The 72,089-nt window shown below is 45.6% G+C and overlaps 3 non-coding genes across 3 annotated transcripts; all 3 read right to left on the bottom strand.

The window, feature by feature from the left end:
• Positions 1-31,226: 31,226 nt before the first annotated feature.
• Positions 31,227-31,303, bottom strand: Trnat-cgu (transfer RNA threonine (anticodon CGU)). The gene has a single exon. It is a non-coding gene; the product is annotated as a tRNA-Thr (tRNA).
• A 226-nt stretch (positions 31,304-31,529) lies between these two features.
• Positions 31,530-31,604, bottom strand: Trnas-uga (transfer RNA serine (anticodon UGA)). Its single transcript has one exon. It is a non-coding gene; the product is annotated as a tRNA-Ser (tRNA).
• Positions 31,605-44,991: 13,387 nt separating this feature from the next.
• Trnat-cgu (transfer RNA threonine (anticodon CGU)) lies at positions 44,992-45,066 on the bottom strand. Its single transcript has one exon. It is a non-coding gene; the product is annotated as a tRNA-Thr (tRNA).
• Positions 45,067-72,089: the final 27,023 nt, after the last annotated feature.

Raw genomic sequence — 72,089 nt, 5'->3', positions numbered from 1 at the left:
ATGTAATGAGTTAATGTTCAATACTCGAGGATACCGTAGTTATGATGGTGATCACGCCACAGCAATATCGGCTGGCACCGGGGTTTGATTAGTAAAAGTGAGTTGTCTGAATACGTAGTCTTCTTATTGTAGTTTGAAGTAAAGTGGAATCCAGAGGGCAATAAGTAATTTATGTGCTGTGAAGTACAGTTTGTTACGGCAGCAACGTCCAACGTCGAGTTACTGATCTTAGTGACGCACACAGCTATAAGATAGTTGAAAATACACTCCTGGAAATTGAAATAAGAACACCGTGAATTCATTGGCACAGGAAGGGGAAACTTTATTGACACATTCCTGGGGTCAGATACATCACATGATCACACTGACAGAACCACAGGCACATAGACACAGGCAACAGATCATGCACAATGTCGGCAGTAGTACAGAGTATATCCACCTTTCGCAGCAATGCAGGCTGCTATTCTCCCATGCAGACGATCGTATAGATGCTGGATGTAGTCCTGTGGAACGGCTTGCCATGCCATTTCCACCTGGCGCCTCAGTTGGACCAGCGTTCGTGTTGGACGTGCAGACCGCGTCAGACGACGCTTCATCCAGTCCCAAACATGCTCAATGGGGGACAGATCCGCAGATTTTGCTGGCCAGGGTAGTTGACTTACACCTTCTAGAGCACGTTGGGTGGCACGGGATACATGCGGACGTGCATTGTCCTGTTGGAACAGCAAGTTCCCTTGCTGGTCTAGGAATGGTAGAACGATGGGTTCGATGACGGTTTGGATGTACTGTGCACTATTCAGAGTCCCCTCGACGATCACCAGAGGTGTACGGCCAGTGTAGGAGATCGCTCCCCACACCATGATGCCGGGTGTTGGCCCGTGTGCCTCGGTCGTATGCAGTCCTGATTGTGGCGCTCACCTGCACGGCGCCAAACACGTATACGACCATCACTGGCACCAAGACACAAGCGACTCTCATCGCTGAAGACGACATGTCTCCATTCGTCCCTCCATTCACGCCTGTTGCGACACCACTGGAGGCGGGCTGCACGAAGTTGGGGCGTGAGCGGAAGACGGCCTAACGGTGTGCGGGACCGTAGCCCAGCTTCATGGAGACGGTTGCGAATGGTCCTCGCCGATACTACAGGAGCAACAGTGTCCCTAATTTGCTGGGAAGTGGCGGTGCGGTCCCCTACGGCACTGCGTAGGATCCTACGGTCTTGGCGTGCATCCGTGCGTCGCTGCGGTCCGGTCCCAGGTCGACGGGCACGTCCACCTTCCGCCGACCACTGGCGACAACATCGATGTACTGTGGAGACCTCACGCCCCACGTGTTGAGCAATTCGGCGGTACGTCCACCCGGCCTCCCGCATGCCCACTATACGCCGTCGCTCAAAGTCCGTCAACTGCACATACGGTTCACGTCCACGCTGTCGCGGCATGCTACCAGTGTTAAAGACTGCGATGGAGCTCCGTATGCCACGGCAAACTGGCTGACACTGACGGCGGCGGTGCACAAATGCTGCGCAGCTAGCGCCATTCGACGGCCAACACCGCGGTTCCTGGTGTGTCCGCTGTGCCGTGCGTGTGATCATTGCTTGTACAGCCCTCTCGCAGTGTCCGGAGCAAGTATGGTGGGTCTGACACACCGGTGTCAATGTGTTCTTTTTTCCATTTCCAGGAGTGTATATTTGATCAAATCATTACCTCAGAAGCTGGACATCTATCCTCAACGAAACTTGCATGTTCCCCGAAGGTAAGATTACAAACGGATTTTTATCAATGAATATATCTACCTACCGTTTCTATGGTCTTCCTCGTTATATTCACCCATCCACTGTTTATCAAAACGGCCTGTGCTGCTCTCTGTATATGCCTGTACTACAGAAAACGACTTCCTCCCATTTTCTTTCTGCTTGGCTACAGGAAGACGTGCTGCGTTAGCAGTCCTATCACGCTGTTTCTTGTGCATACTCACTCCTCTTATCCGAGTATCGTCATCTCCACGATATGGAACGACTGCTCAGGCGCTTCCACCGTTGTCCCACGTTATGTGCCGTACTCAGCCACAGGTCTTCTCATTGTCTTAAGTATTTAGTGTTCAGTCTGGGTGAAGTAAATATGCTGCATAAAACACCTGCACCTTACAGAATTTCGTTCATTTTTACTGACTTGTCCGTCTTCAGTGCTGTTAATGTTCGTACGTTGCGTAGTACTGGAGACACAGGAAGACTGTGTGTTAAGGTGAAACTGCGTTCCTAGTTGTGAGGGTTGAAAACCAGCACTCAGTACTCTACTACTGACCATGACCGTACCTAGAACAATCAATTCGTATTCAACGTCACGTATGATTCGAACTTGTCTGTACAATCACGGTGAAGTAGATACGTCGCGGTGAAAGACTGTGGACTGGAGGGCATATTACATATTTACTTCTAACCCTAAATCTACTCTACATGACTACACTGCAATCCATAAGTCAGTGCCTCGTAGAGGATCCATCCAACTAGCTTCTGACTATTTTACCACCGTTCCAGTCTCGAACAGCACTGGGCTCATAACGAACACCTAAATTTTACCGTGTGAACTCCGATTTCTCTTACTTTATTCCAATGATCATTTTCCTCTCATAAGTCAACAAAATATTATCTCATTCAGAAAAGACTGGTGACCGAAGTTTTGTAAGAGGACTTCACCTCAACGAAAAACGCCTTGGTCTTAATGTTTGGTGTCCCAACTCCCTCACACTCTCGCACCTATTTTGTGATAATACAAAATCAGCAGTCCTTTTAACTTTTTCGGTGTGGCTCGTGAGTCCTGATTGATAACGACACCATAGCGCAGCACTATTCAAGAAGGGGACGAAGGGACGAAAATCATTGTGCAGGCAGTCTCTTCAGTAGCTCTGTTATATCTTCTAAAAGTTGAGCCAGTAAAACTCAGTCGTTATTTGGCATTCCATTCAATATTTCATGGTGATCGTTTCCATTTAAGTTGTCCGTGATTTTACACACTAGGTGTTTAGTTGGACTGACAGTCTTTACATTGTTTGATTGATCGTGTAAAGGAAATTCAACGACTACATTTACACTGATCAGCCAAAACGTTATAACCACTGCCCTCCGCGAAAAGGAATGCAGCCTGATGGTGTTGTCGGACACGTGACGCGTTGCTGGTATGGGCCGCAGATGAGGAAATAAGCAAATGTAAACGGCTCTGAAAAGTTCATTTTCTTCTGAGCCTAATATCTCAAAAACTGTGAATTTCGAGGACTTTTGGCGTGAGCAACTGAAGAGTGGCGAAACGTAAAGCTAGGAAGCTTGCCCGCTCTGTGAAGTAGGATAGACGGCGATCTGTGGAACTTCTGATGACATCTTACAATTCCGGTCCAGGCAAAAGTGTTTTCGAGCACACCGTTCAGGCTGTACTGTTGAATAGTGGGCTCGGGAGCAGACTGCCTCTACGTTTTGTTATGTTGGCCTAGCCAAAAGTCAGTTACGATTGCGGTAGACACCTGATTATCGAGGCTCGACCGTGACCCAACGAAAAGTGTCGCTTGGTTAGAAAAATATTTAGAGTCAGTGGGCCACATTGTAGCGAAACAGGGGTCGTGTCTAAATCATTTCACAATTGATTTTGAACTTCTTTTTACTATACTGTACGAGAAACGAAACCATTTAAAAGTGCTGTTTAGATCGTCTCTTAGCAGAGAGCCTATAAAACATTGAGAACACTAGGTGTCGCTTCTGTTGTACTCGATGACTTTCCGTCAGTTACTACGAACTGTGGCCTTTCTGACAAAAACACACGAGTCTGATGACACCAGTGAGGCGATATCTCAAAGGTTCGCAAGTTGATTACGAGCCGATTTTTAGGAACGGTGATAAAACACTTGAGGAGCTCAAGGAATATGGAAGCAATCTGAGATCCCCGGTCGACGGCACTCGTTACTTTGTGTCAATAAAGAACTAGTTGAGTTTGAAGAGAACAATATTTTCTAACTCTGTGCCAACTGTCTGTCAATATGTAGCTTCAGATTTCTGAAAGGATTCGAGACAGAAATGCGGTGGGTAGACTGCTGAAAACATCTCTCATTGGTATCGGCGCTAAATTTCGAGCTTAAAGCTTGCAGAATGAGATTTTCAGTCTGCAGCGGAGTGTGCGAGGATATGAAATTTCCTGGCAGATTAAAACTGTTTGCCCGAGCGGGACTCGAACTCGGGACTTCTGCCTTTCGCGAGCCAGTGCTCTACCATCTGACCTGTCCAAGCACGACTCACGCCCAGTCCTCACAGGTTCACTTCTGCCAGTACCTCGTCTCCTACCTTCCAAACTTTACAGAAGCTCTCCTGCGAACCTTACAGAACTAGCACTCCTGAAAGAAAGGATATTGCGAAATCATGGCTTAGCCACAGTCTGGGGGATGTTTCCAGAATGAGATTTTCCCTCTGTAGCAGAGTGTGTGCTGATATGAAACTTCCTGTCAAATTAAAACTGTGTGCCCGACCGAGACTCGAACTCGGGACCTTTACGTTTTGTGGGTAAGTGCTGTACCATGGGTAACCCATGTCTCCGCAATATCCTTTCTTTCAGGAGTTCTAGTTGTGCAAGGTTTGCAGGAGAGGTTCTGTAAAGTTTGGAAGGTAGGAGACGAGGTACTGGTAGAAGTGAAGCTGTGAGGAGGGGTCGTGAGAGGTGCTTGCCCGCGAAAGGCAAAGATCCCGAGTTCGAGTCTCGGTCCGGTACACAATTGTACTCTGTCAAGAAGTTACTTAAGGCTTGCAGAAATTGCGCTCTTTTATATTCAGCATGATTTTCTCGTTGTTCTGAAACAGTGTTCCGACCTGTTTTGCGTTCCATCTGCGGTCATTTCGGCCGGATATTAAACTATATGGTATAAATATCTCTATTAAAACCATATCTGATCTACGATTACATAGTTTGGAAGGTATGGAGACCGTCTCTTATGAAGGCGTCAAGCGAATCTTTATCTGCTTTGTCAAATAGCTACATTTTGAGTTTATTTTTTTATGGATTAGTATGTTACGTTTTTAAGTTTTGCCACAGCGGCCTTCTGCTCACTAATCCCTGTATCAGTCATGACGCTCCCTATCTGCTCAGAATTATTTATTGTTAAGAGGTCGAGTATGTTTTGGCAACCTTTTTCACTTGGACTGTGCTCCTGAACTACAATGCGCGACACAATTAAAGGGCCACATCTCGAAATTTCGTAACTGACTCCCATTGCCACGCAGAAATTTAAAATTTTGTTCGAACGTGCCCACAATCGTTCTCTGTAACGGTGGAAAAGCGTGGCACCCTGCGACTTTACCCTTATGCTCGGAGACGCTTCAAACAGCAAGTTGTTGACATATGCGAAAAAAAAGGCCAGAACTCACTTCAAGTGATATGTAAGATGCAATAATGACGTCACATGGGCACCAGATTTCATCACAATCCTGCCCAACGCTACCGGGGACGCGTCACACGTTGGGAAGGTCGACAAACTCCCAGTTACCACCTTCACTTGACGCCTCTGCAATGGCAGTCAGAACCGCGACACTCAGCACTGAAATCACGCGGTTTTCTTATGGGTGGCGGCGGATAAAACTTCAGACACACCGCCGTTCAAAATTGACACGAAAAGACTTCATGGAGTGACATAAACCGCATCATTGAAATCAACCCTTCCGTTTGGGCGTTGATTCCCACATATTTCGCACTCGAAAACGACAGTTCACAGTATGGTGAGGAGCATCAGGACGAAGTTATTCACAGTTTTTGCATTTCCTTTTCTAAGGACGTTGTGGGGCAGCAATCCCAATCACCCTTTGGAGCATAGGGCCGCAGCAATATTTGCTCTGCTGTACTGGGTGTAACCACTAGGGACTGTTTAAAGCCATTAATTAAAATACGAACGTGATCCGAAGCAGCGAAGTGTTTTTAAGCTTTTTCAGCCCTTCTATTTCACGCTATCCTGTAAGGAGATCAAGGAGGAGGCAGAGATAGAGTGGAGGGGGAAGAGGGAGAAGGAGTGAAGGGGCGACGTCGACGCAAGCGTGAATAAAGCGAGAAAAGCTTCCCCTAAATCCCTCAGTCCGCCAACATCCTTGTTGCCACCACACATCGTTGTTGGGCACTTCAAAAATGTCCTTTTCCAGAGAAGAAGAATCTTATGGGGGCTAAACGGCGAGGTTATCAGTGCTTGTCGAGAGACAGAAATTCCTAGGTGCCTGTGTGACAGGTAACCATTTTGGCATACCTCACCTGAGTGGCGCCACGTCACTGAACTATCGTCTGCTGGCTGCAAGCGAAATGTAAGAGGTGTCGAAAGCGATGCATGTCTCATCAGCGCCTAGGAATCAGTAAATGGCTGTCTCTGTACAGGAATATTTTTGAACCGCGCAACGGAAGTGCACGTGTGGCATCCAGTGTGATGCTTAACTGAAGGGTCTCAAGAGTCCCTTTGTCATTTTATTCACGCAATTGTCAATGTCTGTGATCAGGCGGCAGGAGGGTGTGAAACAAGAGGGCTAAAGAAACATGAACACCCATTGCTGCTTCGTATCACGTTCAAAGTTCTTGAAGTGGTTTTTAAAGGGCCCTAGTGGTAGCAAGGCAAAAATTGCGATCGTGATGCATTCCAAACGGATCATATTACTTCCAGTGTGGTTTTAGACACTCTATTTTCTTAAAGAACTGTTGAATTGTCCGGGGGCTGCCAGCAGTGTCAAAGGTTATCAAGATCATCGTTCTGTTGCACATCACACTGCAAACTATCGAGTTCGACTGCAAAAAATGTGGGGATCAACGCCCCGGGGGTTGGATGATTTCAGTGACGACCTTTATGCAACCTCCTGAAGTCTCTTCGTATCGAGTTCGAGCCACAGTATGTCTCAAAATTTTTTTCGGCCATCTATAAGAAATCCGCGTGATTTCAGTACTGGGAGTCTCGATTCTGACGTCCATTGCAGATTCCACAATTGGAGGGGTGTACGGTGATGAAAACCGGGTTTGACGACTATACCATGGCGTGACATGTACACGGTGGCGTTGGTCGGAGTTTTGGGGAAAATTGGTGCCAATGTGGCATCCTTAATCCACCTTACACTTCACACGAATTTCTGACCTCTGGCCTTTTTTCGTATCTCACGAATTTCTGACCTCTGGCCTTTTTTCGTATCTCAAGCATAGCCGAAGCCAAGAGTTACGGTGGAGGGCGCCACGCTTTAGCACGATTACATAGGAAGGTGGGAGGCAACTTTTTGCTAAGTTTCAAAATTTTTCACCGCAATGGTAGATAATTCTGTGTTTCGAAAAGTGGCCACTTAATTATGTTGCCCAGTGTTACCGCTCACAATAATTTCAGATGATGTTTTATGCCCACCGCCGAATTTAAGCATATATTTTCGCCAATATAGATTTTTGCCACCACTAAGTATAACTGTATGAGTAAGGTACGTACTTGAAATGACACTCCAGTTTTCATTGACTTTTCAGCAATTACATCATCTGACTCGACGGTCAGTAAATGAAAACCAATTAATTTACGTCATCGAGTATGACGGTTACCCACAGTAACTCAGACGAACTATCCACTTTAATTTCACTACAATATAAACTAATTATAACGACAACAAACACACCACCACCAACTTTATGCAGTATGATCTTCCTGAACACCGTAACGCACTCTGTAAACATTTCGGCTGAACTTATTCCCGGCATTAGTCAGCCTTCAGTACCTGTAAGGACTTCAGATTCAACACTTTCTCTTAGGATCTGGAACTGTCACTCTTCCCCCATATAGCTACTACAACTTAAAACTATAATACCGATTGCTGCCAGGACGACCCTCAGCCTGTGTTTCGCTTGCATCCTCTGTGACTGAAACACTTTCTATACTTTCCAGAGGGCCTCTAACCTAAATAACCTCATAGTCCACTCAACTACCTGTTCGATTCCCGGCGGGGTCAGGGATTTTCTCTGCATCGTGATGCCTGGGTTTTGTGTGCTGTCCTTAAGTTAGTTAGGTTTAAGTTGTTCTAAATTCTAGGGGACTGATGGCCATAGATGTTAAGTCCCACAGCGCTCAGAGCCATTTGAACCAACTACCTGTGTAGCCGCTGGAATCCGAAACCGCACCACTCTATGGTGCAAGTCAAGTAATTTGTACCGAGCGAGGTGGCGCAGTGGTTAGCACACTGGACTCGCATTCGGGAGGACGACGGTTCAATCCCGTCTCCAGCCATCCTGATTTAGGTTTTCCGTGATTTCCCTAAATCGTTTCAGGCAAATGCCGGGATGGTTCCTCTGAAAGGGCACGGCCGATTTCCTTCCCAATTCTTCCCTAACCCTAGCTTGCGCTCCGTCTCTAATGACCTCGTTGTCGACGGGACGTTAAACACTAACCACCACCACCAAGTAATTTGTGACCTGCACAGTCGCACAACTGTCTGGGCCTCTGATTCAGACCCTCTTTTCAGATCTGTATCAAAGGCCCTTAGTCGGCTCTGTAGACTATTCTGTAGATAGTGTGCTCTGCCTCGATGAAATCACGCATTCGAGGTCATTAGTGACGCCATACATGCATTACTGATGGGATCATACTTTCATCAGTCATACACTCGAGGTCAGTTACCTCACATGATGTCATCAAGTGGCGTGCTTCTGACGTCACAAGCCGAAACTAATATTAAACCGTTGACTCAGTGAGTCAGTGTCCACTGTACTTCCGCCACTGTCCACAGACGATCACGACGGTAGCACGCGAACAGCCGATCAGCCGCGCCATTTCCGACAAGCTCGTTACCAGAAGCAGCGCCATAAAAATGTTCCCTTTGTCGAATTCACTCGTGTCACTGGATTTCCCGATTTGCATCCTGGCAGCCTGTATCGTCACTACAATGATTCCCTTTTCGTTTCTGCCCAATATAGCTTACATGCTCTCCTTACCAAGTTACCAGCTGGCATTCAATCTTGTTTTGGGTGGTTGTCGTGTTTTCGCTCATCAGTGTGTCTCATGTGTGTTTCTCGGCAAGAAAGACGGATTTCTTTTAGTATATGGCAGCGTTTAAAGTTTGTTTTGTTACTAAAAAATTGGTCGTGTATGACTATCCATTCCATTGTTGGCCAGCGGCTTTGTTGCAGTGGTAACATTGGTTCCTGCAGATCACGGAAATTAGGAGCTGTCGGTTTGGCTAGCACTTTACTGGTTGACCGTCTGGGTCGGCCAAGCGCTTTGGTCAAGCAGCATGCATTCATCCCTAGTGAGGCCAGTTGAGGAGCTACTTCAAAAGAAACGGCTCCGGTCAAGAAAACTGACAATAGCTGGGAGAGCGGTGTGCTGATCATATGTCCCTCCATATCTGTATCCAGTGATACCTATCTGCTGAGGGTGACACAGCGGTCGGTTTGCACCATTAGCCTTTCTGAAGCGTGTTCGAAGTTAGTTCGTTATTGCATCGACCTGACTCTTCATATTCTCGTAGCCATCATGGGCCTTATGTCACAATCAGATGTTCAAAAGATGACCTTCGTTGTTCGTAGCTGTATTAAACAATCAGCTCTGTATAGCATCAGACTACATACTTAACAGTTCTCTGACTCAAGGGGAAATTGTGTTTTGCCTTCGGCTTTTTTTTTTTACTTTGTTGGTTCAGGATACACATTCCAGTCCGCAGGGTATTACAGTTTTCAAAATAGTGAGTAGTTGATTGATACTTGTTTTAATATCAAAATCCATGCTGTGCAACATAGAAAGATTGCTAGTTTAGTGCGTCAGTCTAAACTTATTGCGTATGGGCCTATTACAAATCCACTTGACTCCCGATAGTTTGAAATTAAAGGTACCAAACAAATAGAGTAATCAAGATCTCGATTTAACGGCGCTTTCATTGATCTACATGAAATATGGAAAGATTAGAAGAAGAATATAAGTTTAACATGAGATTGTGGTCTCAACAAAAGTTCTATTTCTTTACAAACTGAAACAGACGGTAACATCCAGAGTAGAGGCGCAAGATGATCCGTGACTGTTCGCACCGCTGTAGTCAGCTTTCAACTGCGAAGCGCTAAGGACTGCAGGCGAAAACGGTACCGTCTGCAGGGCTGTGGCAACACTGAGGGCGTTAGACAATGCAGACGTTTAAAAAATCGCTTTATGTTATTTGTTGGGGTAGCACACTGTGCGGAGTGCCTATGTCCTGCCTCTTCTCAGGGGGATAACAAATACAAAACGGTACCTAGCGTCACCAGGAAGCATTAGTAAACTTATGGTCTGTAACAAAATCTGTTCGCCATCACGTGACCTATCGTCCCAAGACGTTTGATGCAATCCTTTGGAACATACAATATTTTATCAGACAGATATGTTTTGTCCTCTACGCTGGCTCAGCCTTTTCCGTAAACATTCTTCAAGAGGCGGGGATCCATCTCGCCGGGTCCACTTCCTCCCTCCTGACCATTCGATGTGTAGGGGAAGGTCTTGCTCCTAGAGGATAGTGTTTCTAGCAACACTTGATGTGAATTGGTTGGTTCTTCAGTCTAGTCACAGATTGTAGTCACGTGCGGAATGTGCACTAGAGACCACCATGAGTAGTTGCCTCATTTTTTACAATTTTTCTTGTCGATAGACGTGATATTGTGCAGAATTTGAAAATATTTCGAGTTTTATACGTTTAAGTACTGTGAAAAGTCTTAAAGCTCTTTGGCATACATTGTTAATTATTCTATAGAGAGTTTTCTTGTTTTAAATTTCACAGAAAGGTTCTACAGCAATGGTAAGTAGCCACATTCACAAGGACCAGCCTAATCATACACATCGTGCTATTTGAGGTCTGTTTGTGCTTCTACCGTTAACCTCCACCCTTGAAGCTGATAGTTTTGTAAGTAAGTTGCAAAATTTTAGCGAAACATCTATTATATTTGAACACAAATGACTGTGACTCACGCGATAGAAGGCTCTGTCTAGCTCTAAGGTAATCATCCGAGCTTTTTCCAGCTGGTATTTACTAAACTATTTCCCACTGCCGTATGCGGTATTAATCTCTCAGAACCGCGGAGGTCTGGATCCGGATCACCGGAGGACAAAATCACCCCTTGGAGTACAGAACAAAAACATGCGCACAAAAAATAATAGTGATGTCAGACTGTGTAGGAGCGCGTGTAATTGTACGCAGGTGCTTCAGGAAGTACGTTACTCATACCGACCAGCGGTAAGTCCATTGAACAGCATGACAGGGCGCGCTGTCAGAGGGACGTACATGTTCCAAGTTACATGCATAGACAATTCTATTGTGGTGGCGACAACAGGTGCATCACAGTGAGCAACTGAATGGGCGCAGCAACTGGAAACACACTCCAAAGTTGAAATGCACTGGACTGTAGAATTCTTGATATGAAACTTCCTGGCAGATTAAAACTGTGTGCCCGACCGGGACTCGAACTCGGGACCTTTGCCTTTCGCGAGCAAGTGCTCTACCATCTGAGCTACCGAAGCACGACTCACGCTTGGCCCTCACAGCTTTACTTCTGCCGGTATCTCGTCTCCTACCTTCCAAACTTAACAGAAGCTCTTCTACGAACCTTGCAGAACTAGCACTCCTGAAAGAAAGGATACTGCGGAGACGTGGCTTAGCCCGCGAAAGGCAAAGTTCCCGAGTTCGAGTCTCGGTCGGGCAGACAGTTTTATTCTGCCAGAGAGTTTCATATCAGCGCTGATATGAGTCGTGCTTCGGAAGCTCAGATGGTAGAACACTTGCCCGCGAAAGGCAAAGTTCCCGAGTTCGTGTCTCGGTCGGGCAGACAGTTTTAATCTGCCAGGAAGTTTCATATGAGCGCACACTCGGCTGCAGAGTGAAAATCTCATTCTAGTACAATACTTGTGGACACACTGATTCACCATGATATTCTCTTTATATACGAACTCTATGCAATTTCGTGTCTAGAGGTATTGTACTGATCCCAACTCACTGACTAAAAACGCATAGACGTGGTCGATGGAGATCGGGCAGCCCAGATCTTGCATCACGTGATTCCATCTTTTCAGCATACTGAAAGAACAACTAGGTAGAAAGAGACTTTTTGGCGATGAGGACATTCACACAGCGGCTCACGAATGGCTCCATGACCAAAAATGGCTCTGAGCACTATGGGACTTAACTTCTGAGATCATCAGTCCCCTAGAACTTAGAACTACTTAAACCTAACTAACCTAAGGACATCACACACATCCATGCCCGAGGCAGGATTCTAACCTGCGACCGTAGCGGTCGCGCGGTTCCAGATTGTAGCGCCTAGAACCGCTCGGCCACCCAGGCCGGCTCCATGACCAGGGAGCCAGTTTCAAACCCTCCGCTGCCTGCGTTTATACTGTCCAATTGTGTTCGTGAACTAGAATTTATATAGCAGCTTGCGCTTTTCATTTTGTAACAGTAATTACTGGTAAGAGAACTATTTTTTATTTTCTTGTTTACGTTTTTGTGTGTATTGTAGTTTTAGTAGTGTAGGTTTGTGGCACCTGCATTGTCACAATCGAGTTGTTGGAGCTGCAGTAGAGAAGCCACTTAAGAGTTGAACTTCGTTGTCAGTAGGCTGTGCTGAGAACGCTCAGAGCACATTTTATTATTGGTTTATTCACCACGTTATATCTTGTGTACCTTTCATCCTCAGCAGCAGTACAATCAAGTAACTTTCTGTTTTTTGGGGCGTGGTGGGTTGTGTCTTTTCTTAGTTACTCCTGTCTCCTTGGTTTGTATTATTCAGTTTTCTACACAGTACAATATATATATATGGACTGTGCTTGTTGTGAGCGGACACAAGGACCACTAGCTGCTGTCCGTAAGCTGTGATCTGTGTCGGCCATGGTCTACTGGCTTCTGGTTGCTGTTCAAAGCTGTGGCAACGTCAGGGCGCCAGAAACAAGACCTGTGACACCTCTTGTGCCATTGGAAGCTCTTGGTGACTTGGTTGTCGCAGCTTCTTCCGATACGCACTCGAGAGCGTGAATGGTGGGTTTGTATGTCACTGGGGGGAGAGAAGACGAAAAAGGTAACAGGCCGTATTTCTGGCTACTTAATCCTTAGCAACGGATAAGACGTGCTATCCAGTATTGATAATACTTATGAGTCAGCACAGAACGTCTCAATACCTCTCCTGTTGAACTAGAGGCAGATTTTCCTGCCTATTCCAGGCAAGAGTAGAGTGTAGTTTTGTTAGTCACTGGGAGCTCCAAAATAATTTTGGTAATGGAGCTTCTTAGGTAAATAGCAGGAAGGGAGGGAAAGAATGCCAGAGTGCACAAGTAAATTTGCCAGGGAGTCACATCCGACATATGGAGGAAAATCTGCCAGCTGTTGTCGACTGCAGTGGTTGCAAGTGGCTGCAACTAGTGACAAACGTAGGCAGGAATGAAGCATGCTGCTTCCATCCGGAGGCCATACTCAGCTCGATTCAGCGGATGACTGATTCGGTTAAGACAACTAGCACTCCACGCGGTTTGCAGGCCAATCTCACTACTTGTAGCATCGTAGCCAGGGCTGGAACACGGTCCTCTGGTTTGGAGTAGAATGTAAGGATTAAACCAGAGACTCGGAAAATACTCTGACGGTATCAGATGCGAATTCCTCGACCACCACTACTGGGTAGAGAATTGTGTGCTTTCCATTAACAGGTCAGCTGTGCACTACACACAGGAAGGGGCTACTGGGGTAGCGGAGTATGTGCGGCGTGTGCATAAAAGTTTTTAGGTTAGAGAGCGTCGGCTCTCAGCCATATTGTGAAGCGGACATGAGCGGGGTTCTGTGCGGCGCTCCGCAAGCGGGCCGTAGTTTACTTGGGTGGGTCGTGGTATTGCAGAGTAAACAGATCACCTCGAACGACGATGGCGCTTTCTTATAGAAGGCCACGATTAAAGTAACGTTCGTGGCCTAGTACGCACGACATAAGGCATACGAAGTAGAGCGTTTCCTGTCTGAAATAATGCACGTCGATTCACGGGAACTTATCGGTATACATCATTCGATCGTCTCCAGCACAGTTTACCTGAAACTTGTCGATGAAGCAGCGTGCGAACGACTTCGTCACCGTTCCACAGATGGATATCGTCTCCACTACTCGGACGACAACGTTGGTGTAGTGACTGTCAACCATGCAGAACTCAGAGATCGAATCATACGAATCTTGGAGCTGCCGTTTGAAGTTCCGGCCACTCTTGTCGTGAACGCGCTGCCGACTTACAGGGAAGTATTAAGTCACGTGGAAGAAAAGTGGCATACGTTCGAGACGTATCCTGTACTAAATGGAGTGCGTCATGTGGGAATCGAACTGCGTAAACACATCCCACCGTACGTGACCGTTGTTGGCTGTCAACCGCAGACTTGTTCAGGGCGCGGGAAGGAAGGGCATCTACGCCATGAATGCCTGCAGCGACGCCTCGTCCAGATACCACGTACAGAAACGACGCTTCCATTGCAACCGACAACGCTGCCTATTACATACGATGAGGCTGCGAGGAACATGGGGGACGCGTGCTCGACAGCAGCGACCACGTCTGCGCCCAAGTCGTGTGAGGAAGGAGAGCATCAGCAAATCGATTCCAGCTCGGACACGGAGACGCGGGAGGTGCCTTCTGTTGGTCGTGATCCACAGGACGCGGACGCTCGTTCCTGCAACCAGGAGTGGCCAAAGCGACGAATGAAGAGAAGGCTGTCTCCAGGAAATGATTCCCAAGATAGTGACACGTTGCAGGAGGATGAGGAAAATCCATCTGCAGCCAGGGCTGTGGACTTCACACCAACGGTTCCTGGTTCGCTGCTGGCAACGTCCGCCCAAGGACAAAACCAAGTTGACGATTCTCAACTCACCGACGAGCCCCAGGGCGATTTTGTGGCTAACACATCGGATGAACGTCTTGCGTCGCCTAACGCAACACACCTCCGGCTTGGTGACTGGGCGTCCGAGATGGAGATGAAAAGAATGATATCAGACTCGAGCAACAACCAGATGATGCCCGCGGCCGGGGGATCATCGGACGGACATCAGTCTACTGACTGGTTTGATGCGGCCCGCCACGAATTTCTTTCCTGTGCTAACCTCTTCATCTCAGAGTAGCACTTGCAACCTATTTCCTCAATTATTTGCTTGACGTATTCCTATCTCTGTCTTCCTCTACAGTTTTTGCCCTCTACAGCTCCCTCTAGTACCATGGAAGTCATTCCCTCATGTCGTAGCAGATGTCCTATCATCCTGTCCCTTCTCCTTATCAGTGTTTTCCACATATTCCTTTCGTCTCCGATTCTGCGTAGAACCTCTTCATTCGTTACCTTATCAGTCCACCTAATTTTCAACATTCGTCTATAGCACCACATCTCAAATGCTTCGATTCTCTTCTGTTCCGGTTTTCCCACAGTCCATGTTTCACTGCCATACAATGTTGTACTCCAGAAATTTCTTCCTCAAATTAGGGCCGGTATTTGATATTAGTCGACTTCTCTTGGCCAGAAATGCCTTTTTTGCCATAGCGAGTCTGCTTTTGATATTCTCCTTGTTCCGTCCGTCATTGGTTATTTTACTGCCTAGGTAGCAGAATTCCTTAACTTCATTGACTTCGTGACCATCAATCCTGATGTTACGTTTCTCGCTGTTCTCATTTCTACTACTCCTCATTACCTTCGTCTTTCTCCGATTTACTCTCAAACCGTACTGTGTACTCATTAGACTGTTCATTCCGTTCAGCAGATCATTTAATTCTTCTTCACTTTTACTCAGGATAGCAATGTCATCAGCGAATCGTATCATTGATGTCCTTTCACCTTGTATTGTAATTCCACTCCTGAACCTTTCTTTTATTTCCATCATTGCTTCCTCGATGTACAGATTGAAGAGTAGGGGCGAAAGGCTACAGCCTTGTCTTACTCCCTTCTTAATACGAGCACTTCGTTCTTGATCGTCCACTCTTATTATTCCCTCTTGGTTGTTGTACATGTTGTATATGACCCGTCTCTCCCTTTAGCTTACCCCTACTTTTCTCCGAATCTCGAACACCTTGCACCATTTTATATTGTCGAACGCTTTTTCCAGGTCGACAAATCCTATGAACGTGTCTTGATTCTTCTTTAGCTTTGCTTCCGTTATTAGCCGTAACGTCAGAATTGCCTCTCTCGTGCCTTTACTTTTTCTAAAGCCAAACTGATCGTCACCTAGCGCATTTTCAATTTTCTTTTCCATTCTTCTGTATATTATTCTTGTAAGCAGCTTCGATGCATGAGCTGTTAAGCTGATTGTGCGACAATTCTCGCACTTGTCAGCTCTTGCCGTCTTCGGAATTGTGTGGATGATGCTTTTCCGAAAGTCAGATAGTATGTCGCCAGACTCATATATTCTACACAGACTCATATATTCTTGTCTCAGTCGATCAGTAATATATAATGTGCGGGTGACAGGGATGATCGGACAGACGACGAGACGCATACTCCCTTAAACGACTGCAGGACACGTCATCTTACTCAAATGACCCACGTGTATCGGATAGGTACAGTCAGTGTCGAAGGCATTGGTTCCACGATCAATACTCAGTTGTTAAAGGATTCTGGCGGCGGACATTAATATGGTGTTTCTTTAAGAGGTACGGCCTGATCTGCGCCTGGGTGTTTGTCGATATGCGTCTTACGTCAAACTAACTTTCGACGATGGTGGTGGTACGGCCATACTACTATGCGATGGCATCGAATTAACGGATATTGAGTTTTTGCCATCAGCGAGATACAGTGCGCTCACCATCGGCGCAGTCCGCCTTATGATTCTGCATGCCCTGTCTGGTACTGCGAAGCGTCGAGAGCGAACACTCCACTGTGTTAGCTTCATTGTTTCAAGGCGCTACAGAGCACCTGGTGGTGGGCAGCGACTTTAACAGCGTCTTACGCCCCGAGGATCAGATCCCCCAACATGCCCCATGTTCAGCCCTTCATGCTATGGTCAGAGATCTCGCTTTGTGTAATACATGGACGCTAATCCACGGTGACCGACTCGGGTATAGACACTTCACCAGCCAGTTGGCCAGCAGGTTGGACAGGACTTACATCTCCCGAGGTCTTCGGGCAGCAACTGTCGGTGCTGAGCTGTGGCCCACTGCATTCACCGACCATGAGGCGTTCATCTGCGCCTTCACTCTGCCATGACAACAGACGAGCTTTAGTAGAGGACCTTGGAGTCTTTAACAATTCCATTCTTCTGGAAGAGGCTTGCTGTGTATCCGTCACTGATACCTGGCACAAATGTGAACGACGGCGTCATACCCATGATTCCATGACAAGAAGGCAGACATACTGCGCCTGACCAGCTCTTCGCCGTACGCTCATGGCGTGTGGACGAGACAGGGCGCTTTGGCTCCGATCTACCTCTGAGTTTTACTACACGATCTTGCGGGAACTAGCATCCAAACAACCTTCTCCAGACCACCAAATGGCCGTCCACCGGACACAGGCACGGCTTCTGCAAATCACGGCTGACGGATTGGACGGCACGCGAGTTCGATAAATACTGCAAGATTCCATCCCAGAGGAGCGTGCCTCTCTTTGTCACATCATCAGAGAACGGAGACACCGTACGAGACGACTCATCACGGCAGTTATTTCTGCGGATCTGCAAGCGCAGAGACACACAACGACATCTCCCGTGCCCTCACAGTTTATTACCGCACTCTCTATTAAGCAGATCAACGGCGTGACAATGACACTGAGGACGTACTGCATGGCCTGCCGCCTTCGAGTAGGGCGCAGGGCGGCGCCACATTCTTGGAGGCTGTCACATGGGAAGAAATGCGCATGGTCATCTCGAGGGGCGCGAGAAACATTTCATCTGGACCGGATGGTTTTCCGCTTGAATTTTGTAACACCTCTTCTGACCAGATGGGGGAAGTTTGGTGACAGATGAGCTGCGAACTCCTGGATCCGCACTTCCGCTTCCCCCCCCCCCCCCCCAAATTTTTGGAGGGCATCATGATCATCCCAGAGGCAAACCAAACGGGGGATGCGGACCACAAGATTTCCGGCCGTTGACGTTATTGAATTTGGATTACAAGTTGTTTGCTCGCATTCTTCGAGCTCGTCTCCTCGCTATTTTCAAAGATTCATGCTGAGCAAATATGTCTGAGAGGTGGCAGTAACATACACAAGGCGTTGAGCTCTTACAGAGAAGGGGCCACGCTCATGTCGGAATGACGCTTAGGAGGAGCCCCCGTGGCGGTTGACCTAGACCACGCATTCGACCGAGTTGAGCACCATTTCCTGCAGGATGTCTTGGAGAAGATGGGACTGTCCCCCAATATCGGCAGGTGTGGTTCTCCGTCTCATCCACGGAGCCCCTTCCACAGTTCTGGTCAATGGCTACCGCTCGCCACTGTTCACTATTGAGCGCTCCGTGTGACAAGGATGTCTCCTGTCTTGTCTTTCTCTTCTCCGTCGCCCACGAGCCTGCGCTTCATGGTCTACGACAGCGTTTGGCGGGCATTCGCCTCCACGAATTGCATTTAAATGTTGTGTAGATGTACAGTGATCGCGTGGCTTCAGCAACACAGAGATGTGGCCGGGAGCCGTATCAACCTGCGAAAGTTGCACTACATGGATGTGGGCAGAGGAATGAATTTTAGTACGCCGGTGACCATTACCAATGTCCCGGCGATGAAGTGTTTGGGAGTGACGTTCCATGGGAACGTGCAGCGTACCACAGCACACACGTATCGCAGACTACTTAATGTGATCCGCATGCAAGTTCGTCTCCATAACTTTCGAACACTTGACTTGATCATGCGGGTACATTTTGTCAGAGTCTACCTCGCTCCGCTACGGTGGCTGCCACGTTCCAGGCGGCCTTCGGTCATTTCGTCAGCGAGGGTAGGGTGTTCAAGAACCGTTATGAGACGCTAATGCTGCCCACCCATGCAGGCGGCATTGGAGTGATAAACGTGCAGGGTGCGCGCTCTCTTCCTGCGGACGGTACATCGCCTACGTACTTCGGACAAGGCTACCCTCCCTGGTACACTGATTCAGGAGGTGGTGCCCCAGTCCCTCCGACCGCCGATTCTTGTTGGACATATCACGCCAGCACTGTGTCACATTCGTACCTGCCTGGTCGACATGAGTTATCTGTTGGATGTCTTCCCAACCACGCTGGATCCTAGAATCAAGGACTTCTACCGCTACTTTCAACGGACGCTGCCTGCTAATGTGGTTGAACGCCGACATCCGAAAGTTGGCTGGAGGCGGGTGTGGAGTAACACACACTCGCCTTTCCTTCCACCACGGTCAGGGCGCTGTGGTATGTGATAACAACTGAAAAATTCCCCACCCGACAACGTTTACACGTGATCCATCTTGCCGGGGATCCTCTCTGCCCCAGATGCGCCGCTGTCGACACCGAAATGCACCGTTTCGTTTGTGGTACGGCTGCCGACTGCTGGCTCCTCACACCGCGCATGATGACATTGCTGCTGCGATGGACGCCTCAGTCCTTAGAGCCCAAGGAACTGATCCATCCAGACGTCAGTTACTTTCTGCTACTCATCAACGCCAGAGTGTGGGTTAAGGATATGGCTTTGTCATCCTTTTTTATTGAGAGCGTTGCAGGGTTGTTAGATTACTGACAATATTTAACAAGTAAGCACGCGATTTTATGGGGCAAAGCGTCGTATAGTACGCTGTTTGCGAATTACTTGGGGTCTTGTTTACGCACCCTCCAGACCATTGGGGTGTACCGGGTGTGGCAAGAGACTAAGTTATCGCACATGATGGACTGATGAGAGATATCAACGGTAATCGCTGTTCTAAAGACGACCAGGACATCCAGCCGTCTGGCTACTGTGGACACCCCAGAGAAATAAATAAATAAATAAATGATAGAACAAAAAAAAATCACCAATAAAAACATAAGTACAAAATGAACAACAAATAAAATATAATAAAGTATTGTACCACTTCCTTTATCCTTTCCTTTTTTTTAAGAAAGAAAAGCAAAAAGTCTGGCAGAGCGTCTGCCCTCTAAGCAGGAGGTCCCGTGTTCGAGTTCCGGTCGCGGCACACGCTTTTCAACTGCCCCGTTGATATTTACCATCGCCTGCAAGCATCGAAAAGTCTAGATTTCATTATAATCTCATTAAAGGAAATGTCCCAGAATTAGCATCGCTTATTGAAGGTTATATAATGCCCAGATATTATTTGGTTGTAATCAGAAGTTAATAGCAAAGTAATCATAAGTTCATTATTTATTATATAGTAAGGCTAGGTTAATCACCACTACAGACTGCGCATTTATAGCAGTAAAGAACTCGATAATACCTAGTGAGGTTATAATGGATTTCAATGCGAATTAATTTGGATTAAGTATTAAACGTCAGTTAAAAATTGTAGTACGATGCTGCTACAGGCGACATGTGTCATGAGCTTCAGAAAGAACTTGCAGAATATCGTTAATAACTTTACCGATCCTGTTGTTGTAGCATGAGTGACTTTAAACCGCCACGTTTGGACTTGTAGAGTGATGCTATCAAAACTGGCTAGGCATAGGTATTTGTGTGATGCTACCAAAAATAACTAGGGGCAGGGCTTTGTGTGACGTTGTTCTGAATGTCTTGTCCGGAAATTACTTCGAGCAGATAATTAAAGACCGAACTCGTGATGGTACCGTCTCAGACCTCCCAGCAACAAACAGACCTGAACTTATCGAATCAATTAACGTAGAGGAAAATATCAGTGGTCATTAGGCTAAGATAACCACTATGACTTAAGGTCTGACAAGGAATGTTAAAAAGGTAGGAAAATAGTTTCGCTTAGCAAGAGTTACAGAATACTAATAGCACGGTATCTGAATAGGAAACATCAAATATTCAGTGCTGAGAACGAAGACGTGGAGCAGAAAAGGAAAAAATTCACAAGCATCGCTCCGTATGCCTTAGACACGTATGAAGTGAGCCAGGTGTGAAGGTATAAGATAGACCCATCACGGTTTAATAGCCGTGTTAGGAAACTGCAACGTGAACAAAGCGTGCTTCGTGACAGGTTCAAGAGACGTCAAACGTAGCTGACAAACAAAAGCTGACTGAAGCGAAAACGAGCGTAACTAAAGAAATTAGAAGCATTTAATGACTTTGAAAGTAAAATTCTGGCAATCGCTCAGACTAAAAACCCTAAACGGCTTTTGTCTTACGTAAAATCAGTCGGCAGTTCGAAATCCTCTGCTCGTTCACTCAGTAACCCTACTGGTATCAAAACAAAAGATAACAGAGAGAAGACTGAAACACTAAATTCGGTCTCCCGAAATTGTTTCAAAGTGGAAGTTTGTGATATGATCAAATGGCTCTGAGGACTATGCGACTTAACTTCTGAGGTCATCAGTCACCTAGAACCTAACTAACCTAAGGACATCGCACACATCCATGCTCGAGGCAGGATTCGAATCTGCGACCGTAGCGGTTGCTCGGTTCCAGACTGTAGCGCCTAGAACCGCACGGCCACTCCGGCCGTCTGTGATATGATAACTTTTTTCAAATATCGTAATGGCAGACACAGAAATAACGTATATCGGAATAGTAAAGCATCTACAACCGCTTAACAGTGGAAACGCATCAGGACCATATGAGATACCTATAAGATTCTACAAAGATTACGCCGTTCTAGCTGCAGTTTACTGTAGATCGCAGGACTAGCTAGAGGTAAGTAGTGTCTGAAAAAAAGAACGGTCATAGGACACATGTACATAGCACCGGCCTATATCGTCGTCGTCTGTCTGTTGTAGAATTATCGTAAGTGTTTTAAGCTCAAGCGAAATTTGGCACGTACTTCGATGCGAGATGCCTTTAATAGGTTCCACAACGAAACATTGTCTCGAAATTTGGTAGAAAATCCGAAGAAATTCTGGTCGTATGTAAAGTACACAAGCGGCAAGACGCAGTCAATACCTTCGCTGCGCAGTGCCGATGGTACTGTTATCGACGACTGTGCCGCTAAAGCGGAGTTACTGAACGCAGTTTTCCGAAATTCCTTCACCAGGGAAGACGAATGGAATATTCCAGAATTTGAAACACGAATATCTGCTAGCATGAGTTTCTTAGAAGTAGATACCTTAGGGGTTGCGAAGCAACTCAAAACGCTTGATACGGGTAAGTCTTCAGGTCCAGATTGTATACCGATTAGGTTCCTTTCAGATTACGCTGATACTATAGCTCCCTACTTAGCACTCATATACAACCGCTCGCTCACCGATAGATCTGTACCTACAGATTGGAAAATTGCGCAGGTCGCACCAGTGTTCAAGAAGGGTAGTAGGAGTAATCCATTTAACTACAGACCTATATCATTGACGTCGGTTTGCAGTAGGGTTTTGGAGCATATACTGTATTCAAACATAATGAATCACCTCGAAGGGAACGATCTATTGACACGTAATCAGCATGGCTTCAGAAAACATCGGTCTTGTGCAACGCAGCTAGCTCTATATTCGCACGAAGTAATGGCCGCTATCGACAGGGGATCTCAAGTTGATTCCGTATTTCTAGATTTCCGGAAAGCTTTTGACACCGTTCCTCACAAGCGACTTCTAATCAAGCTGCGGAGCTATGGGGTATCGTCTCAGTTGTGCGACTGGATTCGTGATTTCCTGTCAGGAAGGTCGCAGTTCGTAGTAATAGACGGCAAATCATCGAGTAAAACTGAAGTGATATCAGGTGTTCCCCAGGGAAGCGTCCTGGGACCTCTACTGTTCCTGATCTATATAAATGACCTGGGTGACAATCTGAGCAGTTCTCTTAGACTGTTCGCAGATGATGCTGTAATTTACCGTCTAGTAAGGTCATCCGAAGACCAGTATCAGCTGCAAAGCGATTTAGAAAAGATTGCTGTATGGTGTGTCAGGTGGCAGTTGACGCTAAATAACGAAAAGTGTGAGATGATCCACATGAGTTCCAAAAGAAATCCGTTGGAATTCGATTACTCGATAAATAGTACAATTCTCAAGGCTGTCAATTCAACTAAGTACCTGGGTGTTAAAATTACGAACAACTTCAGTTGGAATGACCACATAGATAATATTGTCGGGAAGGCGAGCCAAAGGTTGCGTTTCATTGGCAGGACACTTAGAAGATGCAACAAGTCCACTAAAGAGACAGCTTACACTACACTCGTTCGTCCTCTGTTAGAATATTGCTGCGCGGTGTGGGATCCTTACCAGGTGGGATTGACGGAGGACATCGAGAGTGTGCAAAGAAGGGCAGCTCGTTTTGTATTATAGCGTTGTAGGGGAGAGAGTGTGGCAGATATGATACACGAGTTGGGATGGAAGTCATTATAGCATAGACGTTTTTCGTCGCGGCGAGACCTTTTTACGAAATTTCTGTCACCAACTTTCTCTTCCGAATGCGAAAATATTTTGTTGAGCCCAACCTACATAGGTAGGAATGATCATCAAAATAAAATAAGAGAAATCAGAGCTCGAACAGAAAGGTTTAGGTGTTCGTTTTTCCCGCTCGCTGTTCGGGAGTGGAATAGTAGAGAGATAGTATGATTGTGGTTCGATGAACCCTCTGCGAAGCACTTAAATGTGAATTGCAGAGAAGTCATGTAGATGTCTGGAGATCGAAGACCGCCTCTATATAGATCAAGATGGATTAGCAAACAGAGATCCTACTAAACTCAGCCCACTCTGTGCCTCCATGAGATCCATAGAGCTGAGGAGAATGGCTCTCTGATTGATGCCATGTTCCTTCAGAAAAAGACTGCAGCAACATTAAACATGCCGCCCTTCGTTGGATTCCATTATGACTCCTCCCAAGAAGCTCAGAGCGGCATTTGCACTTCCTGCAATTCGTTTCATGTGGTTACTCCCAAATATTTCACGGTAGGCACAGTTTCTGGCGAGTTACATCAATAGTGTAGTTGTACTGTACAGGATTTCTTTTCATATGAATGCGCAGCATGTTACCTTTATTGATGTTCTGGGTCAACATTTTTCTTGGGGAGTTACCTTTTTGTTACTTAAGAGAGACGTATAGAATCCTACCTATTTACAAGCCTTGAATCCAGTCTCATATCTGGTCAGATACTCCCAGGTAACCTAGTATTTATATCACTAAATGACAGTGCGGGCGGGGTCAAATGCCTTTCTGGATCAAGGAACAGAGAACCAATCTAAGCGCCGTTGATTATGTCTCTATGGATATCATAGAAGGAACACAGCAACCTGAGTTTCGCAAGATCTCTGTCTGTGGAATCCATGTTGATGTTTATACACGTGATTTTCGTTCTCCAAAGACGTCATAAAACATGTTCCATGATTCTACAGCAAAGTGATGTCAGCGAAATAGGCCTACAGTTATATGCTTATGTCCTACAACCTTTCACGAAAACTGGAATGACATGTCCTTTCCCAGTCGCTATGCACCCTTCGTTGTTCCAGCGAACTACGATAAACTCCTGTTAGAAACGGTTCAAGATTTTCCGCATAATCTTTGTAGAATCTTATAGGTACCTCATCCGGTCGTGATGCCTTTCCACTGCTAAGTGACTGTATTTGCTTTTCTGTTCCGCTATCGGTTATCTATTTATCTACCATTTCCACTTTCATACTATGAGTGAAAGAGGTGGAGTAATTTCGGAAGATCGAATTCAATATCTCACCCACCTCCCTGCTATCTTTACTATCGATGCCAGTATGGTCACTGAATGACTTAGTGACTGAGGGTTTCGAACCTTCTTGAGATTTTTACTCAAATCAGTTCACAAAATTTTACTTTGATAGTAACTGAAAGTTTTTCTCATTGCTCCCCATACGCTCATTTTCACTTACATAAAGTTTTGTTTGTCAGCTGCGTTTTGACTTCTTTCACTCTGGGATGAAGCTCTCTTTCTTTACGTGGCAGTTTTATAATGCGACTATTAAACCACGGTGAGTGTTACCCATCCCAAATGATCTTGATCGGAGCACACATATCGAAGCATATTGAACGACGCTTTTGAATTTTTCGCATTTTGCTTTACATATTCGCGCTGAGCACCTAATATTTGATGATGACTACTGAGATACTCTGCAATTTGTATCCTGTCACTCTTGCTAAGCGAATATACACTGAGGGAGAAAAATCATATCACCGAAGATTTATTAACGTTGGGTAATGAAATTTCGGGAATACATCAGTCTGTTGTTGTTGTTGTGGTCTTTAGTCCAGAGACTGGTCTGATGCAGCTCTCCATGCTATTGCATCCTGAGCAAGCTTCTTCATCTCCAGGTAACTGCTGCAACCTACATCCTTCTGAATCTAATTAGTGTATTTATCCCTTGCTCTCCCTCTATGGTTTTTATCCTCCACCCTGCCCCCAATACTAAATTAGTAATCCCTTGATGCCTCAGAACATGTCCTACCAACCGATCCTTCTTTCTAGTCAAGTTGTACCACAAATTCGGCTTCTCTCCAATTCCATTCCGTACCTCCTCATCAGTTACGTGATCTATCCATCTAATGATCAGCATTCCTCTGTAGCATCACATTTCGAAAGCTTCTGTTCTCTTCTTGTCTAAACTAGTTATTGTCCATCTTTCACTTCCATACATGGCTACACTCCTTACAAATACTTTCAGAAATGAGTTTCTGACACTTAAATCTATACTTGATATTAACAAATTTCCCTTCGTCATAAATGCGTTTCTTACCATTGCCTGTCTACATATTACATCCCCCCTACTTAAACCATTTTGCTTCCCAAATAGCAAAACCCATCTACTACTTTAAGTGTCTCATTTCCTAATCTAATTCCCTCAGCAACACCTGATTTAATTCGACTACATTCCATTATCCCCGTTTTGCTTTTATTGATGTTCATCTCCTCCTTCGAAGACACTGTCCATTCCGTTCAGCTGCTCTTTCAGGAACTTTGCTATGTGTGACAGAATTACAATGTCATGGGCAAACCGCAAAGTTCTTTTTTCTTCTCTATGTATTTTAATTCTTACTCCAAGTTCTTCTGTTCCCTTTACTGCTTGCTCAATATACAGACTGAATAACATCAGGGATAGGCTACAACCCTGTTTCACTCCTTTCCCAACCACTACTTCCCTTCCATACCCCTCGACTCTTTTAACTGGCATCTGGTTTCTCTACAAATTGTAAATGGCCTTTTGCTTCCTGTATTTGACCCCTGCCACCTTCAGAATTTGAGAGGGAGCATTTCATTAACACTTGTCAAAAGCCTTCTCTATGTCTACAAAAGCTAATCAATCCTTATTCAATTTTCTAAGATAAGTCGTAAGGTCGGTATTGCCTCACGGTATTTCTACGGAATCCTATCTGACCCTTCCCGAGGTCGGCTTCTACGAGTTTTTCCACACGTGTTAGTATATTGCAGCCGTGACTTATTAAACTCATAGTTCTGTAATTTTCTCACTATCCCACCAGAAGGTAGAGTTTTATCAGGCCAGTAGTTCTACTGGAATGTTATGTACTCCCGGGGCCTTGTTTCGAATTAGGTCTTTCAGTACTCTGTCAAATTCTTCACGCAGTACCATATCATCAATTTCATGTCCATCTACGTCCTCTTCCATTTCCATAATATCGTACTCAGGTACATCGCCCTTGTATAGACACTTCCATCTTTCTGCTTTCCCATCTTTGCTTAGAACTGGTTTTTCATCTGATCTCTTGATATTCATACAAGTGTTTCTCTTTCCTTCAAAGGCATCTTTTAATTTTCCTATAGTCAGTATCTATTTTAACCCTAGTGATATATGCCTAACCATCTCTGCTTAGCCATTTTACACTTCCGGTCGATCTCATTTCTGAGACGTTTGTATTACTTTTTGCCTACTTCATTTACTGAATTTTTATATATTTTTTCCTTTAATCAGTTAAGTTCAATATCTCTTCTGTTACGCAAGGATTTCTACTAGCCTTCGTCATTTTACCTACTTGATCTTCTGTCGCCCTCACTATTTCATCTCTGAAAGCTACCCATCCTTCTTCTACTGTATTTCGTTCCCCTGTTCTTCCCAATCGTTCCCTAATGCTCTCTCTGAAACTCTTTACAACCTCCAGTTCTTTCAGTGTATACAGATCCCATATCCTTACATTCTCACCTTTTCGCAGTTTCTTTACTTTTAATCTACAGTTTATCACCAATAGATTTTGATCAGAGTCCACATCTGCCCCCGAAAAGTCTTACAATTTAAAACCTGGTTCCTAAATCTCTGTCTTGCCGTTATACAATCTATCTGAAAGCTTCCAGCTTCTCCAGGCCTCTTCCACGTATACAACCTTCTTTCATGATTTTTATACCTACTGTTAGCTATGATTAACTTATGCTCCGTACAAAATTCTACCAGGCGGCTTCCTCTTTCTTTCCATGTTCGCCTATTACTTTTCCTTCTCTTCCTTTTCCTTCTATCGAACTACAATCCCCCATGACTATTATCTTTTCGTTTCCCTTGACTATCTGAATAATTTCTTTTTTGTCATCCTACATTTCTTCAATCTCTTCCTCATCTGCGGTGGTAGTTGGCATGTAAACTTGTACTACTGTGGTAGACGTGGGCTTCGTGTCTGCCTTGGCTACAATAATGCGTTAAATTTTCTGTTTGTAGCAGCTTACCTGTGCTTCTGTTTTTTTATTCATTATTAAACCTAATCCAGCATTACCCCTATTTCTTTTGGTATTTATAGCCCTGTATTCACCTGACAAGAAGTATTGCTTCTTCTGGCACCGAACTTAACTAATTCCCACCATATCTAAACATTAACCTATCCATTTTCGTTTTAAAATTCTCTAAACTACCTACCCGATTAGGAGATCTGATAGAACGCCAGTTTTCTTTCTCCTGATAACGACATCCTCTAGAGTAGTTCCCGCCGGAGATTCGAATGGGGGACTATTTTACCTCAAAATATGTTACCCAAGAGGACGCCATCATGATTTAATCATACAGTAAAGCTGCATGCCCTCGGGAAAAATTACGGCTGTAGTTTTTCCTTACTTTCAACCGTACGCAGTACCAGCACAGCAAGGCCGTTTTGGTTGGTGTTAAAAGGCCAGATCAGTCAATCATGCAGACTGTTGCTCCTGCAACTACAGAAAACGCTGCTGCCCCTCTTCAAGAACCACACGTTTGTCTGGTATATCACCAGATACCATTCCGCTGTGATTGTACCTACGGTGCGGCTATCTGTCTCGGTGAGGCACTCAAAGCTGCCCACCAGCGGCAAGTTCTATGGTTCAAATGGCTCTAAGCACTATGGGACTTAACATCTGAGGTCGTTAGTCCCCTAGACTTAGAAGTACTTAATCCTAACTAACGTAAGGACATCACATACATCCATTCCCCAGGCAGGATTCGAACCTGCGACCGCAGCAGCAGCGCAGTTCCGGACTGAAGCGCCTAGAACTTTGAAAGATCACAGATTATTGTAAGCGCGAAATAAACCATCGCATGTGTGAACTGCAGGGACATTAATAACCGGTGTAGCCGCCAAAATCTTTAATGCAAGCATGCAGGGTGGCTGCACTATGTTGAGCAGGTGCCGGGTGCCAGTTTGAGGGATGAAGCACTGCGCCAGTGCCGTGGTCGGTCAGTACAGGGACGGTTAATGCTGCTTGTGGCTGACGCTGGAGTTATTATCCGATGATGTCCCGTATGTGCTCGACTGGAGACAGATCTGGTTATCGAGCAGTCCAAGGCTACATATCATTCTGTGGAGCATTTTGGGTTACATCAGCGGCATGTGAGCGAGTGTTATTCCTGTGGAAATACCCCCAAAAATGCTTTTCACGAGTGGCAGCACAACTGGACGAATCTCAAGCTTAACGTACAGATTTGCCGTCAGGGTGCATAGGATAATCAAGAGAGTGCTCCTGCTGTCATACGAAATCGCATTCGAGATCGCAACTTAGTATGTAGCTCCAGTGTGTCTATGCCGCAGACAGGTTGGTTTCGGGCACTCAACTGGCCTTCTTCTAACGAAAACAAGGCCGTCACTGGCATCGAGGCAGAACCAGCTTTCATCATAAAACACAACAGACCTCCACCCTCCTTTCCAATGAGCTCTCACTTGATACCACTGAAGTCACAAATGGCAGTGGTTTGGGATCAGTGGAATGTGCGCTACACGGAGTCTGGCTCGTAGCTGTCCTTGAAGTAACCTATTTGTAACATTTCGCTCTGTCACTGTAATGACATCTGCTACTCAAAGTGCTACTGCAGATGCAGCATAATGCGCCAGAGCCATACCCCGAACACGTTGGTCTTCCCTCTCGGTAGTGCAAATAAATGATTCATATGATTCCGATAACTATGGGACATAACCTCGGAGGTCATCAGTCCCCTAGAACTTAGAACTACTTTAACCTAACTAACCTAAGGACATCACACACATCCATTACCGAGGCAGGGTGCGAACCTGCGACCGTAGCGGTCCCGCGGTTCCAGACTCAAGCGCCTAGAACCGCTCAGCCACTCCGTCCGGCTCGACAGTGCAACGTTGCTATCCAGAACCCAATCTCGTTGCGATCGTACACTCTGGTGAGCATCGCTGCCAGCAGTAATGTACAGTGGCTACATTCTTGCCAAGTCCTTCTGCAGTATCGCAGGACGAGCATCCAGCTTCTTGCAGCCCTATTACAACACCCATTCAAACTGAGAGAGTTATTGATAATGGCGTCTTTGTCTCCTTAAAGAAATTATTAACTAACATCAACTGCCCATGTCCATTATTAAAGGTAACTAACACTCAGGGCCGTTAGAGTGTGTATTTACAGCAACCGTGATTTGCATCCTCACATCAGCGGTACTAGAGCCACTCTTATACGACTGGAGCGAAATCTGAATAGACCTCTTCTTCCATGTGTAGAAACTCGGCTACCAACTTTCACTCATGTCGCACAACTTCTTATTGGTGTTACGATTTTTTTTCGAATATCAGTTTATTTTCCTATCTTTCTTAACATTTCTTGTAAAACCCATGGCAATAGTACGTATTACAGTCTTCTCATCACTGGTTGCTTCTTCTACGTTAACTGATTCGGTAAGTCAGGTCTGCTTGTTCTAGGTGGTCCCTACTATCTGCTAGAAGTAATTTTCGGAGAAGACATTCAGAATCCATGTTAATGGCACTAAGTGTGACAGCATGACTCTCCCAATCTGTACCCGATAAACTGATGTCGCCTCCCATTAGAAAGGTACGTTCAGGATAATTACTAACGATAGTCTACAAATTCTCTCTGAAGTGCTCTACTTCTGCTGGCGGTCTTTAAAAGCATCCGATTTCCATTTTTGACCGACCTTCGAAACGTAATTTCACCCGAATAAGTTCACATATATCATTCATGATGACCTCGCTAGATACTATCGAATTGTTTACTGTACTAAATACGCCAACACCATTGGCGTCTAGTCTATCCCTATGATAAATATTCCTCTCTGAACTTAGGATTTCGTTGCTGTTCACTTCCGGTTTCAACCAACTTTCTGTTCCTAATTCCATTTGAGCCTTATACCCTTCAATAAGAGACACTAATTCTGAATGCTTCTGAAGTTTACTATATCATATTAACATTTTCTATATAGGATCTGCGAGAACAAGCATTCTCTGAAATCACTGCAGGTGCTTTAACTTCTCATGAAATTATTGCCACTGTACGACAAATGCTTGAAGAAGATCGACGGATATCTTATGAATTTATTTGCCCTTAATTTGGCATTGGTATGAGCAGAATCTAAGACATTTTACATCAACAGTTACAAGTGAGAAAAGTTTACCATCTATGGATTCCACATAAACTGACTCCCGATGAAACGCAAAACAAAGGCACATAAATTGCCGCAGAAATTCTGTGGAAAATTTTTTTGGCGGCACTTCAGATAAAGTTTGGAATATCGTTACTTGCGATGAATCTTGGAGTTTTGTTATGATTCTGAAAAGGAAAGTCAGTCGGCTCAACAGGACCTAAGGCAACCAGAAAACCGACGCATTCGCTGAGTTCATAAAAAGATCGCTTTTTTTTCGTTGGTCCATATTGTTACTACACCACTAGAAGATGCATATATCTTTTCTGCCGACTGGTGTAAACACGTCTGTTTAAACGGGATTTTTTGAAAAAGTTTACGAAAACCGTCAAAAGCAAAAATAATTTTACACACGTCAACATATAGTCGTATACAATCAAAATAACTTTTTCATGAAACTTCCTGGCAGATTAAAACTGCGTGCCCGACCGAGACTCGAACTCGGGACCTTTGCCTTACGCGGGCAAGTGCTCTACCAACTGAGCTACCGAAGCACGACTCATGCCCGGTACTCACAGTTTTACTTCTGCCAGTATCCGTCTCCTACCTTCCAAACTTTACAGAAGCTCTTCCGCGAACCTTGCAGAACTAGCACTCCTGAAAGAAAGGATACTGCGGAGACATGGCTTAGCCACAGCCTGGGGGATGTTTCCAGAATGAGATTTTCACTCTGCAGCGGAGTGTGCGCTGATATGAAACTTCCTGGCAGATTAAAACTGTGTGCCCGACCGAGACTCGAACTCGGGACCTTTGCCTTTCACGGGCAAGTGCTCTACCAACTGAGCTACCGAAGCACGACTCACGCCCGGTACTCACAGCTTTACTTCTGCCAGTATCCCTCTCCTACCTTCCAAACTTTACAGAAACTCTTCTGCGAACCTTGCAGAACTAACACTCCTGAAAGAAAGGATACTGCGGAGACATGGCTTAGCCACAGCCTGGGGGATGCTTCCAGAATGAGATTTTCACTCTGCAGCGGAGTGTGCGCTGATATGAAACTTCCTGGCAGATTAAAACTGTGTGCTCTACCAACTGAGCTACCGAAGCACGACTCATGCCCGGTACTCACAGCTTTACTTCTGCCAGTATCCGTCTCCTACCTTCCAAACTTTACAGAAGCTCTTCTGCGAACCTTGCAGAACTAGCACTCCTGAAAGAAAGGATACTGCGGAGACATGGCTTAGCCACAGCCTGGGGGATGTTTCCAGAATGAGATTTTCACTCTGCAGCGGAGTGTGCGCTGATATGAAACTTCCTGGCAGATTAAAACTGTGTGCCCGACCGAGACTCGAACTAGGGACCTTTGCCTTTCGCGGGCAAGTGCTCTACCTACTGAGCTACCGAAGCACGACTCACGCCCGGTACTCACAGCTTTACTTCTGCCAGTATCCGTCTCCTACCTTCCAAACTTTACAGAAGCTCTTCTGCGAACCTTGCAGAACTAGCACTCCTGAAAGAAAGGATACTGCGGAGACATGGCTTAGCCACAGCCTGGGGGATGTTTCCAGAATGAGATTTTCACTCTGCAGCGGAGTGTGCGCTGATATGAAACTTCCTGGCAGATTAAAACTGTGTGCCCGACCGAGACTCGAACTCGGGACCTTTGCCTTTCGCGGGCAAGTGCTCTACCAACTTTTTTTTTTTTTATAGTACAAAATTTATTTTTTAAGACAAATGAGATTCAATTACAAAATAGTACACAAAAAACAACTTATTGTTAAAAGTCTTACAAAGCTTCACCTTTGTGGTGCAGAACATAACAATTAAGCTCAAATTTTACACTTCAAATGGAAAATAAAAATATTACAAAAAAAGAAAAGAAAAAAAATCAGTCTGTGCATAAAACAACCTCCCATCTTTTTGGTTACTTTCATGGAAATGCGATGACAAAGCCACAAAACTGAAGTTGTACTAAGGCACTTATGCAAATAACATGTACAGAAATATGTCAATGAATACTTAAAGAAAAGGGTGTTTCTACACACACTAATTATCAAGCTCAACAAAAATATAATCACAGCCTACAATGCTTATTTCACAAACTACTAACTACATTTTTTTTGAGAATGCATAAAAAAAACAAGGCAGCCATGCGCAAAAAGTTGCCAATAAAGTGAACTAAAAAGGGCCATCTTGCTCGCCGCGGTCACATTGCTAGGCGGGCGGCCAGGAACGGGCGGTCGTCATTGCATTGGACATCACCAGCCACCAATCGTTGGAGCGCCCGGGGCCGCTGCACACAGTCAGAGACTGTTTCTGTTACCATAGGGGAATCGTGGAAAGATCACATCTACAATTTAATGTCTTCTCACACCCGGCACACCCCAGCTGGGTGGTGGGTCCATGAATGACGAACCCAAATAGTTCGCAAAAAGGTTCCGGTAATCCTGTCTGTTCGTGAAGACCAGAAACTCGTCGATCATATAGTACCATAAATCGAGGACGTCTTTGTCTCCATCGCGGTATATGTAGTGTATCGCCATTCCTCGTACCCAATTAACCGCATTCATCCGGGTCATAGGGAAATAGACAGCGTCGGGATGAAAGAGTTCTTGGGGTAAAATCGAAACGTAGGGGCGGCGGAGCAGGAAAGCCAGGATCTGGCGGATCAGTTTCCAGCACTCACGCGCGGGGCCACAGTTCAGTCTATGTTCGTCCGTGTCTAACGTCGTGCAACGGGGGCACACAGGGTCGTCAATTAGGTGAATGGCATGCAGCCGTTGTCGGGTTGGAAGTTTCTCGTTAACGACCACATACCACGTCGACCGCACGAAAGTAGACAGGAACGGCGCGTGGATGGCTCGCCATACTCGTGGCCAGTCGACCGTAGGGTGGCGCCGTACAATGTCGTTATCCGGAGTCCAGTGCTGGAGAGCACTATAATAAGTCTTCGCTGTCGGATTCCGTGTCTCCGATATAACCCGCAACACATAGCTATGCTCTACGAAAAACGTTCTAATGTGTGACAGCGAGGGCGATAAATGTCCAACTGGTACCGGTGGGTACAGCGTACGTGGGGCCACTTCTTCAGTCAGTAGGCCTGGGAGACTGGCTGGTGGTGAAAGCCAGAGTCGCCTCATGGAACGGAGATACAGTGCCAGCGCTCTGTGCTTGACGTGAGTGAGTCCAACACCGCCTTTGTCGAAGGGTAAAGTAAGCGTAACAAAACGGATCTTGAAAACAGCACCATCGTTCACCACGTGTCCAAACACTGCCTGTATCCTGGAAGCCATCGTGTCCGTTATCGGCAGTACATGGGCGTAATGGTTAAGGTGAGAAGCCATGTACACATTAACGTATTGGGCGCGTTGCAAAATGTTCAATGATCTGAATTTATTGAGACGAGTCTCTAAACGGAGTCGTCGTAAAACCATACGATACGTAAAGGCCGCCGTGCGTTGTATTTGTCGATGGAGTGATATCCCTAAACACTTGAGCATCGGGACCTTTGTCAGAGGTACGGCCAGACCTGCAGGCATTCCTCGTCCTACCTCCATGTAGCGTGATTTCCGAAGGTTGAGCACACTGCCTGCCACCGCCCCATACTGGTGGAGCCAGGAAAACGCCGTGTGTATTTCGTCACCAGACCGTGCTAAGAACATCACATCGTCGGCGTATGCACCACATCGAAAGGTTACGGAACGGAGGGTAAGTCCTTCTAAGCGTCGCCGTAGTCCGTGAAGAGCTGGTTCGAGGGCAACGGCGAAGAGCATGGCAGAAAGAGGACAACCCTGCCGGACGGACCTGTTGACACGGACGGGGGCGGACCGACAGCCGTTGATCATAATCCTCGTGACAGCCCCATGGATCAATCGAAGCACAACAGACGTCGTCAGACGCGGGACACCGATGTGTTCCATAACAGCACGCAGGAAACCATGGTTAACGCGGTCGAAAGCATGGTCGAAGTCCAGCGCAACAAGAGCGCCTTGGAGGCGGCAAGTTTGCATGAGCGCCACCACGTCTCTATAGGTGCTTAAAGTCGTAAACACATTAGTGTCGCCCCCGAGGCAGGTTTGATCAGTGTGAATGGCCGCCATTACCGTAGGTTTGAGCCTCTCACGGAGCATGCGTGTCAACAGCTTATAGTCAGTGTTTAGCATTGTCAACGGGCGAAAATCAAGAGGGCGACGACCTCCGCCGGGTTTGGGCACAGGGATCAAGAGACCCTCAGTAAAGTCAGATGGTACCTGAAAATCGGCGTCCAGGAGTTCACTGTACATCCTGACCCACATTGGGCCCATGAGATCAAAGAACCGCTTGTAAAATTCAAGAGGGAGGCCGTCAGGGCCAGGCGTTTTGTTGGGAGAGCCACGCAACAGAGCCTCTCGCAGTTCTTCCAAAGTCACCGCCGACAAGAGCGTAGCATCATCTTGTAGGTTCCGAGAGACTGGTAGGTCAGATAGGACTTCCCTGACCCCTACATTCATGTGGGACTCCCTCTCGTAAAGAAGTTTATATGACTGTGTGAACGCTCGGACGATATCCATTTGTGCGTCAACGCGTCGCCCGTCCTCCGTCTCAACCTCGGTAATGAGCTGCCTCTTGCGTCTTCGGCGTTCTTGAATGATATGGTGGAGGGAAGGTCGTTCACCACGAACATCATCAGTCGTCCTCGCTCGCACCCGCACACCCGCAAGACGTACGGCGTTGATACGAAGCAATTGTGCCTTGACGCGTTGTACTGCTGATTGTCGCTCTGGCGACGGCGGTTGTACAGCCAGTTCGCGGAGCGCAGTATAGTAAAAATCAGTAGTCGCAGTATACCAGCGCGCTCGGTCGCGTCCATAGCTGACTAATGTTCGGCACAGTGCGGCTTTTGCACACCGTAGCCACCATTGAAGTACAGAACGGTAGGCGGGTAAACGCCGGTGGCAAGTGCTCCATGTGGACTCGACTGCGCGTCTGCAATGTATCTCATCAAGAAGGGCCACATTGAGGCGCCACGGACCCCTGCTTCGGCGGACGCGCTGGCGGGGAAGGGTGAGAGTACACACATATGCGAGGTGATCCGTGAACGCTGCCGGCCACATCTCAGCGTCGACAACGGCCGATCGTAGGCCGCGGGTGACGTAGACTCGATCCAAACGGCTCGCGGAGTGACTAGTAAAGTAGGTGTGTGCTCGACGGTCGCCGTGTTGGATGATCCAGGTGTCCAACAAGGCCAAGTCCTGTACAAGTGCCTGGAGTGCCGGGCAGGTGGTATAGTGTGGCTCCTGGTCGGATGGGCGGAGCACACAATTAAAAACGCCGCCTACTACCAAGTGGTCGGTATTTCCCTGGAAGAGCGGGGCTTGTCGCACCCCGTTAAGGACAGGGTAGGTGTCGAAGGTCTTCCATTTTTCGGCCGTGTGGCCGAGAACTGTTCCATAGGGTCGAAGAGCAAGGGTGACCAAATCCGCTGGAACTTCAAAAGGGAGCTCAAACACGCGCACATTTTGGATTCCCAATCCAGCACGTTCAAGCGTCACCACACCCACGATTCCGTCTGAGTGGCAGAACCGATAACCTGACGTCTTCGGCAAAAAAGGTGCGCCGTTCTCTCCTTTTGCCGGTGCCTGAAGGAGCATATAATTTCACCAGACGTACTGTACCAATCGTGAGTGCGACCCCCCGGGCCGACGGTAAATAGGAGACATCAGTGGCCATTATCCCTTCCCGCAGTAGAATCGCCGTACCTCCGCCGCCCACATCTGCAGGCATAGTGTAGGCGTCATATCCGTAGGCATCGAGACAGAGTCCTGATCGGACTTCTTGAAGGAAAACAACGTCCAGATCCGCAGCGCGTAACGTATCCTTCAGCATACGGGTCTTGACATCAGATGTAATGCCATTGACGTTGATCGTGGCGAGGCGGTATGCCTGGTCCATCAAGTCTCGGGAGGTGACCATGGTATGACAGGAGGGCAGTAGTCGTGACGTGGAGCGCCGGTCTTGCGAAGTGCTAGGCAGCGACGAGAGGTGCTCATGCCGCCCTAGGCGTCTGTCGCCGGCCGCGTAGACGCTGCCATCGGCATCGGTGCATCGTCTTGGTTCTGAAACGCATCCTGCAACTCCATCTCCTGCGCCCAGTCGCCCAGGGACGTTGACACCACTGGATCTCGAGAGGCAGACGGAGGCAAGGGTGCATCCCCGGTGTCGGAGCTGCGGTGATCTCCCGCATCCCCATGTGGTCCAGACCCAGCGGTAGTGGGAGAAGACGTCGAACCGTGTGAGACGGTAGGGTCGCCTGTGTCGGCGCGGTGGAGCGGTTGAGGCACCTCGTCATCCAGCGGTGTCGCCTCGGGCTGTTCTACGTCGTCGGTTGTCTTGCGCCGCTTCTTATGACGCTTGGGTGATTTCTGCTTACGCTGCCGCGCCTCTGTTTCCGACGTAGGGCAAGGGGAGGACGCTGCATCCTGTGCTTCAACTTCCATCGCACCGTCGGCGAGCCGTTGTGACGGAGCGCCGGGGTCCGACGAAAGGACATCAGTAGCATCAGCACTGAAAGACGCTTGGGGCTCCGTGGAAGCTACTGCAGGGTCCTCCAAAGCTCGCACCAATACAGTGGGGTCGTCATATACAGCTGGCGTCTCCCGTCTCGCCGCCGCAACAAACGTAATCGGCAGAGAGGTCGGTGTCGACGGACGAATCTGGTCGGTCGAGGGTGTCTGCGCGAGACGGCGTTGCAGGCATTCGGTACGCATGTGTCCCGTCTGGCCACAACCGGAGCAGGTTCTCGGCTGACCGTCGTAAATAATTATTGCCCTGCAACCAGCGATCGTGAGATACGAAGGAATATGGCGATGCATGTCAATACGGACTTGTCGCACCCCGTTAAGGACAGGGTAGGTGTCGAAGGTCTTCCATTTTTCGGCCGTGTGGCCGAGAACTGTTCCATAGGGTCGAAGAGCAAGGGTGACCAAATCCGCTGGAACTTCAAAAGGGAGCTCAAACACGCGCACATTTTGGATTCCCAATCCAGCACGTTCAAGCGTCACCACACCCACGATTCCGTCTGAGTGGCAGAACCGATAACCTGACGTCGAGCGTCTGAGAAGTTTGTCACATGCTTCGTCGTCAGTGAACTTAAGATATACGACGCTGGAGACAATAGATAAGTGGATACCGATCAGCTCGTTAGGATCAACATGTACCACATCGCGTAAAAAACGCTCTACTTCGTGGGCCTTGGGTCTAGAATACGTAGTGTCGAACTGCAGCTTGATCGTGGCTTTCCGATACGAAAGAGCCATCGTGTGTCAGGAACGTGACGGCTATACGTAACACTAGCGCGCCGGCGCGGTAAACAACAACACACCCGGAAACGCGACATGGAGCGGCCGGGACGTACCGCACCGCTCCACAGCCAAAGGCCGACTGCCAACTGAGCTACCGAAGCACGACTCACGCCCGGTACTCACAGCTTTACTTCTGCCAGTATCCGTCTCCTACCTTCCAAACTTTACAGAAGCTCTTCTGCGAACCTTGCAGAACTAGCACTCCTGAAAGAAAGGATACTGCGGAGACATGGCTTAGCCACAGCCTGGGGGATGTTTCCAGAATGAGATTTTCACTTTGCAGCGGAGTGTGCGCTGATATGAAACTTCCTGGCAGATTAAAACTGTGTGCCCGACCGAGACTCGAACTCGGGACCTTTGCCTTTCGCGGGCAAGTGCTCTACCAACTTTTTTTTTTTTTTTTTTTTGAACTATTCCAATTTCCAAACCAAAGATACTTCTAAACCTAATGCATAGTCCCGCAATGGTGACAAAGTAGAATTTTTTTTTTTGTGCGTGTGTTGTATTCCATTTTCAGAGATTTGTCCTGGGCCTTCACGGCTACCGTAGCGGCGAGAGGGCCCACGAAGTCCCCACCGTACTTCACCCCAGGCAGCAATCCCCTACTTCTGGTCTGCAACACTCTTTCTGTTGTTTGTTGTTCTTTTTAGTGCTTTCGTTGTGTTGTTGGTTTTTTATCAACTTTTATCAACTTTTATAATTGTTTATTTTTTTATTATAATTTTTTTTTAATAGAAAATGAAACAAGGAACTCTGGTCCTCTAGAAAAACAGAAGAAAATAAAATAGTCCTTGTCGTAACACTGTTCAGTATACGTCACTGTGACATTTGAAGAAGAAAAGAAAAAAACAAAGCAATGTAGAATGAAGGAAAGAAAAAAAATACTTCTTTCATCGAAGAACGACTTCTAAAAAATTCGCATATCGTTTCCTGTAATGTCTCGTCCGTGAAAGTATGTGAAACTGTAATGCCAGGTAAAGACAGAACGCCGCCTCACTCTTGGGTTCTTGCGTCTGTAAATAATGAACATAATGACCCTTCAACCAATTTACAGAGTTCCGTTTGGTGTTCGGGTACGGCACTGAATCCGGATACAAGAAATCTTCAGGTTTAATACAGAGCTGGGAAGTCCTCATAATCGTAGCCAGTTTTCGGCGAATGCATGGCCAAACTACTTGGACAGTGGTGCACAGAAAACGATGTTCATCAGTATCAGGCAAGTTGCACGTAAGGCACAAAGGTGAGTCAGCCAAATGTAGAGCATGAAGTCGTGAATTGGTACTTATTTTACGGTTCACGACCCTGTACCAAGAGGCTTTCACTGACGTTGGTAAATCACGGCTATGTATGTTTTTCCATATCACTGGCCAGCGATGATTGGGGTATTTGTGTTCGATGTTGTTCCTGTTCTTGGTTGCCAGTAGTTTATTATAAACTAACTTCACCACGGAAAGCTCATTTTCTGGGAGAGTTGACCGTACGTAACTGAACTCAATGAAAAAGCTCTTAAAGTGAGTCAGCGCAGGCGGAATATGTTGAACAGAGACGGGAGGCTGCAGGCAGGCCGGCGCTATTTCTGTTAACAAGTGAGCCGTTAGACTGTTCGGTAACGACCTCCACCGTTTGTAGGTGGTGCATGCGTACAAAGCTCGTGACTTGGAACGAACATCTGTTAAATTTAAGCCTCCATCGGTCGTGGAGAGAGTGAGCGTATCGTACTTGACTTTAAAAATGTGTCCACGTGTGACAAAATGGCCTAGAGCGGACATCATACGCTTCGCTGTCTCCTGTGGCATGGGCAGTACTTGTGCAACGTAGTTAATCTTTGAGGTGAGGTAGACATTAACGAAGGTGACTTTCTGCAGTTCATCAAGGCTCCTTAGGTAGTGGGTCTGCATGCAAGCACGCATACTTGCCAGGAGATTCCTATAGTTCACCGCAATTGTGTGCTGTATGTTGCTCCTGTACTCAATACCAAGGCATTTCATTTTAGAAAGTAGTTGCAACTGACCGTGATGGTGCAGCGAGATGCCGCGTCCTATGTTCATAATGCCAGATTTCCTGGCATTCAACTTCGCACCCGCAACAAGTTCGTAGTTTTTGATGATCTGAAGGGCTTCCTCGACTTCACCTTCGTCCATAACCAATAATCCGACGTCATCCGCATAGGCAGTACAAACAATCTTAATGCCGTGGATGGTTAATCCTTGTAGACGCTGTGTCAAGGTGACAAGCAAAGGCTCAATGGCAATGGCAAACAAGGCCATTGACATAGGGCATCCCTGTCGCACTGAATTAGTAATATTAATCGATGCGCTCAGCTGGCCATTCACCATGAGTCGAGTTACTCCTTTACGAAGGAGCTCATGTATAAGATGGATAAAACGTAGTGGAAATCCCATGGCATGCATCGTCCGGATGAGAAACTGATGGTTTACTCTGTCGAATGCCTTTGAAAAGTCAAGGGAAACTAGCGCACACCGTATCTTGCAGGCATCTGCAATGGCTATGACGTCCCTGTATTGAGACAAATTTTGGAAGATCGTCCTACCGACACCTACACTGGTCTGGTACTGACCAATGACAATATTCATCAACATTTTCAATCTATTAGAAATAATACGTGCTAAAATTTTGTAGTCACTGTTCAGTAAAGTAAGCGGCCGAAAATCGTCAACAGAACTGCACATTGGGCGTTTAGGGATTAAAACCACGATGCCTTCCACGAGAGCCTGAGGAACATTAAAATCAGGCCGTAAAATTTCATTAAACATACTCAACAACTTGGGCTTTAATTTGTCGCAGAAAGTAAGATAACATTCGGCAGTGAGACCGTCGGGTCCCGGCGATTTATTTTTCGGACTTCGTGATAGCGCAGAATCCAATTCGTCTTCATCAATTTCTCGCATGAGAGTTTCGACTTCAGCAGCACCCAAAGTCCTTTGCAAGTTATTGAGTAATTCATCGTGAGTTCCATCGTCGGTATGTGTCGTTGCCAGCAGATCTGCCAGGTGATTGTGAAGTGCGTTCCGTATGTCTTGTTGCCGCGTGAGCGCAACGCCTTCACTCAACTGAAGACGAGTTATTAATCTCCGCCGCCCCCTCTTATTTTCACGAATGACGTGAAACATGGATGTCATTTCGTCGTCTATCACATTCTGGGGCCTGGACCTTATTTGAAAGCCTTCTGCCTGCTGCCGCTGAAGTTTTAATAATTTTGCCTTAATTTTTTTAATCTGCATAAAATTTTCAGGTACAGTCACATCGGACTGGTAGAGCTCCCTGAGACAAGTAAAATAAAACTCAGACGTTTGCCGTTGCCACCAGGATTTGTCCCGAGCGTAGCGTTTAAACATTTTTGATAAAGTTGGTTTGGCATGTGTTATCCACCATTCAGTGACGGAGGCATACTGTGCAACCCTTCGTTCACATGCCTCCCATGTTTCGTTAAAGACACGGTGACAGTCAACATCGTTAAGGAGAGCATTGTTAAGTTTCCAGAAACCTCTGCCGCGGAATGTGCCTTGCTTGACCATGTTAACAGTACAAATATATGCGGCATGATCGGAAAAAATTGTGGGCCAAACTTCGGAATGGAGGACTTGAGTCTTCATACACGCCGATACATAGATTCTGTCTAGCCGGCTTGCAGAGTGGTTCGTGACATGAGTGAACCCAGGTGCCGCTCCGTGCGTATGCTCCCATGTGTCAATGAGGTTCATTTCTAGGACGATACGTTCCAGTTCTCCAGATTTGTTAAAATTAGGCGTCTGGTCTTTTGGACTTAAGACACAATTGAAGTCACCTGCAAAAATTATACGATCGTAGGTTCCCCGAAAAAGTGGGACTATGGCGCTTGTGAAGAACTCAGCCCTAGCACGCCTATTGCTACTGCCGGACGGGGCATAAACATTGATTATGCGTGTCCGATGGAAAGTGACAGCGATCCCTCTATGATCAGGCAGTTTTTCTGCGTCGGTCGCTACAATCCCTTCTTTTGACAGAATCGCTGTCCCTAAATTCGCACCGCTCCCGGAATTGGAGAGAGTAGTATAACCAGTTATTCGGTCAAGTTCAATCGCAGCGACGTCTTGAAGTAACAGAATATCGATATCCGCTGCGTATACAAAATCTTGTAAATTACGGAGCCACCAGTACGACTGTATCTTATTGATGTTTAACGTGGCAATTTTATAGGCTTGGGGCTCGTTCATGGGAGAAGGCACATACTATTAATTAAACAGTCTTAGAAGGATGGCTTACGAAATTGAGGCCAAGCGCGTCAGTCGAAGTTCCTGTAGTTCCCGGTACGGTTGGTGTATGCTGCTCTGTGGGGGGTGCCGAAGATTCCGTCTCAATGGTCCGCATGACAGCCGCATCATTGCTCGCATCCAATACTTCCATTTCCTGTGCCCAATTCCCAGTGAGAGTGGCCTCTGACAAAAGCGATCCTGCGTTTCCTTGAGCGTGGGTATCCGGCAAAACGACTCTACTCGAGGTATCACTATCTTCCACCCGTCGTGGATTCACAGGGGGAGACACTACAGGATCAATGTCCATTCAACCAGACGCAGGGAGACCAATTTCAGAGGGTTCAGAAGTGTTCTGACTCATTTGGCTGCTTATCCGTTTCGCTTTTTCGCGGAGCTGTGGGGCGAGCTGATTGGCTCCTTGATGTGCAAGTCTCCGCTTCTTTTTGGAAGGCTTCCTGTTAGGGTTCGCGGTATCATCAACATCCGAAGTGGACTGTGGACTCTGGGGTTGATCCGCCGGGAACACAGCGTCTGCTTCATCCTCAGTACCAGTGGCATCAACCACTGGGGAGTCATCCGTCGTTACCTCCATCTCTGAGTGTGGTAGCGGCGGTGCCGCGTCAGCACTCGGTTCTTTGACGTTATCGGCCAAAACATCATCCAAACGAGGGACATCTACAGGCGGGGTCTCGGGTGGAAGACCAGAAGCCGCGGCAGCGTATGTCAGTGGCAGTGCCGTCGTCACAGGGGAGCTAGCGGCTTCACCGACAGGTATCTGCGTCACGCGTCTTTGTATACATTCAGAGCGCACGTGGCCGGGCGCACCACAGCCGGCACACGTTTTTGGCTGCCCATCATATATGACAATTCCGCGATGTCCACCTACGTAAATATATGAAGGTATGTGCTTCTGTAGATCGATCTTAACCTGCCTGACGCCGTTAAGCACCGGAAATTTGTGGGCTTTGGACCAACGCTCCGCAAAATTGTTAATGACCCTCCCGTAAGGTGTTAATGCAGAATTTATTTGCGCGGCTGATATTTCAAACGCGAGTTCGAAAATACGTGCCGTTCGGATGCCCAGTCCAGCATGCGTAATGCTGACGTCACTGACGGTACCATCTCTATGTTTAAACTTCAGTACACCTCCACTGGACTCCACAATTCTATCACACATTTCAGAGGACGTTAATTTCACATAAACAACACTAGTCACGATAGAGAAATTTATCCCTACAATGTCATCAAAAGTAATCTTAGCTGTTTCCTCTAACCATGCTTCAACTTCAAACGAATTTGGTTTCGAAAAGTTCCTATCAAAGGTAAACTTCAAGGTATCTTTCCTGTTAGTCGGATTCATAATTCCATATCAGATCCTACAGAACGGAACGAATACTAATAAGCAGACGCTGTAAGCACGCGACTCACCGCCTGACGTAAACACTTCCTGCCACAGCGCGCTGGCCCTGGAGGTCCGATCACCACCGCTGCCGCAGGCAGACTACCAACTGAGCTACCGAAGCACGACTCACGCCCGGTACTCACAGCTTTACTTCTGCCAATACCCGTCTCCTACCTTCCAAACTTTACAGAAGCTCTTCTGCGAACCTTGCAGAACTAGCACTCCTGAAAGAAAGGATACTGCGGAGACATGGCTTAGCCACAGCCTGGGGGATGTTTCCAGAATGAGATTTTCACTCTGCAGCGGAGTGTGCGCTCATATGAAACTTCCTGGCGGATTAAAACTGTGTGCCCGACCAAGACTCGAACTCGGGACCTTTGCCTTTCGCGGGCAAGTGCTCTACCAACTGAGCTACCGAAGCACGACTCACGCCCGGTACTCACAGCTTTACTTCTGCCAGTATCCGTCTCCTACCTTCCAAACTTTACAGAAGCTCTTCTGCGAACCTTGCAGAACTAGCACTCCTGAAAGAAAGGATACTGCGGAGACATGGCTTAGCCACAGCCTGGGGGATGTTTCCAGAATGAGATTTTCACTCTGCAGCGGAGTGTGCGCTGATATGAAACTTCCTGGCAGATTAAAACTGTGTGCCCGACCGAGACTCGAACTCGGGACCTTTGCCCTTCGCGGGCAAGTGCTCTACCAACTGAGCTACCGAAGCACGACTCACGCCCGGTACTCACAGCTTTACTTCTGCCAGTATCCGTCTCCTACCTTCCAAACTTTACAGAAGCTCTTCTGCGAACCTTGCAGAACTAGCCCTCCTGAAAGAAAGGATACTGCGGAGACATGGCTTAGCCACAGCCTGGGGGATGTTTCCAGAATGAGATTTTCACTCTGCAGCGGAGTGTGCGCTGATATGAAACTTCCTGGCAGATTAAAACTGTGTGCCCGACCGAGACTCGAACTCCGGACCTTATCCTTTCGCGGGCAAGTGCTCTACCAACTGAGCTACCGAAGCACGACTCACGCCCGGTACTCACAGCTTTACTTCTGCCAGTATCCGTCTCCTACCTTCCAAACTTTACAGAAGCTCTTCTGCGAACCTTGCAGAACTAGCACTCCTGAAAGAAAGGATACTGCGGAGACATGGCTTAGCCACAGCCTGGGGGATGTTTCCAGAATGAGATTTTCACTCTGCAGCGGAGTGTGCGCTGATATGAAACTTCCTGGCAGATTAAAACTGTGTGCCCGACCGAGACTCGAACTCGGGACCTTTGCCTTACGCGGGCAAGTGCTCTACCAACTGAGCTACCGAAGCACGACTCACGCCCGGTACTCACAGCTTTACTTCTGCCAGTATCCGTCTCCTACCTTCCAAACTTTACAGAAGCTCTTCTGCGAACCTTGCAGAACTAGCCCTCCTGAAAGAAAGGATACTGCGGAGACATGGCTTAGCCACAGCCTGGGGGATGTTTCCAGAATGAGATTTTCACTCTGCAGTGGAGTGTGCGCTGATATGAAACTTCCTGGCAATTTAATCTGTGGCTAAGCCATGTCTCCGCAGTATCCTTTCTTTCAGGAGTGCTAGTTCTGCAAGGTTCGCAGAAGAGCTTCTGTAAAGTTTGGAAGGTAGGAGACGGATACTGGCAGAAGTAAAGCTGTGAGTACCGGGCGTGAGTCGTGCTTCGGTAGCTCAGTTATTCTCGCTTCGCGCGTCGGGTGACTAGGTCGTGCTCTTAGTTCCGCCTCTACCGTAGCGCAGCGTGTTTTCCTCCTGTCAGTTTAGTGCCGTGTTGGTCTCCGTGCGCGTCGCATCGCTGGTTGTCGGCTGGTGTTTGGTGTTCGTGCGGCCCTTCCTGTCGCGGCGTCGTCTCTCGCCGTGATGTCCACCATGGTTCCCACGAAAGTTCCGCGTACAGGTACAGTCAGTTTTACCTTTGACAAATCCACGCGTCACGTCCAGCCCGGTTCTTTGGAGATACATGACTGGTTAGGCGATACAGTTAAGGTCACTACTGATCAGGTGCATACCGCATATTTCGACAGCGAATTATATGTGTTTTTTGTTAAGTTTCTTGACCCGCTCCAGGTTGATAGGCTACTTTCTCGTCATGGTTCTCAGGTACCCTTTACGCACCGTGATGGTTCCACTAGTATGGTTCTCTTGGCAAATGCAGAAGTGATATATACGAATGTTCGGGTATTTAACCTTCCGCCCGAGGTTGACGACTCTTTTCTGAAGTCCGTTTTGCTTCCTTATGGGGACGTACGCCATATTCGAAAGGAACGCTGGTCTGCTCAGCACCGCTTACAGGTATATAGTGGTATTCGGTCGGTGGAAATGGTGGTCAAAAAACCTATTCCTTCTCACCTACAGGTATGTGGTTATAGGGTCCATATCACGTACAGTGGCCAGGAAGGAACATGTTATTATTGTAATGAAACTGGTCATTTCCGTACTAACTGTCCGCGGCGTGTGGTGGTATTAAAACCTACATACGAACAGCGTAAAAAATTGACTTTAGCTGATCTTCTCCCGCAAGGATCTCGGACTGAATCGCTCACTGTTACTGAGGGACGCAGTGATCCGTTGCCCGACAACGGCCGTGATTTTCCCCCGCTGTCCTTGAGTAGGGATGTTGCTGCCCTAAATTCCGATGTTCCCGCGCTGATTTCTCACAACAAGCGTCGGCGAACACAGGATGATGCGGCTGATGAATCTTCCTTATTGGCTCGCCCTTCCGATGGGCCTCCGGTAAAGGACTCTCTTTCTCAGTCGGAAATCGTGGATAAGGAAGCCACAGGTGCTATCACGCCTTTGCAGAAGCTCCCTGACACCTTATCTGACGTTGTTCCTGCTACCGCGGCAGCCTCTTCGGAGACGCCCGTGACGGAACCTGCTTCTGGTTGCCACGTGTCCTCTCCGGTGCTCTCTGACACTTCTCCTATTGACTCTGTTTCGCATCCCCCTTCTGGAATTTCTGTCGCCCCCTCTGGGTCACAGCCTCCTCCCATCAAACAACTGATTGATTCTCCAGAGCCAGTGGATCCCGTTGTTATTCACCAACTGTCCCACCGTGAACCCATGTCTGCGGACGAGTGGGATGTAGAGGCCACTCTCTCGCAATCTGACACGGAATGTCTACATGATGCTCCTACGCAGCCGAACGCTGCAGCGTCGGCACCGCGGAGCCGCAGTCGAATCCGTAAACAGCCACGGAGAGCCGCGTCACGGCCGAAGAAAAAGCAGTGGGAAGATGAGGGTTCTGTTTCGTAGTTTTTCTCTTTGTGGTTCAGCACTTGTTTCTGGTATGATTACTTGTATGCTGCTCCGTCAGCTGACGGCTCTCTACCGATCTTTGTTTTTCTTTCTAGGTTGAAGTTCCATGCAAGCATATACATTTCTTACTCTGAATATTAACAGAATATGTTCTGAGCTTCGGCTCGCCGCTTTGCGACAGTTTATCTATCAGTCTGGGGCAGATGTTGTTTTTTTACAGGAAGTCCTATTCGACCAGTTTTCCATTCCTGGGTTCTCGACGTTTTTTAATGTCGCTTCCGAACTTTCTACGGGCACTGCCTTGTTTTATAGAGAAGGCATTCCGTTGATGAATTTCGAAGTACTCGACAGTGGAAGGGGGATCGGGTGCACGTTTTATGATCTCAGTTTACTCCTTCTTTATGCCCCTTCTGGTTCGGGTTGTACTACCGCACGCTCGAGTTTCTATAAAGAAGAAGTCATTTACCTGCTTCGTAAATCCCCGACGAAGATAATTTTAGGTGGGGACTTCAATTGTGTTCTACGGCCGGTAGATCAGTCTCCTAATTTTAATTTCAGTAAAGAACTCGACGACCTTGTGCGCTCCTTGCCCCTGCGTGACGTGTGGGTTTCTCGCTATCCTACACTTGTGCGACATACCTACTTTACTCCCACGTCTAGCAGTCGCCTCGATCGCTTTTACCTTTCCGATTCCTTGTGTGGGCAACTTCTGGCTGTTGATGTGATACCAGCCTGTTTTACTGATCATTGCGCTGTAGCCGTTACGTTTAATTACGAGCGACAACCGGTAAAATTGTTTCGTCCTCCTTGGATGCTCAATATCGCGTATTTGCAAGATACCTCCCTTGGTATCGTCCTGGAGGACATTTGGACTCGTTGTTCTCGTACTATGGACCGGTACCCGTCTATCGTGGCATGGTGGACACTGTATGCAAAACCACACATCCGTAGGGCTCTCATGCGTTTTGGGGCTGCGAAGGTGGCAGAAGATCGACGAACGCAAGAATTTTACTATTCTGTCTTACGTCAACTGTACGATAGTGCTACGCATGCTCCCCTCCGGGTTACTGATATACAGCGCATCAAAGCCAAATTGCTGCAGCTCAAACGCATTCAAATGGAGGGCCTGCGGACGAGGTCTCAACCACGTTCCCTTCTACAAGAGGAACTGACGTCACTCTACCATCTAGTCCGTTTACGGTCGCGCCGGAAACGTGGGTGCCTTGCCTCCCTCACAACCGCTGACGGCCGCGTGTTCACCTCTCACCGTGACATTTCTGACTTCGTTTACACCTATTTTACTGATCTGTACGATACTCATGTCCCGGCGGAAACCTCTCTTGACGACTTTACCTCCTTGCTGCCTCGCGTCGTCACTCCTCAATTAAACGACGCCTTTCTGCGTCCCTTTCAGAAGGATGACATATATGATGTTGTTGCAGGATCGCAGTCCCGCAAGTCGCCTGGATTAGATGGTATTCCTAAGGAGTTCTATGTTCAATTTTGGCCGCTCATTGGTGACACCTTAACGTCAATGGTAAATGAAGTGATGCGGGGAGTCTCACTTCCTGCTCCTTTTCAGGAAGGCAGAATGGTCCTCCTCCCGAAATCCACAGGTCGACCTGCAATTGATTCCCTCCGTCCTATTACTCTCCTTAACTTTGATTATGAACTTGTCGCTCGAGCAATTAATATCCGTCTCTCTAAGCTGCTCGATACCATTATTGCCGCCCACCAAAGCTGTGTGCCTGGACGCACGATACTGACTTCCGTTCTCGAATGTCGCGATGTAATCTCGGTGGCGGCTGCCGCTAATATCCCAGGGGCTTTGCTTTTTCTTGATTTCCAAAAAGCGTTCGATCGCGTCAGCCATGATTTTTTATCGAGAGTGCTCACCGCTGTCGGCTTTAATAATGATGCTCGACAAGTCTTAACTAATCTTTTTACCGGTATCAGTGTCTCGGTGATTGTGAACGGTCACCCTACCCCCCGGATATCGATCAGACGGGGGTTACCCCAGGGAAGCCCCTTATCCATGTCACTTTTTGTTCTATCCTTAGAGCCCTTACTTCGCCATCTCACCATGCACTTACGTGGCTGGAATATATTGGGGGAAATTTTTGCAGTCCGTGCATACGCCGATGACGTCATGGTTTTAGTACGACATGCCGAGGATATACCGCGGCTTAAGGATACCTTGGATTCATTTTGTGGTCTTGCTGGTGCTCGCATTAATGATCGCAAATGCACGTTCCTGCCGTTGAGAGGCTTTGATCATGTCGTCATTCCTTGGGCGACGGTTGTCGATCGCCATAAGACCTTGGGGATCATAGTGGATCGTAATCCGATCAAAATGGCGGCACTAAATTGGCGTGAGGTTACGAGTCGTGTTCACGGGGCTATCCTTGAACATGACCGCCGTTCCCTTAGCCTCCTTCACAAGGCACGGGTTTTAGAGACCTATGTCTTCAGTAAAATATACTACGTTGCGCAGGTCTTCCCGCTTCCCGCGATGATGGCCCGCAGGCTGAAACAGCTGTCTAGTCGATTTCTGTGGCGCCGCCATGTCTTCCGTGTCCGGTATGAAGTTGTGGCCAGGCCTCGGAAGCTTGGAGGATTGGGTCTTTCAGATATCAAAGTGAAGACGTCCATCTTATTTGCCCGCCGCAATGTTTTAACCTGTACGCGGGCTCCGCATTCAGTCACCTCTCGTTTACTTTCCCGCCTCCGGCCGGCCAGTCTGACCCCTCCTGTTGATGTTGGACGGATTAATCCTAAATTGCGGCACATTCGTGAATACTTTGTACTTGTCGGTATTCTGGGTGCTGATATACTTTCTATGATGCATATTACTACCAACATGCTACAAATCCGTTGGGGTACAGCATGTTTCCCTTCTTCTGTTGAACTTGCTTCCCCGTCAACGTCATGGAAAACGGTCTGGTCTCATCTTAGTCTTCCCATTTTGCCGATGGAGATTGTTTCAACGTGGTATAAGGTCATTTACCGTCTGATACCTACTGGTGATCGTCTTTTTCGTATTGGCCTTCGTCCGACTGATCAGTGTGAGGAATGTCATCAAACTGACACCTTACTTCACAGGCTAGTTGCTTGCGGACGGGATCATTGGCTCTGGGTCCGCCGTCAATTAGCTTTTCTTACTAGAGGGCCTGAAACCGCATTCCCAGACGACGTCTTCTTACATCCGGACATCTCTTATTTTCCTCAGACGAAAACGAACACGATTGTCTGGCTCTTGGGTTACTATGTCCATTACGTCATTGAAGGCGGTAATGACCCAGATCCCCGCGTTTTTCACCATTATTTGTCAACTGCGCATTGGAAATGGCAGCGGTTACCACAATACCGAACGCTTTTTGCGAATATGCTTTTTCTTGTGTTTAACCGTCAAGGGGTTGGTTAAGTTCCCCTGTGATTCCTGTTTCTTCCCTGAGCTCAAGTCCCCTCCCTTGTTGTATTTTTTCGTATTTTTTTTTTCTCTCTCTCTTTTGCATGAATATATATACACCCAAAATTCATACGGGTGGGGTAACGGGTTGGTCTTCCCCTTCAGAAGAAATGTTTTATTTGTGTTTCACCTAATTTGTTGATTTTCTTTTTGCAGCTAATATTAAATGATGATTTGACTATGGTTGTCTGAATTCTCGTGAAATATACCAAGTCAATCTGATAATTAAAAAAAAAAAAAAAAAAAGTTGGTAGAGCACTTGCCCGCGAAAGGCAAAGGTCCCGAGTTCGAGTCTCGGTCGGGCACACAGTTTTAATCTGCCAGGAAGTTTCATATCAGCGTACACTCCGCTGCAGAGTGAAAATCTCATTCTGGAAACATCCCCCAGGCTGTGGCTAAGCCATGTCTCCGCAGTATCCTTTCTTTCAGGAGTGCTAGTTCTGCAAGGTTCGCAGGAGAGCTTCTGTAAAGTTGGGAAGGTAGGAGACGGATACTGACAGAAGTAAAGCTGTGAGTACCGGGCGTGAGTCGTGCTTCGGTAGCTCAGTTGGTAGAGCACTTGCCCGCGAAAGGCAAAGGTCCCGAGTTCGAGTCTCGGTCGGGCACACAGTTTTAATCTGCCAGGAAGTTTCATATCAGCGCACACTCCGCTCCAGAGTGAAAATCTCATTCTGGTAACTTTTTCATGTTTAATTGTCTTGAAGTTTTTTGAACAGATTTATCAGATTCGGCTATGCAACATCCATCTTCAGAATCTCTCTTTCTGTGGGACTGCAACAAATCATAATTATGTAAATATGAAATGAGTCATTTATGTCAAATTGTACTCAACAGTTTAGTAACTTGGTGCAATGAAGGTCAACACTATGGGCCATCCACCATATATCTCCGTCATGATTTCTTTCTCTTTCAAAAAATTAAAGATAAAATGTGTCAAATCAGTTTTACGTCATCAGAGGACGCAGTGGAACATTTTAAGAGCATGGTTTCTTAGGAGCCTTGAGAATAGTGGCATTATTGCTTTAAGGGCTGGTGTCACTGAAACCAAAAATGTATTGATGTTAAAAGGTAATGTTTTGAATAGCAATAAAGTCATTTAAAACTTTTTAAAATTCATCCATGATTATTTTCTGAAACTTTTTGGCGTCTTCCTTATACGTTTCCAGTAATACGAGCTTTCTGCTTCAGGATTGTCAACAGCATGGATGATGGAGCACGAAACGTTTTGCTACATCTCCTTTTTCCTTTTTAAATCAACATTCCATTGCCTCAATGACCTGCTTCTTTTCTGCGTAAGTCCAACACTCACCCATTTTTGAATTTATTTTTGTAACTGTTTTACGTATTGTAATTAATGACGCAGGGTTGAAGAATCAAAGGAGTATCACGAAGAGTAGAACGACGAAGCAGTTATATGAACAATTGACGAAATGATTCCAATTGGACAGCTGTTGACTTCTAGTTATAGAGTTTACGCACTGCCCTCCGCCCTAACAGTCACTTCGACCACTCGATTGTAGCAAAACACACAGGATATATTCGATTTATCGATTCCTTTTTTTCTTTTTCTTTTTTAAGTGACCTGTGAACAAGTTCGACCGTTAAATTCGATGTATCGAGGCTCGACATAGCAAGAATTGGCAGTAATGGGTCACTTATACTAGACTACTTAGATGTTTCGGTTGTACTGGACTGAGCAACAGGATCATTTTTCAGAAACCCAGGTGTATTCGTGATGTTCATTTTCAAACTGTATAAGAATTAGTCCCCAATAACGCTTCATTGAAGAAATCTCCTCGTAATAGAGATTAGCCAAATTTTCGTCTCATGCCAAGAGATGTAGATTCTGGAAGGAGATAACGAATTAAAATTTAATATCGAGAGTCGGACAGCACTATATTTAAATGCCAGACGTGACTCATTCAATACTCCTTGCGTAAGACCGCAGCGTTCATAGCAGCGTTTTAGCGCAGGCAGCAACCAGTAATTCCTACGAGAGTGCGAGGTGCTTGAAGCCTGCCACCATTTTGTATCCATTCAAAAAATTAATTACACAAATTAAAAACGCTACGAAAATAATTATAACATTTCTGTCTAATGCAGCTCCTGCAGCACTTCTCGGTAACGTCCGTTGACGAAACGGAGTAATTTAGCAAGCGGCTCCGACACGCGGCCCGTAATAAAAACCTGTTTTCGCTGTTAGTGTCACATTAAAAGTGACGCACAGTCGAGAGGCCGGAAGAATGAAATTTCATTTCCGCCCGCAGCAGACCCCAGCTTTATGGTTTTTTTTTTAAAAAAAAGAAAGAAAATTGCACATAATCCTGCAAATGTTCCCCACCGTTTTTTTTTGTATGTCTGCGTAATTGGCCAACTCGTTCCGGTGCTTGTCCACTTTGAAGAGCATTCGGTCTTCTTGTCAAGGAGGAGTTATTCCCGACGCCAACAACAAACCGGTGGTGGAGAGCATGTCGTAGTGGATTACGAAACATAGAAAACGCGTCGAATGTTTCTCCATACGCCGTTTCTTCCTCGCTTGACAAATTACTTAGTACTCTCACATAGATCATCTCGCTTTCTGTTGGTATGTAAATCTATGTTATCAATTAAGAAATCTAGGAATTCGGATGGACATGTTGCTATGCAAACTTTTTTCGTTTATTTTTAACTACTTGCGGAGAGAAATTTCGTTGTATAATGATGTGTCAAAGCATTATGGCCATTCGTTTCTCTTCACGGGACATCCACAACTGTTGATTGTCGTCATCAGTGATAAAATCCATTGCGATTCCAAAAACTATTTATTTCTAAAAAGGAAACACAGCCTGGTTTCACGACCCTTGTCCCATTTTCAGGTGCATCTGAAAAATTATAAGTCTACAATACTACCTATCCACATTGTTAACATAACAAAAGCTATCCAGAACCAACACACATTCTTGAAAAGAAAATCTCTCTACGTACATTAACTTGTGAGTCCATGAAGGATGCGTAATTGAGATTAAAATGTGTTAAAATAATGTATTCAGGGTACATGGCATGAATCAGTATATCCTCTTCAATCCTACGCCTACCAGAAAGCCTCTAGCAGAGGAGGACCTACATTAAGGGACATAGGTCCTTAAATAAAAGAGTGGAACCACCGTTAAATTCACTGAAATGTAAAGTATTAACGGCCCGACATCCCAATTTCTCATTACAAAACTTACAACCGTCGGGGCTTAAAGGGCGTGCCAAACATGGATCCTCATGAAGGTAGTTAGGCAGGCTTTCGAACAACGAAAAACACAATAAAGGGGTTATATAGAGAGTGCATCTTCAGAAACGTGTGAAAACGCAGTGTAATAGCCTGAGTAAAGTTTGCGACTCATCAGCGTTGCATACACACGCAACCGACCCCGTACCAAGCACAACCCAAAGTTTTATTGCTGGCAGAAGCCGTCGTGTACCGGTAACATAAGCGAATGAACTGCTAACCAATCTACCTGTCAAAATTTGAATTAATGTAACCCTCCAACAACAATGAGTGCCTCACTGGCACGTGAGAGAGGTTAGCCTCCACTGCACTGGTAGCTAGTTCGTGGTTTCATAGAGCTGCTGCTGGTGGTGCTCAATTTAAATGACCTCTTTTTTCGACGTTTCTGCTCTCTAAAGTCCGCCTATTAATTTTCATGCAGATTCACGTGTGACACGCTCTTAAAATCCGTTGGAAGTGTTGTAATGGGGATCTTGAGGATCTGGGATGTCAGGCGGTTAGTACTTTACATTTGGTTCCATTTAACGGTTCTTCTGCTATTTTTTAACGGTTCTTCTGCTATTTTAATTGGGGACCTTTGTCCTTCTATGCGGGTGCTACTATGACAGAAACTTTCAGGTAGGCCTAGGATTGAAGAGGTTATCTTGTTACATGCCACGTATCAGGGTTGCACTATTTTAGCCTATTTTAACCACAGTTATGCAACCTTTATGGACTCACATTTTAATGTGCTTACAGGTTTTTTTCTGAGACTTTGTTTGTTCTGTTCAGTGTTTCATCCGTTAATAATGTGGATATGTGTTATTCTTGAGTTATAATTTTTTAGATGCCACTGGAGATGGAACGCCGGCCCTGAAATCGGGTTGTATATTCCCTTTCAGAAACAATTTTTGCAACTGTAGCGGATTTTATCATTGATGCTCAAAGAGTGCACGGGTGTACTGCCGGTCCATAGTGTCCAACGGGCACAATATTTCGGCGTTCAGACATGTCGCCATCGTCAGGTGCGCGGGCGTACTGAGCTTCTCGGGCGAGCGTCTTAAATCCCCTCCCCCTGCGAGACGTTCTCTCCATGGTCCGCGCCCGCGGCCGTGCGACGGCGGTCGCTGAGACCCTGGCGACGGCGACTGTGGTGGGGTCGGTGTAACTGCCTCGTCCGCCATGGTCGCCTGTTTGTTTTCTTTGCTGTGGGTCTTTTTAATTAGACTCAATGTTAGTTGCCATGCCTTGCTGAGGTTATAGCCGCAATCTCGGGTTGATGAGTAGATGGAATGAGAGGAGGGGGATTAGGAGGATATGGACAGGGAGAGTGAGATAGGAGAATAAGGGTAGAGAGCGATGTAGGAGAAGATCGTCAGAGAGAGGGGAGGAGGAGATGCACAGATATGCGAGGATGAGATGGACCGAAAGATTGGCGATGAGTAAATGGGCTTAAAGGGGACATGAGTGGGAGGTAGATGGGGAGGAGCAAATGGACAGAGGGGCAAGGAGCAAATAGATAGAGGGCGAAGGAGGAGATGGAGTGACAGAGGGGAATGAACAAATGGACAAACAAAGAGGCGAAGAGCAAATAGGTAAAGAGGGCCTGGGGAAGGCGTACAGAGAGTGGAGGGATGGTGGATAGATACTCTGGGAAGGTAGAGATGATCAGTGAGAAGGAGATGAATAGAAAGAGGGAGGGTGAGATGCAGAGGAAGACTTGGGGAGGAGAAGATACACAGCATGAGGAGAAGGAGAATACGGAGAGGAACAGATGAGGAGATGTACTTAGATGGGAAGTATGAGATGGACAGAAGGTGAAAGAGCTGACAGAATGAGAGATTGGAGGAGCTGATGGAGAGAGATGGGGGAGAGCAGATGGACGGAGAGGGGCAGGAGTCAATGGACACTAAATAGGGGCAGATGAGATGGAAATGGAGAGGGCAACGATGGACTGACTGGAGTTAATACACACTAAGGCAACGCGGGGCATTAAGCTAGTCAATCATTAAGAGCATTGGCGCTTCTTTCACGTAGTAAGAGAATTTCCAGCCTGGTGATTCCACGAGCCTACGGTGGCAGGCGCGAACTCCAACTTTCCTAGAATCACGCCACAAACTTATATCATAAGTCCTGACACTCGCCAGATGCTGTCCTTCAATACTCAGATCAGCGCAACGAAGACAACGAATGATTTGAGTGGTCCATAACGGAAATGGACTGGCTGCAGGCCCACCATAGATAAGCTTGTAGTAAATAATATTGACCCACGAGGGCGCAACAAAAACACGAGAAATTCAGAAAAAGCGCGTAGCACCTGCTAGCATGCAAAACTTCGGGTAAAATATTGTACCCTATGAAAAATGGGTTCAACTTATTCGGAAGAAGATAACCATAGAGCAATCTTTCCAAAGAGAATACCAACAGCAAACGTATAAATCCTCTGACATGAGTAAATTTGACAAAGGACAGATTGCTTTGGCCATGAAAGGGAACGGGCATGTCGGCAAAAATGTTTGGCTTTTTACGTGCTATTGTCTGTTATTAGCTTCTATGCAAAAAGTTGTATCGCATAGAATCCCTGAGTAGGCGACAAGACGTCAGATGTCTTGTTTAATCAATATGGGTAGACTGTATATGGGTTGGGTTCTCTGTCGAAGATAGGCGCTACAGTCTGGAGCCAACCGCTACGGCCGCAGGTACGAATTCTGCCTCGGATGTGTGTGATGTCCTTAGGTTGGTTATGTTTCATTAGTTCTAAGTTCTAGGCGACTGATGAAAGAGTTTTATCGTTCTTATTTCCTGCGTGCTAAATTCGCGCTTCCTACATTCGCCTATTAGTTACATTACATTCAGCTATAGAACAAGGTACACAAACAATGTGACCCACTATCCGGCGCTAACATTACAAAAACCACACACTTCAAGACCAGTAAAATTCTCTTTCCTTTACGCTGTACTGCTAATTTATCACTGTGACCTAACAAATAACGAAATCTAACATAGGTGGATCAGAAGTGACCTATACAAACAGAATAAATTTTTCACTGCCCTGTTGCTTATCGGTACTGGCCTGTGTGAACTCTGCCGTTAAATCGCTGTCCTTTTGCTCCAGGCTTATACCTTTGAAACGTCCCCTTAGAAAAATTTATACAAGACTGTGCTTAAACTGACACACAATAGTTCTTAGTGCAACGCAATCTTTCAATAATCCCTACAAGAGAATGGCCCTGACTAACATTAACCTATATGTTTCACAAATCACTTACCTCACAAAAATCTTCGTTACTCGAACTACTGCAATACAGTGAGCGCCACTACTGCCAGCTAACTAAAAGATTCAAACTATGGAAGTCACTAACTACTGATAGGCACAGTCAGCAAATGAAAGATTTTAATAGAGAACAAACAATGTATTTACCTTTACAGTCATAATATATATATATATGAGTTCATGACACCAATTCTTACAAATTTCAAAACTCCGCCATCTCTCTCCCCACGTCCACCACTGCTGGCGGCTCACCTCCAACTGCGCAACGCTACGCGCTGTTAGCATCCAGCTGCCCAACACTACAATGGCGAGTATTACAACAATGCCAACCAGCCACTGACTGCACACAGCACAGCCAGTGTTTTTTTTTTTTTTTAACAGGGCGCTACGTGGCGTTACCAATAAGAAAACCTAAACAGCCTACTTACATAGCACCCATGCTCCCCACAAAAAATTTTACAAATTGTTTTGGGCAGTGGCCAATAATAATTTGGTAAAATTTTTCATAATTACAATAACAAAGATATGAAATGCACACACTTATTGATACAATGTTGGTCAAAAGCTAAAATTTTCTCACAGCCCATAAAGACAGTCCTGATCATTCATCACAGTAAAATTCCAGCGTTTTTCTCAAAGTCTGAGCAAGTGGAAGTAGTGGATTTCTAAGCAGTCTTGAAGAAGTAGTGTTGTCCTTCCAACGGACAGACAGTGCTGACTCTTGACATGCAGACAGGTAATGGGCCACAGCAGAGTCAGTCAATGTTGAAGACTATCGGTAGGTAGGTCATCAAAAAGCAGACCCACTGTAGTCCTGGCAGAGATTACTATTGGTGGGCCACCAGAGGTGCAGACCCACTGCAGTCCTTGTAGAAATAATGGTATTGGTGGGCCATCGAAGGTGCAGACCCACTGTAGTCCTTGTAGAGATGGCCAGCAGCCATCTGTTTGACTGTGAAGGCGCACAATCACCATTGAAGAGCCTTGTGGATAATATAGCAAGTCCATAACCACCACTTGCGCACTCACAAAAATTGTTTTTGAAATGTCCTTAGAACCAGCAATGCTGTTATCCAGTCCCTTACTGAATTATTAACACAGTCCCTACTTCTCACATATTGTCCATATACTATGACCAACAGAAACTTGTGCTGTGAAATGTAATTTACAACTTACTTAATTTGATGAACTGGTGTCAATTACAATTTTATAACATAAGAATACAATAACAAAGGTACAAAATACATCATTAAACAACATAACAATACAGATAACATTTGTAGTAGTGCAGGCTTTACAAAAGAATCGAAATAGCAAATACATCAGTGTTACAAAAATTACGACATAAGTACATACATAAAAGATCAGAATAACTTTTGAAACATCAACTTCACACACGAGCATTAGAACAAAACAGAATAAATAATGTGTAAACATCTTTACAAAGTAAATAACATGTTATTAATGCAAATTATATTTGAGGATAACAGTATTCCTCATCATAGTGAATGTGGCTTAGTATTAGAAAAATTCTGCAACATAAGTCTTATCAGATAAACATATAAAGACAGGAAGAACATAAATACACAAGGGTACACAAACACATAGTGGGATAACACAAGGAAATGGCAGGGTTTGTTTTACTGCAGAAATTTGCTAACAAAAATTTCTTTACTTCTTGGAGATCTCCCTTCGTTCTTCATTATTTCCAAAAAGTCCTATCTATACCTGCTTTCTTTACTTTTCTCATATAACCTCTGAGTGCATTTCTTCAAATCCATCGCAACTCATTCTCTTATATAGGCTACCCCCCTCTTAAGCTAACTTAAATCTACTGAGCTCAGATGCTTAACTAAGGGACGAGGCAATGCAGCGGCGCAAAACAATTAATACAAACAGCAATGACAAAAAAAATGCAAGTAAGCATAGCGAGCAGCAATAAATGTAATAATTTGTATCTAAACATGACAAAGCTGAAGCAGAAAAAATATTACAGTAAAAATGTTTAATACCTATGTCACATCTTAACATTAAAGTGATGCATCACGAGAACATACGCTAGCAGACAAGTTACCAAATTATAAAAAAAAAATTATTTATGCAGTTCCTGTGAAGGGAAATGCCTATTTATGTTCCCTCGTTTTCTTGGAAGTAGATCATTTTTTTTTTACTGGGTCTGTAGGCATAAAATAACTATATTAGTACATCTATTTAATTTTATTTTAACCAATGCTGCAGTGGAGCTAGAAACTAGATATTAAACAAAATAGGCAAAGCAAGGCGTGAAACGTCATTCACTAGCCATGAGACATTTCATAATACAGTAAACAATCTTCCAACTAGCAAAACAGTAGATATGAAACGTTGCTCATCATTTCATTTCAGTAAATATCATAAATTAAGAACTCTACAGTGTAATCATGTTTTCAAGTTTGAGGGTGTCGTATTTACTATGCTTTCTTCAAAGGAATGTCAATAGCGAAGATAATAGCTTCCTTTTTTTTACCTGTGCCTCTGAAAGGCACACACTAATAGCATTTTTCCCAGACGACTGTCGCACAGCTGGGTGCCCACGACGCATTATGTGCAGGTGGTCACTTACCTTTCTTACTGAAAAAATTACGACAGCAGTTTCCGCTACAGTGACAGTTTCATATAAAAATATTTTCACAGGTTGAGAATTTGCGTTACAAATCTGTAGAAACAAAATCCTTTAAATATAATAGTGTCCAAAAAATTTTCGCCAGCAAAGTGATACATTCACGCATATACACACATTTCATAACTGTTAAAGTACGATTCTCGGTTTCCAACATCCTTTGTCACAAACCAGAGTCCCTAACCACTACTCTTTATTCCTTACCTTATTCGTCGACACTTCTTCAATATTTCATCATAACAGATACATAGCATAATCAAATAACTCATATAGCATCAGCTTATTGACCATAAACATACCACAACAGCATAATACACATAGTCATCGTAATAATAACATCATAACACCTCAGTCAAATCTCAAAATCGTCGTAGCTTCCTCCAATAATTTCAAAACCTAAAAAAAAAGAAATTCTCTGCTCATGTCAAGTGTCATCTGCCTCAAACGTACTTTAAAAATCATGATCTCATACCAAATATGTCATTCAAAGCTCCTAATGTAAGTAGGATGTTTAGGTTTTCTTATTGGTAACGCTACGTAGCGCTCTGTATAAAAAAAAAAAAAAAAACACTGGCTGTGCTGTGTGCAGTCAGTGGCTGGTTGGCATTGTTGTAATACTCGCCATTGTAGTGTTGGGCAGCTGGATGCTAACAGCGCGTAGCGTTGCGCAGTTGGAGGTGAGCCGCCAGCAGTGGTGGACGTGGGGAGAGAGATGGCGGAGTTTTGAAATTTGTAAGAATTGGTGTCATGAACTCATATATATATATATTATGACTATAAAGGTAAATACATTGTTTGTTCTCTATTAAAATCTTTCATTTGCTAACTGTGTCTATCAGTAGTTAGTGACTTCCATAGTTTGAATCTTTTAGTTAGCTGGCAGTAGTGGCGCTCACTGTATTACAGTAGTTCGAGTAACGAAGATTTTTGTGAGGTAAGTGATTTGTGAAACATATAGGTTAATGTTAGTCAGGGCCATTCTCTTGTAGGGATTATTGAAAGTCAGATTGCGTTGCACTAAAAACTATTGTGTCAGTTTAAGCACAGTCGTGTATAAATTTTTCTAAGGGGACGTTTCATATGGCTATACAAACAGAATAAATTTTTCACTGCCCTGTTGCTTATCGGTACTGGCCTGTGTGAACTCTGCCGGTAAATCGCTGTCCTTTTGCTCCAGTCTTATACCTTAGCAATTTGAAAAAAATTTATTTACAACAGTAGCGGATCCATGCTAACGTTGCTTTGGTCGCTATTTCAAGCCATCGTGACCTTGGAATCTATCGGAACCTATATCCTCACAATACAGCAAGAAACGTACTTAGTACTCCATGATACTTACAATTGTAACTTCTCGTTTTCACAATAAATCTCCAATACTTCAAATAAAACTTAATAGCTCGATATACAGATATCTCTTGTTTTGAGAGGAAACAAGTAATCCAGTAGCCTCGCTACAAGAGCTCTGCGATACCACTGACCCAGCTACAGGTGGTAAAACAGGTGCACCTGTGCTGTACGCAAACTTAACATTTTCTCAGCTACAGGTTCTTTATCAGGCCCATCTGTGCTGTATAGAAAAAAAAACCCTTTAATTCCTTTACATGATTATCTCTTCCAACATCTGATAGATTTTCACGCCTTGTAACTTCTGAATTAGTGCGGGAGGGAACTGACACAATGAATCCTGCAAGGCTGTCCATAAAACCGTAAGAGTACAAGGGGATGGAGACCTCATCTGAACAGCACGTTGCAAGGCATCCCAGATATGCTCAGTTGTGTTCATGTCTGGCGAGTTTCGTGGGCAGCAGAAGAGTTTAAACTCAGAAGAGTATTCCTGGAGCCACTCTGTAGCAATTATGGACATGTGGGGTGTCGTATTGCTCTGCTGGAATTTCCCAAGTCCATCGGAATGCAAAATGGACATGGATGTTTGCGATGAGCAGACAGGACGCTTACGTACATGTCTTGTGTCAGAGTCGTATCTAGACGTACCAGGGATCCCATATCACTCCAACGGCACATGCCCCACACCATTACAGAGCCTCCACCAGCTTGAACACTCCCCAGCTGACATGCAGCGTCCACGTTGTCATGAGGTTATCTCCATACCCGTTCACGTCCATCCTCTCGATACAATTTGAAACGAGACTCGTCCGACCAGACAACACGTTTGCAGTCGTCAACAGTCCGATGTCGGTGTAGACGAGCCCAGGTGAGGCGTAAAGCTTTGCGTCGTACAGTCATCAAGGATACACGAGTGGGCCTTCTGCCCCGAAAAGACATATCGATGATGCTTCGTATATTTGTCATTACCTGTCTTGTTGATGGCCCATCACTGAAATCTGCAGTAATTTTCGGAAGGGATGTGCTTCTGTCACGACAGCTATTGTTCCACACTGTCAGTCTGGGGGCTGCCATCAGGCGAATGCACCAAGGGATTCTCGATGTGGACAACGTGATTCTGCTCCACTTCAATGCGAGACCACGTGGGGAAATGATAACTGCCGAAACCCTCCGTGCATTTCTCTGGAAGATTCTGGACCACCTAGATCTCGGCCCCCACTGATTTCCATGTTTTTGGACAGCTGAAGAAGTTCCCTGCAGGACATGGCTTCACAAGTAATGATGAAGCCGAGACAACAGCTTGATGAAGCCAAGACAACAGCCTCACAGTGGTTCCATAGTCAGCCGGACGACTTCTACCGCAGCGGCATATCAAATTTAGTGCTACCATGGAACCCATGTGTGAGCCGGTGTGAGAACTATTTGGAAAAACAGCGTAAAATACGTAGAATAGTATGTATATTTGTCATTACCTGTCAATACCTTACTTTGGATAGTACAAAGTAGGGCCAAAGACTTTCTGATTTGACCTCGTATTTGCTTCCGAATGCTTATAACGACGCGTGCTTGTTTTCCATCTCTAATTACTTCGTTGTCGACGGGACGTTAAACCTTAATCTTCCTTCCTTCCTTCCAATTAATATAGGTACTTCACGCCACTTTTGTGAAAGTATTTCCTTTTTCTGTGGTCGATTGATCTTCAGGCTGAAAGAATATGTGGCCTGTCTCTGTGTTTGTGCTAAGATTAGACCAGTGTATGGATATTTTTGTTTTTATGGATATTGTCATTAGTGTATAATACTCCATTTAAAATCTGTGCTGTATGCATTCTCCATGATTTTAATCTTATTTATCCAAGATGATAAAAAGGGAACCGATAAGGATACTATTGTCTATTCGAGTAAATGTACATTAAATGGTTAATACCACAAGAAACATGACTCTATGAGCGATTCTTTGGTATGGGTTTGACAGTGATGGGAAACGCCGCCTTCTGTACCGGATATCATTCACGCCACGCTCATCTGTCGCAAAATGTTAAAAAGCATCCACTCCCCCGATTTTCCAGTTATTTCACCAGAAGCTGACAGTGAGTCTTATGTATTATTGTTGGTCACAATCGAACAACAAATCCAAAGACTACCATGTTCGCTTCATGTAGGGCACATGGCGTGTGAATTCTATCTCTGAGATCGCTTATAAGTGTATTGAAGTGTTACACAGAACAGTACAGTAACCAAGCCTATGGTGAGGAATATATATAAATCATTCGATTTAGAAAATAAAATAAGAGTGCTGGGTAACTCCAAGCCGTTGCTTCCGCCCAGTTGCTAAGTCGACTTTTTACGATATTAAGATAAATCGCAATGAAACTTCAGACTTTGTTCTCAAACAAGGTGAATTAAGTGGGAAACGATACGGCCTCTTGGCGCAAAAATGCAGCGAGCACATTGTACGAACAACAACCGTCTGACTAAGTCCCTGTAAGTGTAGTCTATCTGAAAGCTGCAGCTGAAAGAATTGGAAAACCATTTACGGCGAACATGTTTCAATATTGGTTCTGGATGGCTGTTCAGATTCCGTTATTGACAAAATATCTGTAACAGAAGAGTGTGAAGGAAGAGTACAGTATACTGCTGTAAAACACAGCTTGCAATACGGCATTCTACATAATATTTCAGTTCATCAAGTGTTTATTTAACTATAATCGTACATACAAAATATATTATATCCCAAAATGTAGTTTCAGAGAGCTACAATGCTCAAAACAATGAGGGTAACACACGTATCAATGTCCGGCACTTAAGTATATTTCGATGCGGGTGGTACCTGTCGTCATAATAGAAATCTTCGCTTTCAGTGTATGCAAGACTGAAGGCTTTCACCACCCATCGGCTGTGCAATGCGTTCCTGTATCAAGTGATCCCTCAGAAAGAAGTGAGTACCGTTGTCCCCGATTCTCTATAGAGCTAACGGCAGTTGTCGTTTGTGGACGTTGTATACAACCAAGTACATGTAGACCGAGCGAGGTGGTGCAGTGGTTATCACAATGGACTCGCATTCGGGAGGACGACGGTTCAAATGGCTCTGAGCACTATGGGACTTAACATCTGAGGTCATCAGTCCCCTAGAACTTAGAACTACTTAAACCTGACTAACCTAAGGACATCACACACATCCATGCCCTAGGCAGGAGTCGAACCTGCGACCGTAGCGATGGCACGGTTCCAGACTGAAGCGCCTAGAACCGATCGGCCACACCAGCCGGCGCGACGTCTCAACCCCGCGTCCGGCCATCCTGATTTAGGTTTTCCGTGATTTCCCTAAATCGCTCCAGGCAAATAACGGAATGGTTTCTTTGAAAGGGCACGGCCGACTTCCTTCCCCATCCTTCCCTAATCCGATGAGACTGATGAGCACGTTGTTTGGTCTCTTCACCCAAGCAAACCAACCCAATCCAAGCACATGCAATGCGGCATCTTAACTGAGTGGAAGTTGTAAGAGCAGTTTGTTTCATCCAAGAAAAACGGATTTCGTGTCGTGTTGCTGCAGATGGCAATGTCTCTCCAAACACCATCCACAGATTGAGATCACACTACATGGAGACAGGTCTGTACATGAGGCGAATTGCACAAGGTCATCGATGCGTTGGAAGCCGCCGTGAAGACCGATATCTGGCCATCTCTGTGTTGCAGCATTGTGCGGATGCCACTAGAATACTGCAAAACAATTTCAGAAGGGTCACTGAAGCTGCTGTGTCTCATCACACATCACGGGTTATGAAAAAGGTCCTTACGACCCAGATGCTGTGTTAGAATACCGCCCTTGACACGACAACATCGAGCAGCTTGCCTTCATTTCAGAGATTCCCATGTGGACTTGTAATTGCGTCACTGGCGGGACGTGTTGTTTACAGATGGGTCCATATTTCCCCGGATGAAGGCTGACGGACTTGTTCGTGTGTGGAGACGCCATGGTGGGGGGTACCTGCCAAATGTTCATCAGTAAATCAGTAATTTGACCTGAGATCTGTGATGGAGTGAGGAAGCATGAGTGTTGACAACCGCACTCATCTTGTCTTTGTCCATGGGCACCTTACCGCCAGACAGTACATCGAACATATCTTTTTGGTCGATGTGGTGGCTGCTGCATACAATCGTGGCTCTGAATTCCTCGTCATGCACGGTAATTGTCAGGAGTCAAGAGGCGAGTATTACCACCGATGTCTTAAGAAGCCTGGATATTAACGTAATCGAAACCTAAACTCCATCGAGCATGTGTGGAACATGGTTGACGACATGTTCGTAGTCCCACTGTTCCACTACAGACTGTCCAAGAGCGCTCAAGTGCTGTCTTTGAAGAGTGGGACAGGATGTCATTATGTGACCTCCATAGAATTAAACGGGGAATTCCACAAAGGTATCAAGCAGTAATAAACGCTCACAGAGGGGAGACACATAACTGACTCTCTCATAGTCCAATGTGAACCACCTATGATAACAGGATCAATGATTGTTTCCACTTAGTTCTCAACACCTGTTGGACATTTCAGCTCATGTGATGCAAATGAAAGAGGAAGTAAAGATGTTTTATTGTGCACTGAATTTGTGGAAGATAAAGGTATAATTTGCTAACATAACCAGACCTCAATTATTGTTCAATAAGGAATGACAGACACCCAAAGTAATGTTCCTCCAACTATTTTGAGCAGTGAGTTTTGGGAAACATTTACAGAGTTCAGATTTTCAGTAACAGATGCTGAGACTTTCCTCATTAGTTCCTATTACTGAGGTTGCACTTTCCTTGCTATCGAACTCTGAGTGCAGAAACCAATGGAGTAATCAGAATTTATCACACATTAGACTTTGATAGGAAACTCTCATCCGAAAATAATAAAAGCCAAAATTTGCAAAATAGTTTACTGAATTCGTTAAAAAAATTTTATCTGGCGAGTTTGTTTAACCTGATTGCAGAAGCTGTTTTCGGTATGTTCAATTACCTTTTCTTCCATTTCTCGGCCTCAACTTTTCGTCTACTGTAGAAGAACGGGGCTCAGTTTTTCAATCAGAGGGCCGTCCGGGTCGGACGTGCAGGCAACGCTGTCGGCAGTAATCGCATGGGCCACTTGGCAGCCAATTTTCGGGAAATTTAATCCGGCGCAGCTGAGTCTCTGCAAAGCGCGGCGTGGCTCAACGTAACGAACTCGTAAGGCGGGCCTGCTCGGCTGCAGCGTGCAGAGGCAGGCAGAGACAGAAACACAGAGGGATACTGCCGGTGGGAGGCACAGGTGTGCGCGAATTAGCAGGCAGGACTCGGCCGCAGTGACAAGGCGAATTTCATTAGGGTGGCGCGCTCCGTGTGAATACGAATTCTTGCATCGGTTTGGAAACACACAGTGGAGCATGGGTGCAATTTCTTTTGGTCGGAGAAGAAAAGGGTCGAGCTGAAAGCGAGTTCTCGCACAGTAGTAAAAAAGACAAAACAGATAGAGAAGCCTCATCCACTGCCGACATATCTCTGTCCACTGGGGAATGGTCCAGTGTTGTAACATAAGCACACTGACCGATAAATTCGTCACCTCAAGAGACACTACGCTAATATCACAGTCTCATATAAAAAGATGTGCCAATGACTAGCACATCTGGGAATTATCCCGCCCTTGACTCGGGTTGGGGGCGACTTCGAGTGTCGTGAAGGGAAGGAGCGCGCAGTCGAGTGGAGGAGGCCGGCGAAGTAACAGACACTTACATATGATAGTGCTGCATGATTAAAACAATGGTCTGACGAAGAGTCCTGGTTTCGGTTATGACTACGCTGACGTGACAGATCATGAGGTAGCGATACGCACCTACACAGCGGCGATGGTATCGCGTACACAAGGTATAAAAGGGCAGTGCATTGCCTGAGCTGTCGTTTGTACTCATAATATTCGTGTGAAAAAGTTTCAGGGATGATTATGGGCGCACGACGGCCGTTAACAGACTTTCAACGTGGAATGGTGGCTGAAGCTTGCGAGCTAACATCCCAGAGATGTTAAGGCACGCATGCGGTTCCTCTTCGTCGAAATGTCTTGGCTCTAACACGTCTACTGGTCGAACCGGACGCCCTAAATTAGACACTTGTGACCCTTTGGTTAGTTTGTCTGACTGATGGCAAGTTTGCGAAATACACAGATAACATAACACATAATAACAGTAATAATAATATCGGGAACTAAATTAACAACCCATAAATTGTGTAGGCCACACAGTTGCGATTTGGTCAGAATAATATTTAGAAAGAAAACTAATAGCAAAAGTGGTCGTATTTAGAGTTACTATTACACTCTACCAGATACCCGTTTGACACAGCCCGATCATTCACAGTCTCATCGTGAATTAAAAGTTATTTACGCGAAAAGTTAGAATTCACACCAGGCGAGCGGCTGCTCACGGCCATACCACACAAGGCGGAATTTTCTAAGTCGTTTCCGTTACTAGCTACCTAAAGACTGACTGTCCGCTTTAGTGTCTCAATTCCAACTGTCCACTCTGGAGTGTCCAGCCAAATTGTCCGCCTTCGCGTCTGCACCAGCATTATACCCTTTGGTGTCTAGACCTTCACTGTCCTCTGCCCGTCTCCGACCGCGTATCCCGAGCACCGAACAACTTCCCTCAACTAACTAGCGGAGTTCCCTTTTCTGAAGCCGTCCACCTGATTAGCTATAGGTTATTGTACATTACTTTACATTTTAACATATTTAAATAATCAATGTTTGACCACTTTCACGTTCTAAATAAAGTAACAATAATATCCATCACATAATAAACGTTAACTTCTTTCACATAAAACCAATACAATTTCCTTGTTAACGTTGAATGTCACGGCCAGTAGCCTTGCACCAATGTGCCTTCTCATAAATAAATAAAGAACAAAAGTAACTATTATGCACTAAACTTTACACAAATATTCTATTACCTAATGATTCAATAGGGTGTCATGCTGTCATCGTTAAATGTGTTTTGTGTGGAAAAAATTATGATCTGTTGCTTAGCTGAAAATGCGATAATTTTAATTTATTATATATTTTAAAGAAATAAAGTTACAGAGTCGATAATTACAATATTTGTCATTTTAATGATGCACTCCTATATGAAATGTCGATCGTTAAGATCGACCAGAGCGTTCAGATTTTAGCATTCAGGTCTTTGTTACAAAGCTTGTTAATTTCATTTCAACAGTAAATCTTAAACTATTATAAATATGTCAACATTCAAGTTTTATTGGAATCACCATGAAAATTTATGGAGGATGGCAGATTAAAATTACTGTGGCTTGATTCCCTGCATTACTACAGAATTAAATAGTTTTCTTAAATGTTTCCCTTTTTGGCCAATCTTAGGTCCACCATATTTTACACTACTACGTCTCCTTGGCCACAAAAGCCTCTTACTGTGTCGCCCTATGACGTAGGTTCTCGTCTGTCTCACTCGCATACTACAGCGCTAAGGCCCCAATGATCAATAGACACCTGTGAGTTTTCCCATTTCGTGATGAATCTGCGCTTTGTGGCACCCGGTGCTGGACGACGGGGTTCGTTTCACAGTTCCTGAAGGCTGACTCTTTCGGTCATATACTTAAATAAGAGCACAATGCTCATTAACTCAGAAGCTAGACGCATAACACTCCATTTCGGAAAGAGTTAGGGAATTTAATATTCCGAAAACCACAGTGTCAATAGTGTGCCAAGAGTACCAAATCTGAGGCATTACCTCTCACCCTGGACAACGCAGTGGTCGTTGGCCTTCCCTTAACGATCGAGAGCAGTGGCGTTTGAGTACAGTTGTCAGTGCTAACAGACAAGCAACACTGCGTGATACGACCGCAGAAATCAAAGTGTAAGGCACTACGAACGTATCCGTTGGTATAATACGGCCAGATTTTTCGCTAACGGGCTGTGGCAGCAGAAGACCGACGCGAGTTCCTTTGCTAAAAGCACGACATTGCCTGCAACACCTCATCTGGGCTCATGGTCTTGTCAGTTGGACCCCAGAAGTTCAAAATGGTTCAAATGGCTCTGAGCACTATGGGAACATCTGAGGTCAGCAGTCCCCTCGACTTAGAACTTCTTAAACGTAACTAACCTAAGGACATCACACACATCCATGCCCGAAGCAGGATTCGAACTTGCGACCGTAGCAGCAGCGCGGTTCCGGACTGAAGCGCCTAGAACCGCAAGGCCACAGCGGCCGGCGGACCATAGAAGACTGGAATTTTTACGGATGACACAATTCTTGCGACCGGTTTGAAGAAGATACTGTACGATTCGAGCGAATGATTTGGCCAGCCAGATCATCGGGCATGACTCCCACCGAAAGTTTGCGGAATGTAATCGTGAGGTCAGTTCGCGCACAAAATCCTGCACAGGGTACACTTTTGCAGCTATAGAGGCAGTGTGCCTCAGTATTTCTGCAGGGAACTTCCAACGACTTGTTGAGTCCATGCATGCCACTCCCATTGCGGCACTCCACCAGGCAAAAGGAGTTCCGATGCGATATTAGGATATTTCCCATGGGTTTTATCACCTCAGTGTAAGCCAGTGCTTACCTGGTTTGGTGTCTGTCCGGAGCAGACTGAACGTTATTGAGCTTCCTATAGGAGTAATGCGATACTACATTCGTATTCAACGAAGAATTGATTTGGCACATTAAATTGAACGCTCCTACATATAGTACCTCTGGTCTCTTGATAAACGTGCGAAATTGAGTGGCTTAAGTTACTGGTGCATTAGAAATATATATTATGTACTCCTTGAATATTAACGGTGATGGGCATGGTGATGTGATGTTATTCTGTGCCGCCTAATATTGTTTTCATCTTGTCATAGTCTATTTGAATTTCCCACTATTGTCTTCATTTGTTGTTCTGGTACGCACATGCTACTGTGTGTAGAAAGAGGGGTTGTGAGACCGGAAACTTGTACCACTTGTTGGTGTAAGGACATTGGAATTTGCTGCTAGCACTCCATGGGTTTGATTGAGTACAATATGTTACGTATGTACAGGCTTGCCTAAACTTATTAATATTGTGTAAGTGTTTAACTGATCATAAACACCGTCGTATGATTACTCTAGGGCCGCCTGATTGTGTTGACCGAGATTTGGTCATATTTTGTAACAGTTTATACCACTTCATATGATTGTATGATAAGTTTTGGATATGTACTTGCTTTGAAGTTAAATAAATGGTCTCTTAAGAGTTTATTGTTTAATACTCACGGATTACTCGGGGTGTTTGTTTCAATAATTAGCCTATGATTCAACGAAGAAAAGAGAACCTTTACCAGAGCGTCGAAAGAATTTACAAATTGTAGAGGGAAATATTGTCGTGCAAACGTGTTCTTATGACCGATTTTGAATTTTATGTTTTTAAATTCGAATGGTCGTAAGTAATGGTTCTTGTAAAAGATTTTAATTGTATGTTTTCATTTTCTAAATCTGTCCGCTTTGACAATGAGTCGTCGTTCCACTGCCCACTTGGTAAAAAGTCACGATACTCACTGTTGTGAAGTTGTTATCGTCTGACACTTGTAACAACACTAGCACCCCTAGCAGCGAGATAGCCAGCCGTTAATGTCTGTTTTAACTATCTTTCCACTTCGTTGAACAAATAGATTCTATCTTTTTGAGTGCCACGTATGAGTAAATTATGTGATATCAATGTAGAAAGACCCAACTCTCAGTGATTCAGTGACGTAAGCTACAACACATTCATGAAGAAATACTTGCTAATTGGTGTATAATTGCTGTTTATTCCGCTGAAAGCTTTCCTGTGGAAGTTTGTGTTCGTCAAGATCAACTTTGTTTCCACTGCTCTTTATTACCGCAATGTAGGGCTATCCACGGAGCGCCAAACTTCACACGTGCAGCTTGTGCGGGCAGCTCGCGGGCCAAGGCCCAGCCTGTCACTCGGCTTTGCTCGGCCCTTCTCGGGAGTATTCGGAACAACGCGATATTTCATTTAGCATTGCGATGCGGCGTTTTGCGGTCACCACAACTCTCTGACTGTGGTGTCAGCTCTGTTTAACCTTTACTATTTGTTCGTGATATGAAGGATGTCCAAAGATTCAGTGGCAGTTTGCACAAATAAGCAGTCTAGTGATCTACCATCACAATCCTTTAAAATTAATGGGCAAGAGAGAAGAGAGGATTGAGAATTTTCAGTTTGTGTAAGAGACGGTTACTGCTTATTTGTTACGAAACGGCATTATACCAGTATTCCCATGCTGAAAAAATTTCAACTTTCAGATGACAGTGAAAGAGCAAAATATTACAACGATCTACAGGCGGAATTTATAGATTTGTACATCAAGAAACACTTCGTGCTACATTTGCAGGCATGTAACGCGTGAAGACATTGATAGTACGAATAGTAAAATTGCTGAAGTCGCACCCATTATTCCATTTTCAGTTGCAACAGTTTTTGATGGAAATAAGCGAAGAGTATAGAGGTTTAATATATTTATTTCAGGGATGCACCTTCGTTAAGTAAATGGACATGCCTGGAACGATTTTTTGTTTTAAATCTAAATATTCTTGAATTTATATAGGCAAAGGAGAGCATGAGCGGAAATTAGAACATCCGGAATGAGCTGTACACTTCACATTTTGAGTGGACTTGATCGCACACTTCCTATGGTAACACACTGCAAGGTAATTTCTTAAGGATTTCATGCAGATGCATCTGGAATTTGACAAACACAATCCATTTCCCTAAGCTCACTGAAGTTAAAGAAAGTGCAAGGTTTGAAGAATTCATTGTAGCCTGGCAAGAATATTACAATGATAGTTTTAAAAACCTTTTGAGGACACTGTCAGTCTTACATCTGTCAGTTTTCGAGCTGTTTTCTAAACCGCTTGCTGTTTCAGTTGAAAGAGCACCTGTGTGCGTCCAAGGGTTACTGACTGGCGTGAAACGTAATTCCAGTTTGAACTACAGATCTTTTCACATTAAAACTGTCTAGGACATATCCATTATTTCGCTCAGCTAGATTTTCCAAGTCCAAATATGATGTTGCAAAAATGCTACAATATTTCAATCAA

Source organism: Schistocerca gregaria, chromosome 6, assembly GCF_023897955.1.
Source record: "Schistocerca gregaria isolate iqSchGreg1 chromosome 6, iqSchGreg1.2, whole genome shotgun sequence".
NCBI classification, from domain to species: Eukaryota; Metazoa; Arthropoda; class Insecta; order Orthoptera; family Acrididae; genus Schistocerca; species Schistocerca gregaria.
The sequence above is the reverse complement of the archived record's forward strand: the minus strand, read 5'-3'. Positions and strand labels throughout refer to the sequence as shown.